At 38.3% G+C, this 72,089-nt stretch overlaps 2 protein-coding genes across 2 annotated transcripts; both read right to left on the bottom strand.

The window, feature by feature from the left end:
* Positions 1–44,206: 44,206 nt before the first annotated feature.
* On the bottom strand, positions 44,207–45,794 carry LOC134650858 (uncharacterized). The gene is made up of 2 exons (XM_063505791.1): positions 45,674–45,794; positions 44,207–45,171 (listed from the first exon to the last, which is right to left on the bottom strand). The coding sequence occupies exons 1-2, from the start codon at positions 45,792–45,794 to the stop codon at positions 44,207–44,209; spliced, it is 1,086 nt and encodes a 361-aa protein (XP_063361861.1).
* A 5,462-nt stretch (positions 45,795–51,256) lies between these two features.
* On the bottom strand, positions 51,257–53,012 carry LOC134650857 (cytochrome P450 6B6-like). The gene is made up of 2 exons (XM_063505790.1): positions 51,725–53,012; positions 51,257–51,432 (listed from the first exon to the last, which is right to left on the bottom strand). The coding sequence occupies exons 1-2, from the start codon at positions 52,908–52,910 to the stop codon at positions 51,257–51,259; spliced, it is 1,362 nt and encodes a 453-aa protein (XP_063361860.1). The 5' UTR covers positions 52,911–53,012.
* Between the last annotated feature and the right edge of the window lie 19,077 nt (positions 53,013–72,089).

Genomic DNA, 72,089 nt, shown 5'->3' with positions numbered 1-72,089 from the left:
ACCAAGACCTTACCCAATACAGCCACCACTTTTAATTTGTTTCTAAAGCTTTTAAAATCAATGCTACAAGCCTAAATATGCCTATGTTGCCTAAAATGCCTAAACACACAGCCGGCGGGTAGGTACTAATAACAAGTTAGCGTTAATCCTAAAATTACAATCGGTCATGTTGGTTTAGGTTTGGTTTTAATCAGTTCAGCTGTTGTTGCTAAAGGGCTTATATTCATGCCACAATGTATATGTAAATCAGTTACTGAAGTATGGTATTTCTTACGCTATACTCTATTCCATTAGGACCTTAAAATAATGTATCTAAACAAACAACACTATGTTTTAATATAACTCAGCCAATGACATAATTCCACAGATACAAAAAGTTGTATCACATTATAATTGGTGAAATAGTCACGTGGTTTGTTTTGTTTACATTCTTTAAAGGTTCCGTCACACAGGCTCGTTTTCCGAGCGAGGCGTAAGCGGCGCGTGAGCGTCTTTATGTAAAAGCGGCGTGACCCGCTCACGCCCGCCCGGAATATGCGCCTGTGTGACGAAGCCTTTAATGTGCTAATAAAGAACTATAGGTGAACCAGGATCTATTGAGGGTGCGCCATGTTGCGGAATTTCACTGGAACTAATTTTTTCATACTACACTGAATTGTCACCCTATACATGAGAATAACAGCGCCCTCTTGACAGTTATCATATATTACTGGTCAGGCTATACATACGTAGTATACAAAGTCGCTTCCCGCTGTCTGTCTGTATGTATGCTTAGATCTTTAAAACTACGCAACGGATTTTGATGCGGTTTTTATAATAGATAAAGTGATTCAAGAGGAAGGTTTATGGATAATTTGTTAACCCGTGTGAAGCCGGGGCGGGTCGCTAGTAATGGAATAAACTACAGACTACTTTTAGGTAACTCTAGCGTAAACATGACATTCGTGTGTGTGGTGTCATTATTTATTTTCAAAATAAATAATCTAATCTCGAAACTGGAATCTAAGACCAAAAAAACTACGGATAATACGTCAATATCACTGTCAAGTAAACATTTCAGTTTTCGTCAACCTTTTTGCAATATGCTTCTTTATATTGTCTCTCACTACTGTCACATCACTATTGATAAATAAGGTTTTTTTTAAATGGTACAACCAATCTAATACCTTTAAACGAGCAATTCTTTTATATATATATATATATATATATATATTTCGGGGATCTCGGAAACGGCTTTAACGATTTCGATGAAATTTGCTATATGCCCCCATATAGGGGGCGAAAAATCGATCTAGGTCTTATCTTACTCCTGGGAAAACGCGCATTTTTGAGTTTTTCTATGTTAAAAAAAGCAGATATTAAATAAATTATCATAGCGTATTTTTCTGTAAAAAAGGAAAATACTACTATTTTTTTAAACAGTATAAAATAAATTAAAGTTAATGTCATAAATACTGGTACGAAACAGTTGTTTATAAATTACTGTATGCGTATTAGGCTTGATCCTGCTCACGTCTCCTGAATCACCCTGTATAATGAAGTCAAGTTACTGCTGGGATATCTTATGTTTTGTGAAGGTTCTATTTGAGTTACGACCTTTCTAGTTTAAAATTGAGCTTAACAACAAAATTCATTGTGTATATTGATGCTGTAAATTTTGCTTTATTATCAATGATCGGAATAGGTAGTGCCATTTGGGGTGAATGACCTCAAACATTGTACTTAACATGGATAAGACTCGGGATTCCAAGACTCTTATTTTTAGGGTTCCGTACCTCAAAAGGAAAAAACGGAACTCTTAATAGGATCACTCGTGCGTCTGTCTATCCGTCCGTTTGTCACAGCCTATTTTCTCCGAAACTACTGGACCAATTAAGTTGAAATTTGCCACACATATGTAAGTTTGTGACCCAAAAATGGACGTGTAACGTAAATAATAGTTATTTTCGATACAAGTGCGAAAAAGAGGAAATTCGAAACGAGTGGCGATAAATTAAAACACGACCGAAGGGAGTGTTTTAAATCGACACGAGTTGCGAATTACCTATTCGCACGTGTATCGAACAACGTTTTACAGTACATATGGCACTTTAAAGTTTCGACATACGCACGAAAAGTGCTATTTCACGCACTAGTGCGGAAAAGTAGCCCCATATGTACTGTAAATGAATTTTAAATATGGAGGCCATTTTTGGGGGTAAACGAGAAAATTAAAAAATAAAGTTTTTCAAACTTTATCGTGTTACATATCAAATGAAAGTTTATAGTTTAGCAGTTATTCAAGAAAATAGCCAAAAAACCGGCCAAGTGCGAGTCGGACTCGCGCACGGAGGGTTCCGCACCATCAACAAAAAATAGAGCAAAACAAGCAAAACAACGGTCACCCATCCAAGTACTGACCCCGCCCGACGTTGCTTAACTTCGGTCAAAAATCACGTTTGTTGTATGGGAGCCCCACTTAAATCTTTATTTTATTCTGTTTTTAGTATTTGTTGTTATAGCGGCAACAGAAATACATCATCTGTGAAAATTTCAACTGTGACGGACGGACGGACGGACGGACGGACAGCGGAGTCTTAGTAATAGGGTCCCGTTTTTACCCTTTGGGTACGGAACCCTAAAAATGACCATCCTCCCCCCCCCCTTATCTCCGAAACTACTGGGTCTAAAAATAAATAAAAAATACACAAAATAATTCTTTAAATAGATGACAGGAAAACCTATTAGAAATGCGCGGAACGCGAGTCCGACTCGCACTTGGCCGGTTTTTTTCACAAAAATATTTCTTGGCATGTCTTTAATTGAAGTAGGTAATATGAAATCCCGGGGTGAAAAGGTATATCCATACTAAGCTTACGCACCGAAGTCCCGTGAAATGGCACTACCAATTCCGATCACTGTTTATTATAAAACTTTGTGTTGATGTTAAATTTGTAATTTCGTTTACTCGGAATTATCGCAAAATAAATGTTGACTATGTTTTGAATTTGAAACATTTAAAGCGAGCATAATAAATATTTAATTAGGAATTATCATAATAAAATTAAAATTGATTTGGAAAGTTCTATTCGATTCAATGATACTCTTTTTTTTTTTTTTTTTTTTATTAAAAATGGGCTTACTCATGGCCACAGACTAGCCGGGGCGAAGACGTGGCCTACGATGGAGCGAGTCTGCCCAGAAGGTGCCTGTTCACCCTTGATTTGAAGGTTGCCGGGTTATATGAGCTCGGAAATATAGACGCCGGCAAGGAATTCCATTCCTTGGCAGTGCGCATAAGGAAAGAGGAAGCAAAGCGCTTCGTGCGGATTCGTGGAATATCTACCAGGTAAGGATGGAAACCGGCCGTGCTCACTATCTGAACATAAAACTGCAAGCTGCAAGACAGGCTTTAAGTATCTTGCACTACATTTTGCCAAGAACGATACATTTTCGTATGAATAACATACTCAACTGTAGCGCTAACACGACCGTACGTATAAAACATAGGTACTCGTCCGAGAATATTGAACACAGTGAACTAAATACCGCCAGGACGTTAACATACTGTATAAAATATACCGTACCTGCCAATCTGCCACAAACGAAACTGAACCCTTTTTATTAAGGGGCCCACTGATTATCAGTCCGCTGGACGATATCAGCCTTTCAGTTGTTCGGAACTGTCAACTTTTTGTTCTAAATGACAGGCTGATGTCGTCCGGCAGACTGATAATCAGTGGGCCCCTTTAGAAAAGTTTCTGCTGGCCGTCTATCCATTCGTATGGGTGGCTGTAGTCTGGATGGCTGTCAGCAGACTGTAACTCAAAAACCGTAATAAATAGGAATGTTCTGCCGCCAGAGTGCAGCACTAGCACCCATCGTAAACCATAGAGTAACTTATACATACTGTGCCTTAAACTGTTTTTGACAAGTTTTCACAGACAATAAAAATGACATTGACACATCAAGGCGGTTTGTTTACAAAGGGCCTACCGGAGAACGCGAAAAACGAAACTCGGCAATCTGCCTCTTTATCGCTCGAATATACTAGAGTGATAGAGAGGTTAGATAGCAAAATTTCGACTCTCTCGTTTGCGGTAGACCCTCAGATTGTGAGTAATTCTGATAGTGGGGCCCCCACTCAGAAATTCGCGTAATAGGGAATATTACGCAGAGAGATTTTTGCAGTGTTTTTCTACTGCACACAAAAACGTTGCGAACCCCTGCCTTAGAAATCGCATCGCTTTGTTTAACAAATATATGATAATTACCTAAGTCAAAATCCTGATATTATCTTCACCGTGTTAGATACGCTCATATAAAAAATGTACACAGCATTTTCAAGTGTCTTTTTACCTTCGGGCCCCAGTAAACATAGTGTCTAGGGCTTGCAATTCGAATATTCGAATATTCGAATTTGTCGAATATTCGACCTGTTTTGATTTTCGAATATTCGGCCGCTCAGGTTTCGAATATTCGAATATTTTTTATTACTATAAAAAATCTATTTCATCCGCTGTAGTTACAGTTTCTGTGTGTTTTCCGGGTATTTACAGTGAATGAGGAACGGTATAGGTACCCAAATACCTAGTACCAAGTACCTCTCGATAGACTTCGTGAATACAGTGAAACCTAAGTCAATTTAAAAGAAAAGGAAATCAAAAAGTATGTTATTTTTATACGGTGCGTAAGTTTTAAGTTAAACGGTAATTCTGTTTCTTCAGTACAAGCGCACATTAAGCGAAGTTTTGAAGTTTAAACCTTGCCATGCCACTTATCGCAATTCTCAAATTTGATCATACCAAACCTGCCCAACTAGGTAATCCATGCACCTTTAGCTGACGAATAATCCACCCAGTAGTCAACTAACTTTTTCCCTTAAATATTATATAATTAGCCGACCAACAGGAATAAAAACTTGCCAAAACAAATAAAGTCAATAAAGATTCAAAATACAATGGAATTAAAGGCCTTTATACAGGCTCCTGAGTGACTACAAGTTAATTTAAATGGGAAAATAATTACCTACTAAAAAAAATATCTTACATACCTAGGTGTTTGGATGGTTAAAGTTATATTATTTCACGCAACACGCAACGACGCATTTATAATAAAAGTTTTATCTAGAAATATTGAATACGTCTAATTTTGGCGTTTTACTTGTTTTTATAAATGTGGGCATCTCATAGTAGGATGATAAAATCTAGTCAATTAAGTGGATTTCTGCAAAATACCATTAGTTTTAGCAATATGTGAAAAAAGCTTTTGAATAAAACGATAATAAACCGATTTCTCGTTCCTTTCTTATTTTTTATAATATTCGAATAATTATTCGAATATTCGAATATGTTGTCAGAAAAAGTCGAATATTCGAATACCTGAAAGTTTCGAATATTTGCAATCCCTAATAGTGTCCAATACGCAACGGATTTCAATAACCGGTTCACAAATATCTATACGACTTTCAACCTTATTGTGTTGAGATAGAGCTGAAAAAATGTAGATACTTTTGATTTCAAGTACAAAAGAAAGTTCCTTACAAAGAATGGGTAGTTGTTTACAACGCTTACTATAGCATCGCCTTATGTTAACCAAATTAAGTAAGATCTCTCTAAGGACACATTGAAAATTTAGTATACTTGCCTGACTGCCTGTAAAAAGTGTAGAATAGCACCAATACATCAGTGCGAGCGAGATAGACTGCGATCGAGTTTACGCAGTCGTTAACGTCAAAGTGTCAAAAGAAGTCAACTGACACAGCGAAAAACGTAGTCACCATATATGTAGAAACTAGAAACACAAGCTGGTTACTTTCGCGACAAAATATTTGTAGAATGTCCAGTCCTAAACAAATGCTGAGTATCCTCGCACAATGTCCGTTTATTGCATTATAGTGGACAAACACCGACGAGGGTCCGCAAATATTGCCGGCCGGTTTTATTAGCGTTTTAGCCTCGTGCCGCCCACCATACAAAATTATAGCCAAGGAAGTTATACCCTTGTTGTATTTTCAATTAGGTTGAATTTCATTGGTTCGAAAATTTTACGAGACAAATGAAGTGCTACCTACTTTGTTTTTAATTAAGGTTGACATTCTATCCAAACTGAGTGTACATCCTAATGTACATTGGGCGGCACGAGGATAGACGTTGGTTTCTGAGACATTATAAGTAAGGCCTTTAGTTATTGAGCCACATCCAAAGCTGGTCACATCCTCATTTTAACTGCTACTATTTTTGATACTAATTTGAGTGCTCTCAAAAAACTTTTGACTTTACTCTTAAATCTTACTTCTACATTGCTTTAGGGATACCTATTTGAATCTCAAAGCATTGAGTCGACTGGTGCGACTACATTTACCGAACGTCTAAGACCGCGGCGACGCGACCTGTTGGCGGTGCCGGCGGCGCGCACCGTGCCATAGGGTGGACACGCCATACATCAAATATCATTTGCGTTTATATGTGTGCACGGCACGTCTGTACACGCGTCATTGTGTATGTGTGGGTAAGTCGCTCTACTGAGAGCACGCCAGAAGTCCGCCAGATTCATGTCGCGGGGCGAGCACGGGGCAAGGTAATGCGAGTCGGGGCGGGGCGATGCGTGGCCGTTCTGTATGATAATAAGTACTATTACTTATTCTGTGATCGTGTCGCGCATGAATTCTCCCCTGCTTTGAATGCTCTCATTGAATGTGCTCTTGACATTAGCACCGGAGTACGACTTTATTGCGTGGCGATGGGTGGCTGTGAGTGAATGATTGAGAATCAGTGAGATGATGGATGCTAGGCCGTCAACGTCAACTGTTGTTGCATGTGTAGGTAGTTTTAAGCTACGAATATAAACTGAAATAGATGTCATATATTAAAGAAAAAGTGACGAAGCCCTCCAGTGGTTAAGGCCGGATTCGAACCGGCGTCTTTAGCAATCCGGGCTAACGCCTTAGTCTGTTATTTATATATGGAAGACCGAGCTTTGCTCGGAAAACATATTAAAATCAAAAATGCGCGTTTTCCCAGAAATTATTACCTATGTAGCTAGATCGATTTTAGCCCCCTAAACCCCCATGTAGTAAATTTGATCGAAATCGTTAGAGCTGTTTGCGAAATCCCCGAAATATATAAATAGAACTGTTGCTGTGTAGTTTTAAACTGTTAATCTAAGATACAATTTCATGACGCCTTGGTTGTGACTGTAATGTCATGTAAATATATGATTGAAAAAAAAATTATCGATTGAACCAAGAAAAAAAAACACCAGCCCTTATTAGATATCGCATTTCGTAATAATATTAAATCTTATATTCAAGTGAAAGCTTTATAAAACAAATACATTTTATCAATTTCTTTAGAAGACTCTCGAACAGCACAAAGATAGCTTCAAGTGGCACTACAATTCATTGCTTCCCCTGTCCCGTTACCACAGCGCTGCGAGTTAAAGAAGGTTCTATTTCAGTTGATTCACGGTTAGTTTCACGGTTAGACTTATATCAACCGGGATATGAACCGTGATTAACTTTTGTATTGTTTTCAACAACAAGAAGTGTGAACGCGACCAGGGGCCTTATTCGACATGCCACTTTTGACGTCGCATGTTGAACTTCATTTGAATCTGAATCATTACTTGTCAAAAATTGACATTAGCAATCCACAGTTAGGTAACAACCAAATCAAACCATTATAAACCTTAAAGTAATAATAAAACAAAGTTGTTTTTTTGTTAAATTATTGGTTGTACCAAATGACCTATCCGCACTTGATGAACTTCAAATGAACTTCAACAGTTGAATTGAAAATGACGCGAAATCTGACAGTTGTACATGTCGAATAGGGGCCCAGACCAACGAGTCACACTCGTCCGGTGGTAACGTTGAAAGCGAACGCAGCCAACGCGCACGAATGAGGGTAGACCAAGCGCAGTCTACACAACTTTGGCCCCCACCCGCTGTCTTCAGTTACCCGTGAACAAGATGCATGTAACTACTGTAAGATGCACGTTACTATAGGCATCTAAATCAAAAGTATTATTTAACTAACACTTAATAATGTTAAATTAAGAAATTAACGTAACATTTCTGTGCGCGAGTGTACTTTCCGCCGAACGGCGGTGTCAGCAGTTTTACCCTACTTATACGACCGGCCATCACTCCGCGCCCCACTGCTTCCAATCGCCTTAGAGAACGGCCGTCCGGCTGCGTTTACGAGCCTCGCGCCGTGACCCTACACGCGCCGGACGGGCCTCATTCATATTTTAAAGTAATTTGCTAGTTAATAGTCTTATAGAGAGACAGTATTTAATATTAGTTTTAGCAGTAATACATCTGCATAAATTAAAACGTATTTAAGTTCCGTCTTGCACCCCGAGTAAAGGGGTGCAAGTTCCGGACTAGAGACCAAGGCGGCGCGGTTCCATTGCTCCCGGCCGGCCGCAGAGTACCCAGGACGCAGAGGCCTCCGTCCATAACAGCACCAGCGGGTCACGGCACCTTCCCTCCATTCCCCAGCAGCCCAGAACGGTCCAGCGGCGCGACCAGCTAGCGCAACAGGGGAGTACCACCGTCCCTGCCACGGAACCAGACGGCCATTTAAAAAAAATTAACGGACCTTTATTTATTTGAAAGCGACTGGGTGTTTTCCTTGACCACCCAGCCCTTACCGCTTCACTACGTCGAAATATCGGGAGCTCGAAACCATACAAAAGGTAATCGCCAGAGCCCGGAATTTTCGCGGCAAAACAAAAGACTGTCTCAAATTTGCTAGAGTTTGATTTTTTTTTTAATTTGATTAGATAATTTACGTGAGGTTTGTATAAAATTATGTAGAAATAAATACAATTAGTAGGTATACATAATGCAATAGTAGTATTTACGAGTGAACAAGTTTAAACAACATAATCTGTGCCAAGCTTTAGATTTCTATGACTATCGTGTTCACAACATAAAAATGCTTTTACCTTTGAATGATATTTATTATTTCCTTTTCTCTTCCACATCTTTGGTTTATTCTTTATTTAGAAGCAAAGCATTAGGAATTGGAGCGGAAAATAGACGAGAATGGCTCGACCTGATTGGGTGAGAGGGGAGTAATGAAAAGATACAAAAATAGTATTGCAACTTGTAGGATGATATTTTCACCCTGTGAGGTTTTCATTTGCGAGAAAATACATTAAATTTTAAGGGGTTCCGTACCCAAAGGGTAAAAAGAGTTCGCCTGTCTGTCTCCAGGCTGTATCTCATGAACCGTGATAGCTAGACAGTTGAAATATTCACAGATGATGTATTTCTGTTGCCGCTGTAACAACAAATACTAAAGAGTCCGACTCGCACTTTTCCGGTTTAAAAGCTTATATTTGACATTACTATGTGTGTATCACTTACCAATAGAACGTGTCAGTGCAAGCGTGATTTTTTTATACCACATCGGCAATATTCGATTTTCGTTCAAAATCCTATTTAATACGTAAGTAATTCTTCCACCTCGTTTCCTCATAACTGAGAGTTGCGACCACATGAGAACCGATCATTGCGCATCAATTCACTCCATTCAAACTCCGTCGTATATCCAAACTAATTCTATCCATAAACAAACGGTTATAAATGGCGTCAATAAATACTAAGTTATTGAAGCTGAAAGCATTTCTCTGTCGCCAGTCAATTGTATAATTTGTATCGACTCAACGGCTCGCCATTTCGCTATTAGGTTTAATTAAATTTTCATTCCATTCGAGTTGGTACCCAAATTAGTCTCAGTTACCGTTGAAGCATAATATAAATGAGTGAAATCAAAATTGTTGCGAAATAGGCGATTACTGTACGTTGGACGGTGGCAGAGGGCTTACCGCGAACCGCGTTCGACGTGTTGCCTCCCTGTCACACTTACATGCGAATTTACAAGAGCGACAAAGAGGCAATACGTCGAACGTGGTTCGCGGTAGGCCCTCAGATGTCATCTCCATACGATGTAACCTTTAGTGTAAGGCCTGAGTGGACGCTCATGTTGGGCGTGCAGCGGGGCGGGGCGTGCGGCGTGCATGACAAACAAATGCAAACGTATGCAACGTATACGTGTATAGTAGCGGCCTTATTGCCGCTGCTCAAATGCCCTTGTGAGCCCGACGCCACGCTGCACGCTCCGCCGAACGCTCCGCTTCGAGCGTCCACTCAGGCCTTGCACTAAAACGCAAAATAGGGTATTTAACTACTAGTCAAATCAGTTTCTTTTTTCGAACTGTCAAAACGATTTTGCTTCTATGGTATTTATATGAAACACTAGCATGTGACGTCACAATCAAATAACCTACTTTTTATAGTTTTATACGGGTTTTAAAATATAAATTGTGTCTTAAATTTACTGCTGTCGACGTTTCTCTATTAATCTTCTGGTGCTTTATTTCATGCATGGTGAAAAATAATTTATTTTAAATACAGTCAAATACCCTATTGTATTCTGATGACACCTGTCACCGGAACAAAACTGTTATAAAAATACTAGTAATTACCTGTCCTTATTATTTTAACAACTAAAAGCTTTAACTTTTAATTAATCAAATAAATGTACTTTAAATAATTCTACAACTCTTTTGCGTAAATAATTAACCCCTAACCTGCATTCTGAGATTTCCAAGTTTAGTCTACATGAAATTTATAGTTATTTTTGGTCTATCAAGGTGCCTTAGCAAAAAACTGTATCCAAGTACCTAAGGATTTTTATTAAGTAATTTAAGATTCAATTAATTTTATTTCACATTGTCTATAACAAGTAGTCTATCTACGTAAAACTATCGTCGATAAAATCTGATATAATAAATAATTTAATTTGGAAAACATTTGCTCTACCTTCAACATAAAGATTATGCTCTTAAACAAAAAAAAAATACATTTAGATAATCAGTGAAAGGGAGAATAAACGCAATTATTTTATCCTTACTTCGCTGGAAAAATAGACATTATAAAGCGCGTGGGACGACTAAAGAAATAATTGCTTTTCTTGACTTTATAGTTATTAAAAAATACTTTCATAAACCTACGAGAGTCGTAAAGTAAATTAAATTATTTATTTACGACCTTCAAATCTCTAGGGCGATGGCTAAATCGAGCCAAGTAATAAAATAGCAGTAAAAGAAATGATTCGCATCATATTTATAATAGAAGTTTGCTTGAACACAATGAATTAATTTAAATAGTTTTTTGATATGAAGGTTTTAATTGTTGTTACCGTTGGTAAGATTTAATAAGTATTTAGGTACTTTTGGATTACTTTTAAGTAGAATTCTAGTAAAACTGTAGATAACTCAGAAAATATAGCATATCAATTCAATTCAATTATTCAATTATTTATTTATTTCAAATCCATACGATCCATAATTGTTAGTACAACAACAAACAAACAAACAAATTTTAAAATTAATTAAGGTCATATCAAACTATCTATTTATATTAGCAATTATTATTTATTATCTTTCCAATATCTTAGTTGGACTAAACTAAACCACAGGTTGCCTCAATTATCACTAAGATTTGACGTTATTCCTATTTTAATTAGGTACTTATAATCTTTATTTTTATTTTCATGACATGTTTTGTTAAAATGGAAAGAACAACTACAGCTTTCACAATTCTTTTAGTTTTTAGCCTTTTACTCTTTGCAGTGATTGTCATCGCTACACAATCTTCATATACAGGATCCGCGCCATATAAGCCAAGAATACAAATATATGAAATCCACGAAAATCCCACATGGAAAGAGAATTCTAATCCAAACCACAAGACCAGAATAGATCCATCTACGCTTATACCAGGATTGACTTTGGACAACATTGACAAACCAAAGATTTTAATCTTCCCAATACATAAAAATCAAAAGCAAATACCTGATGTATTAAAAGAACTTATTAGAAACATTATTAAAGATAAAAACGAAGAAAGTGATACAAATAACAGTAATGAAGTTAGGAAGATGATATTGAATAAGTATGAAGGTGATACTGACAATGATGATGATTCTGGAAGATATAAAGAGAAATATATTAGTGATACCAGTGATGGTGATGATGCTGTAAGTGATGGTGATGATGGTGTTGGTGATGATGATGGTAATTCTAGTGAAGATTCAGGCAAAGATTTTGTAGATGAAACACGTTCGAGGTCAAGACTGAGAAAAGGAAAGAAACAAAATCTTCGTAAGGCACGGACGAGTAATAACGAAGTACTGTTTTATGTTTGATTTTGTATTTAATTAACTCCGTTAATTACTTATTGTAAAGTTCAATAAAAATACAAATTTTAAACAGTCAATTAGTAAAACTAAGTATCCTAAATATTCATATAACCAATTTTACTCACAGCCTTTAATAAATCATATACCTATCGAGCGAGCGAGTGTTATAAAATGTTACGTTACTTACTTAATTCATGCTACTTGAAACGGAGTATATCTATATTGTAATGGACATCGAGTTTTACGAAATTAGGGAAACTTAACTTCAATTATTCAAAACACAACCCGGATACCAATAAATAGAAGACAATCAACGAAAGAACAATTAGAGCGTGCACGTAAAAATCCCGGGGGAAAATCCAGGGGAAAATCCCGCCTAATGACTGCTCTCGAGTCTCGGCACGCGCGGGAAATGAACCCGGGACTTTGCAGTACACTCGGTATCTAATTTCGAATGACTTCCCTTTGCAAACAAACGGTTTTGATACGAATTTTAAATAGAGGGCCTACCGCAAACTACGTTCGACGTGTTGCCTCTCTGTCGCACTTGTAAATTAGTTCATAAGTATGACAGGAAAGCAACAAGTTGAACGTGGTTCGCTGTAGGCCCTCAGCTCTAAAGACATACATTTTTGTAGGTGTACGGTAAGGATTTATTGGGTCCTCCAGGAGACTTTAAAATGTTGAGATAGCTCGATTTACTGAAAGTAAACATTCTTTTATTTTTCCTGGGAATGAATTCCATTTACTTTATTTCGGAATAGCGATACATTTATTTTATTACTTTTTAATTGCATAGTAATCTTGTTGTTGTAGATCCCGAAAATACTGTTCCTACTTCTTACAGATTCGTGAATCCACCGAAAAACTTGTCAGAGTTAAAAGTAAAGTCACATTTCATACAGAAACCCAACCCTTAAAGGTGAACCCCACCTATTAACTATTGAGAAAAATAAATTATCAATAAAAGTATGAAAACGCCCACCAACTAACCTCAAATCTATATACCATTTCGAGTGTCATATTTCCCTAGACAATACATTACCCGAAATAAACATTGTTTTCGTATAATAACAGAACTTGAATCATGTAATTTCATACGACGGGTTATTGGACAACAGTATTATTTTACAAAGCTACAAAGCCAACCAAATATATTATCTGTGGTATAAAGCTGGGTAACTCGCGCTGGGACACCCTGAGCTCGGCTCTGTATTCATTTGCTGACTAGTGTTGTTCTAAATTCCTATAGGAACTAAAGGTGGCAGCACAGGATCCACCTGTTTATTGCCTCGAAGTGCAAATGTCAAGTTTAAGCTTCCACACTTGCCCACGAGATGGCAGAACCTACAATGCACAATGCACTTGCTTTGACGTGAAGTGTCAATATAATAGTTTATGTTTCTGAGTCAGGCCACAAGATGGCAGACCCTGTAACGGTACCTCCCCGAATGATGGGCCCTCTGACAGTTCCTTCATGCCTCTTTTGGTTGAGCTTAATTTAAAAATAATTGAAATAATGTGTTTTTACCGTCTTATTATTACTTAAGTATTATATTTTTTAATAAATTCATGTGCTAAACTTTTAAAAAATGTCTTAAAACATTTTACGTTGCACCTACTCCATATTATGATTAATAAAATATTGATACAAACTTGTACTGATTTGAACATAATCACATCCAAATCAAATCATTTCGTCGATTTTTCAAAACTAACTATGTACTATACTGTTACTGTCTTCCATTTGTTATATTTTTCCGCTCTGTTATTGTTTAAAAGCCAAAATCACTCGTAACCAAAATATTCTACAACACTACAGACCTTATGGGATTATCATTTCATCAAATATTCTATCAGTAATACGTAATACATAGGCAAAGTAAAATAAAGAGGTCCCTTTATGGTTTCGGCAAAGGTAATACTACGAGTATAAAAGCCACTGTTCGATACAGACCTTTCCGATTCACCCAACGTTTGTTACAAAAAGGCTTATAGTAAGCCCTACTTTTTCAATAGTTCCTGCCGAACGTACTACATGAAGTACATATTAATAAGTTCCTGCCAAATGTACTACTTGAAGAACATATTAATAAATTTCCCATTTTTCTAGTTTTTAGTGTTCCGTACAAAACTTTGTTCACGGAACACTTATGGGATCACTTATTATATAAAAACTTTTTACAAAAAAAAGAAAACCGACTTCAAAAAGGATGAAATAAAATATTATTCTTTTTGAAGTCTATGCGTTGCCAACTGATATGTTTGAAGTCGGTGCCAAGCCAAATTTTGAAGCATACCATGATTTTGGAGCGATTCGATAAGGATGTAGGTACTCAGGTACGTTGGATTGTCTTACACGACGACAATGAACGTACTTTCTGTAGGTACAGTCGACGTTAAAAATATGTTTACACTTTTCGCCTTATTACAAAGGAGTAAGGTGCAAAAGTGTAAACATATCTTTGACGTCGACTGTACCTAAGAACACACTTCAGAACACACGATCAAACCTTCTTGGCGCAGTCCGTACCATGTTTGTCGGCACATAGTGTAAATCCAATGCATTTTTTGCCGTCGTATTTTTTAAAGAGCATTTCTTACTAACGCTCGAACAGTCTATAGCACGCAAGTGTGGGATTGGGACTGAGTTATTTCCCGTCCCTTATCCAGATGTAGTCCACATTTCAAAATATAAAACAATTCAAGGGATTTACCTTTTTGCCAAATTTCACCTAAAGCAGTTCAGTTGTTTAGCCATCAAAAGGCGACAAAGAGGCAGACAGAATTACTTACACATTTACAATAGTTATCAGTACAGTTCTAATAGCCATAAAGCTGATTATTTTTACTGGTATTGTTACTACTTGGCTTGGCACCGACTTCAAATATATCAGTTGGTAACGCATAGACTTCAAAAAGAATAATATTTTATTTCATCCTTTTTGAAGTCGGTTTTCTTTTTTTTGTAAAAAGTTTTTATTTTTCCATTTTTAGTTTTAACGCATTGTTAAGAGCGCGACGCATGAATGAAAAACAAGATCACGTTTAACATTAAATTCGTGTACCTATTATTAATTTCTTTTAGTAATACACTGTATATATCTTGTTTGTAAATAAATGATTTTTTTATCAGTAAGTTTTTAAAGTAACAACGATGAAATTAGGTACTTTAATAAATATGTAATCAAGAATTTTCTCGAGTCCGTCTGGGAAATTATAATTCCTGTCACTATCACTACACTAAATACATCCTCCGCCCCGCCACTGACCCAATCCCTCAACCCCCCCGATCACTCAACCTCACAGCGCATTAACCCCTGATCCAGGAACCCCTCGACCCTGAAGCAACAGCCCTTCAACCGCCATTCCCCAACCCCTTAATCCCTAACCCTAACCCCCGATCAGTAGCCTTACCAGCTTACCACGAATTTGACATTGATATATTCGCTAGCGTGTGTGTAACTTACTTTCTTTGCATCTCGCTCGTACTGGCATATTAGTGCGAGCGAGATGCATAAAAAGTAAGTTACGAAGACGTTAATAGCGAATATGTCAATGCCAAACTTGTGATATGGCTACAGATCAGGGGTAGTGTCGAACTCATGGTAAGGCTAGAGTCGCACTACATCAAATTGGTGGTTTTCCGAAGCAAAGGCTCGAGTTACTTTAGGAAACACCGAAATCACATTACACGTGCCTTTAAAAATTGAGGAGTTCCCTCAATTCCTCATGGATTCCATCATCAGACCAGAACGAAAAATAATACGGAAACACCTTGGAGGTAACTTTTTCCAAACAAAAAAAGAATTACTCAAATCGGATCACAGGTGCCGGATTAATCGCTGAACATACTACATTAAAAAAATCATCATCATTATCATCAAAATAATCATCATCATCAGGTCTACTTCATCAAATTGGTGGTTTTCGGGAGAAAATGCTCGAGTTGCTTAAGAAAACATCCAAATCACTATGCATGTGCCTTTAAAAATTGAGGAGTTCCCTCAATTCCTCATGGATCCCATCATCAGAACAGAACCAAATTAATATGGGACCAACTTGGAGGTAGCTTCTTCCAAACAAAAAAAGAATTACTCAAATCGGACTACGGATGTCGGAGTAATCGGTGAACGTACATAAAAAAAAAATAGCCTAACCCGAATACAGAACCTCCTCCTTCTATGAAATTGAAGTCGGTTAAAAAATAATATGTTTGGGCCAAAATCGTTCGGGAAAATCGACATTCTACTGTCTTAATTTTCTGTGGACATTACAAAAGTAAAATCTAACCAAATAGATTTTTCTAAGGCTGTAAGATTTGTAAAGCTTTAAAATTGTTACATATCTATAAGGATAAATTAGAATAATCGGCTTTATAATCCATTTATTTAATAATGTCTACAGAAAAGACGAGAAGGTTACAAGCTTAACTCGTACAAAAAAAATGTAAGTAATTTTAATATACCTACTTGGGTGTTTTATACAATCGTTTCAAAACAAATCTAAGAAAATAGCTGACTTTATATACATTTATTTACGGTTTAGCCTTCATTATTAAAGGAATCTAGAATAAGTAGTCTATTTTGTAGTGTTCCGTACAAAACTTTGTTCACGGAACACTTACACCTATTTTAGTATAAAATTATTTTGTGTAGGTTGGTACTTAAATTCCGAAGCACCTAAGCTTTCACAAAACTCCCTTAGCAGGTTAATAAGCTTTATTCACTAAAACGTGGGTTGGTAAGCTTTCTTTACTCAACTCAGACATTTTCCGAAAGTAAACGAAACTTTAATACAGTTTTAAGCATATGACGGAAACTTCCAGAATGCCAAATAGAAAATTGATACCTTCGATGTATACTTTCACTGTTAGCATTTGTGCCTTTATAAATAACAAGGTAAATGTAATGAGTATAATACAACTGCTTTAATCATAATCATAATCATAATCATAATCTTTATTGTTTGTGAGAAATGGGTTACATTGCCGGTTTATTTTTTTTAAAGAGTTCCGATCATCTTGATTGAAAGAGGTATGTTTTCATTTACAATAATAACTCTTTTTTTTTAAATAATAACTCAATTTTTTTAAAATAATAACTCAATTTTTTTTAATAATATATATATATATTTTTTTTTTTTTTTTTTTTTTGCTGCAGCTGTCATAGAAAAAGTAATGTATGCAACAGCTCATAATTGGTTCTTAAAATTCTCGGGTCTTTTTTTACAAAACTCGACTACGTCTCGTTTTGTAACTTCGACCCTTGAATTTTAAGAACCCTTATTATATCACTGTTGCATAAACTACTATTGTAAAAGTGATCGAAAGTAAAAGTGATTTGAGTTAGTATTTAAAAATGCGATGGAGTGTGCATAAAAGATTTTTTTTTTACTAAAAGTACCGTTTTCCTTGCTGTGATCTGCCTTCTATACTCCATTAAAAAACAGAAACCCAAATTAATAAATCCTAATTAGCATACAGCGCATCACAGAATAAACAAAATTAAAATAGACAATCAATGCAAAACAAAAACAAATAATAACCTAATTCCAAACAAACGAGCTGAATTCCATTATTAAATGTTTGGAAGTTGAAATAAAAATAAAATAAAACAATAGAGCAGACGTGGGAAACAAAGGGCGGGCGCAATCAGGCCGGGATATTTGCCGAGCTGGCCTAATTGATACGGGGACGGTCCGTCCCGTTCGGCCACGAAAATGACGGGTACCTACTACCTATACTCTCGAAGAATTATTCGTAAAAAAGCGGCCAAGTGCGAGTCGGACTCGCCCATGAAGGGTTCCATATTTAGACGATTTATGACGTATTAAAAAAAAACTACTTACTAGATCTCGTTCAAACCAATTTTCGGTGGAAGTTTGCATGGTTAATGTACATCATATGTTTTTTTTTAGTTTTATCATTCTCTTATTTTAGAAGTTACGGGGGGGGACACACATTTTACCACTTTGGAAGTGTCTCTCGCGCAAACTATTCAGTTTAGAAAAAAATGATATTAGAAACCTCCATATCATTTTTGAAGACCTATCCATTTCAGTTCTAAGTATGGGGAACCCCCAAAATTTATGGTTTTTTTTCTATTTTTGTGTGAAAATCTTAATGCGGTTCACAGAATACATCTACTTACCAAGTTTCAATAGTATAGTTCTTATAGTTTCGGAGAAAAGTGGATGTGACATACGGACGGACGGACAGACAGACAGACAGACAGACATGACGAATCTATAAGGGTTCCGTTTTTTGCCATTTGTCTACGGAACCCTAATAATCGGAGATAGGTCACATCAGAAGAAATATGCCTGAATAGGTCCCCATGGTGAACCAAGTGCCAAACCATGGCCACAAAAATTACGGGTCTATTATACTTCTAAAGAATTTTTCCGTTAGTGTTTGAAGAATTTGTCCGATATTATGTTATTTTATTTATTTATTTATTTAAACTTTATTGCACTAAGATAGGTATACAATTATGTACAAATGGCGGACTGAATGCCAAAAGGCATTCTCATATTATACATAATATTGTCCAAAATAGGTTTTCAGAATATAAATCTGAAACTAATCTGAGATTGCCGAAAAATTTGACCATATTTTGTCGAAAGTTTCGCGCGGTGCGCCATATCTTTTGTCTCGATTTAATTTACAGGCTTTACGCCGCTTCTTAAGTTCTTTCCATAGAAAATTAAAGCTACAAGAACCAGGCATAGTGTACAGTGAGCTGCGAAATTGCATGGAGAAATTATGAATGAATTCATTGACCATTCATTGATTCGCCATGCACTTTTGCGGCGTATGGTAGGTAATACATCAACTTAAAAAGAGTAAAAAAATTATTAGGCGCCCGCCATTTTCCTAGCCCCGGCATGACATTTCAGTTCGTTAGATGCCGTATCATATCTATTTCAGCATAAACACACACACATACATTCACCGGGTTGGTAGCAATTATCCCGCTAACTGATGCAAATTGCATCGTGGGCCTATTGGCTCGCTGGATTGGATTAATTATGTAACCACGGTTACGTGACAATAACGTGGGCTTACTTGTTCTAGACCTAACTTAGAATAGTAACAGGGATCTGATTCGACCACAAAAGGACAACAAGAACGACACAATAACAATTATACGATACTGCCTAGCCCGAGACATATACTGGGTCAACCAAATCTTGTCAGTAAATAGGAACAAAAAAACTATACTCATCCTTTTCTTTTGGGTGCTAGTACTAGTGTAAGACAAAGATAGTATGATTCTCTCTGTCTATGTTTGAAATCAAACAGACCTTTGACACACTTTATCATATATTATTTCACTTGAAGAAGCCACCTTTTCACAGTTTCACGGATATTCAGAGAGTTGGCCGCAAATAAAAACTTAAAACTCGATAACACCGCTGACAACTTATTCACTTGTTTCACGTATCAGTGATAACATGAAAATATTTCTTTTTCTTCCTCAAAGGAATCAGAATCCTCCAATACAGCAACGTATTTTTTCTTTTTTCCTTCTTTTTTCTTCTCCTCTAAGAACTTTTCATGTGCTTTATAGTATTCATCCTTCATTTCACCGACCTGTTACTTATAATGAGAGTCAGAGGATCTTATAACAGCTGACCTGCCGGACGATGAACATATTTAACATGCAATTTGTCCGTTCACCAGGTAGGCAACTTTCCTTTCCTTTTCGTCTTCAGTGGTCATGTGGCCGTTTCGGCCGCGACACCTATCTTTTCACAAAATAAGCATTCGCTGGTCACTATCTCACTATGTCAGCCATTCTCTGAGTTAGTAACCAGCATGATCTTAAGGTTTACGGATGGGCAATCAACAATAAGATACTATCGAACTTGATTTCTGACCCACTGTGAAACCTTTTCACATTTAGATACTACGTTATTTTATTACCTAGTATTATATTGATTTAAAAAGTAAAAGTATTATACACTTACCTACTGTGAAAAGCATTCTATGGTTAGTCACAGATCAGTTTGTTCGATTGTACAAATCAGTTTGTTTATTTGATTGTTTGCTAGTTTATTGAAGTCTAGGATGATTAGCATATTTTAGTAAAAATATTGAACACGTAAGCCTGTTTCAAAATAAGCTTGAAAGTCTTTCGCAAACAAACTTATTAAATTCCAACCCAGCCACCAGTATCTTTTACAATAGAGAATAAAACAATTCAATTGTGCAAAATCAATATTCCGACGAAGTTTCATCTCGGTAATACAAAAAGACAACGGCGCCGGGCCGTGTGGTGATTTCATTATCGGGGTTCGTAACGAACTATGTAGGTACCTATATTGGACCTTGGTTCTCAGGTATTTTAAAGCATAGATATTTTAAGTATATTATAGGCGTGTAAAGGTTTCTTTCTCGATATTCATATTCATTTTATTTATAATATTAATAATATTACATGTCAATTGTGTATATAAAATAATTTATAATTTATTAAATTTAAATATAGGTAAAAATAAATTTATTTAACTATTCGTTAATTTATAATTTAACATTTAAAAACTCTTCCAAACTATAAAATGTGTGCTCGAGAAGCCAACTTTTAAGTCTTCTTTTAAAACAACCTACAGAAGGAGCTGAGGTTATAGTTACTGGCAGCTTGTTGTACACAGTTGGACACATGATGTGTGTTATCTTCCCTGATCTCGCAAGTCGTCGCTTAACCGGCAGAAGCCTGTTTGGGTATCGGAGCGGACGGGCTGAGTCTGCGCGTTTTTTATAAGTGTGTAGATTAATGTGGGCATAAATAGCAATCTGTTGTATTAATATCGACGGCATAGTCAGTATGCCCAGTTCTTTGAAGAAGGGCCTCACGGAAGTATCCTGAGACACCTGCATTACCGCGCGCACGGCTCTTTTTTGGAGTCGGAAAGCGCGTTGCCAGTCCGCTGCGCGCCCCCACAACTCTGTGCCATACTGCAAGAGTGAGTGAATGGTTGCGAAATAGCAGTTTCGCACTACGTGCCGCGGCACGACTCGAGCCAGGCGGCGAAGTGCGAAACAAGCACCACCGAGTTTCCCGCAAAGTTTATCTATGTGGGGGGCGCACGATAGTTTTCGATCGATTTCGAAACCGACGAACGTGATGATATCTACCTGCTGCATGCATACGCCACCAGACTGAACCCTAAGGGACCTCGGTGTACGGCCTCCAACGTGGAAGTGAATAAAATGCGTTTTGGTCATATTAAGCGCGAGGCCGTTCAGACGAAACCACCGTGATAACTGGTCTGCTGCGTCATTAAGCCGGGTCTGCAGGCTATTCTCGTCTGGTGCCGTTACAATACCCGCCACATCATCGGCGTACATCAAGATATCGGCCGCCGTTATTGCTTCGGGGAGATCATTAATTATTAGGGAAAACAGTATGTTCGAGATCGACGATCCCTGGGCCACACCCATAGTTGTAGTCAGCGGATCCGACCTGGATAACCCTCCATCTCCCACGACTACCTGCGATCGGCCGCGCAGTCCGTCAGTGAGGAGGCTAAGAGCATTTCCACGTACGCCGTAATGTTTCAGCTTAGCCGCGATGACGCTGTGGTCGGCCACGTCGAAAGCCTTGGAGAGGTCACAGCAGAGCATCGCTACTTGCTGTTTACTCTCCAGAGCATCCAAGACCCTGCGTACGACTTCGCGTGCTAGATCGGTGGTACAGCGGCCGGACCTGAGGGCCTACCGCGAACCACGTTCGACGTGTTACCTCCCTGTCACACTTACGTACGAATTTACAAGTGCGACAGAGAGGCAACACGTCGAACGTGGTTCGCGGTAGGCGCTCTGTAAGCATATTGGCGGTCGGAAATTGCATTTGTCGAGTTTAAAAACGTTGTAAGTCGGCAACACAATCCACCTTAGCGACAATCGGAATGATGGATACTGGCCGGTACCCGTCCATATTTTCTGTTTTCCCTTTGCCTTTAAAAAGAGGCGACACCTTACTAATTTTTAAAGACTTAGGTTACGATCCTTCTTTAATACTTAAGTTGTACATATGAGTGAGAACAGGTGTTATATAGACTTCTGCGATATCTGCGACTCCAGTATGGCTACCACCAGTTCGGCACACGTAATTTACTTTCTATGCATCTCGCTCGTATACTCGCATATTAGTGCGAGCGTGATGCATAGAAAGTCAAATACATTATCGATAGCGTAAATGTCAGTTTTGACCATGAATCTAGTATTTTAACTGGATCTGGCATGAGGGGTGGGGGAAATGGCCGAACGGGATAGTCTTATGTATCTTTCAGTAGGAGTAGCAGCGAAAGCGCTATTATTGTTTGTCCTTGTTACAGTCTAACATTTTTTTTTATTCCCCACCGTAAATTTAGTATGTATTATGTATGGTAAGCAACAAATAAATTCGACCAATCATAGTGTCGCATTGCCTAAGTATGTTTTGTCCCTCACGGAGGCACGCAAAAACCACTTCTATTTATAGGTCCTACCTTCTATGGTTTTGCTTTTGACACTGTCAGTGACTCATGGTACGGGCTCTAATGTTGTTTTTTCTATCCAATCTTTGATAAAGTGTCGAAGTTGTCACGCCGAGCAAAATCGAACCTCGTTTCTAAGGTCTATTACACATTTTATAGTGGACTGACCTTTAGGCATCCCGTTTATCAGATGACACAATAAACACACATCCTCATGTGCGCCCAGTGTGAATTATCTGTGAGTAAAGTCAAAATCAAACACATTCTACTACCACAAATATTCACGTTGGGACCAGAAAGTTTGTTCATTCTGAGAAGTAAAATTTATTCGTCTAGTAGTTGTATAAAACTATACTAGATCAAAAACAGTACGTAATGAACATTACCAAAGTCGAAATCAATTCCCAATGTTCTTGATAAGCCAACTTTAAAGTTAGTTTCCGTTTGACACGATACCGTCTTGACTTCCGCTTCCGCCAGCCGGCGACTTCCGGCAAAATGGCGTCGCTTTAATGTACGGAAACCGGCTGTCATTGTTGGGGTGAAATGAGTTAGAAATTATTTGGATCGTGTAGTTTTTAAGAGGAAATTGTTCGGAAAAATTCGTAGTAATCCTGAAGGGTATACTTCAAAGTACATTTAAATATTTTTGTTGGGCTCTCAGCCTTTCACGTGCCATAAATATTATTACATCGCAATACCCAAAAGCAGGAGCATGAAAATTATTCTTTATGTAAGATTTTGAGGTCAACTCAGCGAGGCTCTCTGTACGTACGTATATATATATATTTTACCATACGAACTTATATACCTATATATCTAGTAAGGTCTAAAGGCTTTCACTTCCTATTGTATTATATGATATGGTTACACTGCAGACACAAAATAGATACAGTACAGAAGTCAATCACATGTATGTACTTCACTTTTCATACATACGCTCGGCGGTCGCTCTAGGGTTGTCAACCATGATTAATGTACAAAAAACTATCGTGGTAGTGGCACTCGTATCTAGTAGTGGCCGAGGCGGGGTGCTTACCTACCTACTTAACTGTTCTGTTTAACGTTAAAACGAACCATCGAAATACAAGCAGATACGTACTTACCTCTCTGAAACCACTGGTAGTTTAAAAAACGACAATTCACCGTTTAATGTTGTATTTAAACAACAGTCCACTAAACAGTTATAATAACTTTTTTTTGTTTCTCCATTATTGCACAAAAAAGTTCACAGGCGTGTGTCTCAAGCGGTTGACACTCGCGCTCGCACTGGTCCCAACCGGTCCAAGATATCGTGTCTGTGAGCAGTGTCTATACTGTGTGCGTTGCTCGTGCGCACTTTGTATGTACATACATTGATTTCTTTACTGTATCTGTTTTGTGCTGCAGAGCCTAAAAAGGGCAAGGGCATTAAATCCATTAAAGCCGGTACAGACGAACTGCAACCCGATTGCAACTTGTATGGGAACTGCACGCCGACTTGCAGTTGGCGTGCAGTTCCCATACTAATTGCAGTCGGGTTGCAGTCCGCCTGTATCGGCCCTTAGAGTCCGACCGAAATTTCGGTTTCAGTTTCGGCAGATTATAAATAAGGTTACTTATAGTGAAGGTTTTCAACGACATTTGCGTGGACGAAATCACAGACGAGAGCTACTACGTACTTGATTTACGAGTATTTCATTCTGAGTAGTTTGTATCAACGCACAGACAAGACATCCTCTAGACTGAGCATAGTAACGCTACCCCCTCTGCCACTTATACGGTAGGTTTACTCCATCTTCGAGTCAATCCCGTGCCGTGATTGGTCCGTGTCTTTGAACGGACTAATCACGGCACGGGATTCGCTCACCTCGTCCCCCCGCACCCCCGTATTTTTGACAGCATCGGTTTCATGAAATAATTGCTCTAAACTCCGTCTAGAGGATTCCTAGTCTATGTATCAACGTCTTGGTAAACTGGTGCATTTCACGTTTGAATCGTTTGATCCGTCAGTCGTATTTGGCTTGTGCAAACCTCGTCGATAGACACGTGTCAAAAGCTCAAGGCGGCGGCGTTTGCACAGTACAGCAAACTGACCTGAGGGCCTACCGCGAACCACGTTCGACGTGTTGCGTCCCTGTCGCACTTGTAAATTCGTACGTAAGTGTGTACGTAATCGGGGAATAACTTCGTACAGTCAGGGGGGTGTCACTCCGCAGTTTAGGTACATTTGGCCGGCGCGCCCATCGGTCAGGCGTATGACAGTGGGCTGGGCTGCCGCTCGGCGTGCACGATAGTCGTGTCACGTGGCGCTCGCGCAAAATTGAAAATACACAATGGCTTCGAAATTTACTTTCGTGAGAATCAGACATACTATCTCCGGATAAAAAAATTATGTTTACATAATCAACGTTTGTAATTCCTACATATGTATTTTAAAAATAATAAATCGGTGGGTATAGGTATAAAAACTTGTCGAGTGATAACCCCGTGCCGACACTCACAGCTCGGTCATAAAACTGCGGCGCGCAAAGGAGATTCACGGTTCGTGCGCGGTTATAAGTTTCAATTTTGCTTGCAGGCGGCGATATAGGTGTAATTTTATACCTAAATCTGACTTTTGTGAAGGAGTGAATTTTCTGTACGGTAGTACTATTAGTTATTCTGTGGTACAGTGACTTATAGTTTGTCAAAGGACTGTCTCATTACAAACATAGAGAGAATCATACTTCATCTTTTCTTACAATAGTACTAGCACCCAAAAGAAAAGGATGAGTATAGTTTTTTGTTCTTATTTACTGACAAATTTGGTTTGACCGACTATATGTGACTAAACGTAAAACTGGCGTTCGGATGTCACCTGCAGCAGCTGCTGCTGAAGTGTCAAAAGTGACGTTTTTTTCAAACAAAAACGTGCCTTTGGCACTGACATATCTAATCCATACTGTATCTAGACGAAGAAGCGCTGGTGGCCTAGCGGTAAGAGCGTGCGACTTGCAATCCGGAGGTCGCGGGTTCGAACCCCGGCTCGTACCAATGAGTTTTTCGGAACTTATGTACGAAATATCATTTGATATTTACCAGTCGCTTTTCGGTGAAGGAAAACATCGTGAGGAAACCGGACTAATCCCAATACGGGCCTAGTTTACCCTCTGGGTTGGAAGGTCAGATGGCAGTCGCTTTCGTAAAACTAGTGCCCACGCCAATTACTGGGATTAGTTGCCAAGCGGACCCCAGGCTCCCATGAGCCGTGGCAAAATGCCGGGACAACGCGAGGAAGATGATGACTGTATCTAGACGTAACATTTGACGGACTTCCGGTTCGAGCGCCATCTTGATACTTAGCTTCGTGATCAATAGGGTATTTTCCTGTATTTAAAATAAATTATTTCACACCATGCATGAAATAAAGCACCAATTATTAGACAAACATAGATAGCAGTTATTTTTAAGCACAAGTCTTATTTAATAAATCGGATAGAAATATAAAAAATAGGTGAGTTGACCGTGACGTCACGATGTAATGTTTCATATAAATTCCATATTAGCAAAAAGTTTTGACAGTTCTAAAAAGGAAACTGATTTGACTAGTAGGAAATACCCTATTCCTTTGTTTTTGCTCATTAATATTGTTTAAAGATAAAGTGTAATGTACTACCTACACTAAATTAATGTGGTAGTGTGCAGAGAATGGAGAATTAATCTTGAAACGAGTTTAACCAAAGGTTAGGAGGTTTTTAAAAAGGTCGGCAACGCGCATGTAACACATCTGGAGTTGCAGGCGTCCATAGGCTACGGTGACTGCTTACCATCAGGCGGCCCGTATGCTTGTTTGCCACCGATGTGGTATAACCACCATTTTGGAGTCAACGGCCGGTAATCGCTTCGCTTCGCTCATTATCGCTTACAAGAGCTAATAAAATCACCGTACACTGTCTTGTACTAGCCACTAGCCGTACAATTTTAGTCGTATTTAAAGCTCCTAATACCTTGATACTGGCGAAATGGTCCCGCTGGACTTGAGCCATAATCTTAAAAGAATGAATGAATGTATGTAATATTTAACGTATTTATTTTAAAGTTCGGTTCATATCGAATCGGGCCGCTAATCGATATAGGAGCCACCTGTCATTTAATTCTCCTCAATAATTGCCCTCAAAAAACTGATTTATTTTAATTAGGTATACCTACTTTGAGATGCAACCCATGTGCATCAATAATCTAATTTAATGTAGTCTCGATACAGCACTTAGCGGCGGGATTATGTCACTACACCACGCGGATGATTATGTAAAGTATGGATTCGTTATTGCTAAATTAACTAAAATACCCTATCATTTTAACCTAGGAATAGATTAACACTAGTTTTATTAAATATATTAAAACGGGTCAATCTTAAGGCGACGATTGCTTGCCATGTTTCACTCCGTAACGAGCAGCTTCAACGGGAGCACGCGTTAGCGTTCAAATGTATCAACTTGTTGTTACGGTTTTATTCTTATTTTGATACGATCTTAAAACCAGAACTAAAAACATTAACATAATGTCATACTATAAATTGTACCACTTTTGTGTTAAATGTGTTGTTACGTTAATTTAGTTAGCTCAAAATTAACGGTACAATACATTTCATAATACTAAATAGATATCGCTCTGTATGGGGATAGCTCGGAAGATACCCCCTTAATCATAAAACTTTATGAGTCTGAATTAGTTAAATGATGTTTCTTGATGTTGTTGTTGATGTTGTTGTTGTTGTTGTTGTTGTTTGTTGATGTTGTTGTTGATCTTTCTTATAAATACATAAGTCAAAATGACAGACGATTTATAACTAATTCAGGCCTGTAATGCGTTGATGAATAACTCCATTAATGTGCACTAAAACTCGCGAATCTATCCAAAACCACATCTATGTTATCGTAAATTTCGCCCGCCGGCATACAAAGTTTAATCCCACATCAAGATAATATAAGTTTATATCGATAATTCTGCAGTTGCATTTGCTCTGTCGTCAGCAAGCTAAGTTGAGAACTTGGAATCTGCAGCTTCAAGCGCTAAACTGTTTTAAGACAATAACTTGGCTCTCAACTTATATGTAATTAGAGTAGTTCCTAAATCGTTTTATGTTTTGTACGAACGAAGATGTGTTGAACTACGTTACAAAGTGTTTACTAAGGAAAATTTTAAATCCTCTTCGCCATCAGCAATTTTCAACTTTACTTATGCAATAGGTATATTATTTTTACGATGCTATCAGGTGTATTTAGTCGGCTTCCGAGAACCTTCGGCAGCTCAGGGCTATAACCTAGAAACTCTAATTACACCTTAATTGAAGTAAAAGAGAAAGATGTCCGAAAATTACGAACTTCAGTGATTGCGGTAGGCCCCCGACTGCGCACCACGATAATTTTATATTAATTCTGTGTATGCTGCTGCTCTGTTTAAACGTTTGCGTGCCACTCTGGCAGTCAGGGTATAAAATATCGTTAGATGACAAGCGAAACTCACAAATAAGTAATAACTACCACAAGGTCATAGCCATAGTGAACCATATTAGTACTCAAATAAGGTTGATTTTTCTTTAATTATTTTTTGCTTGTGACCTGACTATATGCAATAGGATGGATAAGACAAAAATACGGCATTGGCTACTATTTCAGATAGGTAAGTGGTTTAATGTAAGTAGATTGTTAAAAAAAAATCGTTTTTTGCATTTATTTCCTTTTTGAGTTCCTCGAACTAAAATTGCAAAAAAAAGTACCTTTATTTATAGTGTCGTCATTTCTGTCTGTCCGTCCGTCAGTGCTTATGAATATTTTTATACTTACATTAAATATTGGAATTAAGATTCCTTTCTTTAGATTCAGCGTTTTATTTTCTTTGCTGCGTAAAATCGCCAATCTATCTAGATGCCAACACAAACCCAGATCTGATCAGAACCGAACCGTAACGTACGGCCGAAATGGAAGTCATTTAGATAAACGTATAGTTTTTTATGTGGCCACATTATTTCAAGTTGAAGCGCGGAATGGACTCATTTGGACGAGGTTCAAGCGGCGTGCATATTGCAATAGTTGGAGTGTTCTTAGAGATTCCGTGTGACAGCGAGTAAAGTGCTTTAAGTTTGTAGATAGACTTTCTATATTCGAGAAAATTCAAACTAAAAGTGGCATAATATTTCCAGGTTTCGATTTAACTCTTTTGACAAATTATTCGCTCTAATAAATTTATAAACTTTAATCAATTTAAGTTAGCAACTTGCTGTTAAGTTTAAATATCTCTCTCTTTCTCAATCAACCTGTTTTCTAATTAAGTAGTTACCTACACCTAACCTGAACGAAAATCCTAGAACGGTCCAAAATCAAATCCAATATTTGGGAACTTTTTGATTGTCTTTAGGTGGTTTTTACGCGTAAGTTTTTTATCGATTACAGATATTTTTAATAGATGTTACTTCATAAAACGTTTATCATTCAATATAAATAACGCCTAAAACTTAAACAATCCGTTTGGCTACTTTCCATTAATCACAAGAAACAATCAAAGCTCAGACAGCAAAACTTGCAGAAACAAAAAACAATTTGAACCCCGCTTCGAAATCCTTCAATACGGGAGACAATGGATCGTAACTGATAATCTCGCGACCCTTTTCTTATCTTTTTCATTTTCGAAAAACTGTTGACCAAACATAAATAGAGGTTGAAATGGGTTTCATCCTTCCAAAGATTGATAACTCCTCTCAGACACCCGCTGGGTGCGATTCAGAGCAGTCCACTTACATTTTTTTTTTTCTAATTCGTTCCTTTCCACCCAAAAATAGATCTTAAAGTGTACAACCAGAGTTGATTTTAGATTGTGCTTGGTGCGGTCATGCGTGCTTATACGCAGTATCGGAAAATTGGTCCCATTTTAAAAGAATGATGGGACATTTTTTCGCCGAACGATCCGCGATTCCTTTCGTTTTATCGCTTCTCGGTCGTAGAAATGCAATCGTGGATTTTAGGGCAGTTTTATTCGTGTTATGGTGCGATAATGCGACCGTAGTGGTAGTTGAATGTGCGACAGAGTAGTTAAATGTTCGATCGTACGGATTCGATGAATACTAACATGATAGGGATGGTATTTACTGTGTGCTTAAGAATTTTATGACTTGGCATCCCGACTTGCGAATATGAATTGCAAAGTTACGAAATCAACATTGGTAAGTTGAAAGTAATAAAGTTATGGAAATGCTGTATAGCAATGAAACTCTATTTCGGGCAAATAACTAAATCAAACAAGTTTGTCTGTATGTATAGAACTGGAATAGGTATTTGCAATGTGAGTTTGGAAAGTGAGATATTTCCCACAGTCGTCGTTAAGAGCGTAAAATTCACGAAATGGACTGATGATGTTTGTATTGTATTTAAATGTGCTGTATTGTACTAGTGTAGAAGGTATACTTCCTCAAAGATACTGCTAAAAGAAAAAGTCCCTAACAAGGTTAGTCGATCAATCAGCAAGTCTAGCACATCTTACCACTCTTTATCAAAGGGGCTGTTCATAAATTACGTATTTATGAATAGCCCCAAACGCATCATATGACATGGCGCGATTCGTATCATTAAGACACCCTAGACTTGCCAGACCAGACGTAAAGGAATTTTGTATGGCTTTTTTATTCACTAACAATATACATAGATTCGTAGATATATTATGACTTATGCATGACTTTTTCATACTTCAATATTCTATGATTTATACTAATGTTAAAATAGCCTTTTATTCACATACTGTTTATCTAAAAATATAAAAACAGAAATAATGGCTTTTTTTATATATTTGGCCTTTGAAATCGGACTACGCTGTTTTCTTGAATGTTTGAAAGTCGTAATCGGTCCAGAAGTACGGCGGGCGATAGTTCATTCCACAGTTTAGTTGTACGAGGCAGGAGGTTTCTGGAATAGGTAATGCATAGTTGAGGACCACCACGGACAACGAAAATCAAAATTATGTTAGGTATCTGCCTCTCTATCGTTCTTTTTGTCCATCATTTGACATTTGACGACTTTCGTCTACGATAATTAAGATTGTCAAATACAAAACACTAACATGAATAATTCATATGTATTTCATACCCAGTACCACTACCACCAGTTTGGCACTGACATAAACGTCATCGAGAACGTAATTTATTTTCTATGCATCTCGCTCGTACTCGCATATTAGTGCAAGCGAGATGTATCGAAAGTAAATTACGTTCTCGAAAGTGTTTTTGTCAGTTTTGACACTGTCAATGACTCATGGTACGGGCTCAGTTCCAAAAATAAGTCGCACTCAGACTGAAAAAAGTTCACATCAAAAGCATATTCTCAGCGTGGCGTAAGTGGCGAAGTAATATTTCACCCTACGACACGAACATTTTACCTCGAGAAATGCATTTTATTCCGACACGTATGTACGAAGGGTTTCCAAGTGATTTAACCGCTCCGCACTGGCGCAGTCGGTAGAATGAAAACAGTAATCACTTTCGAATTTATCTAATTTAACGACGCGGCGTGCCGCAGTACGAGATACACGGCCGTCGTGAACGCTGCTCGCACTGTTAGTGCTTGAGAAAGGAGACCGAGGCTCTCTAAAACATGTCGCGCGAGTGACTTAAAACAAGTGGGTCTAAACCGTAAAATTATTCAATAGTAGTCTCTTTCTTTTAAAAAATGGCTTCCATCAAATTTAGGATGATGTCGCCTATATGAAAAGTGGGCTCATATAGCATGCTGTTGTTCGATAGTCCGCTAACCATCCAAAGAAAGAAAGAAAGAAAGAAAATACAGTTCACTGATTTAAACTTTCACGATTTTTACATATTATTAAACGTCGAAATCTCGGAGGTAAATCTTGAAACTTAGATACGCGATTAAGTCCCGTTTTACAATTTAATAATGAGAAGATACAGTTATTTAAGTACGTCTAACCAAACCAGTTAATTACTTAATAGAAGGCATAGATGAGATGGAATGAATGAGTCCAAAAATCATCAGAAGTAAGTACTTTTTTTTAAATCTACATAATTAAAAGAAGCCTTTATCAATGAGACATGTCGGCTCCGTTGGGCCTCTACATTACAGAGTAAGTACTTATAGACCATATTCGCGAACCATTTCCAAAATCATTGCTAAGTATTGTTAACTACTTGCGTACATACGTTCGCTAGACCTGTCTATTTTTTTATGATATAGGAGGCAAACGAGGAGATGAATCATCTGATGGTAATTACCGTTGCTCATGGACACCAGCAACACCAAAGGGGATGGGAGTGATGGGAGTACGCTCCTTAAACTAGTCTGCTATACTGTTCGCACACTGTGTACTGAGCGACTCGTACTCTGAATTTATAATGTTCGACTCGAGTTCCGGTCTGTTTCGCTCAGCGTATGCGCCCGAAAAATAAACAGCGCCAATTCGCTTTGCGGCGCTTCAATATTTTAGTTAGGCTAGCCCTGTCTAGTTTAAAGAGATGATTTGCGGGTGAAATATTTGAGTAACCGAATGAGCTAAAATAAGTTGGATATATTTGATAACCCAATATGAAATAGATAAAAAACCTTCTCCATTATTTGCGTAGGTTAAAGGAGCCGGCACTGGGCCAAGGCGTCCGACCTATCATTTTCTAAGACGGCTGATCGGTGATCACGTGGTGCTTTCCATAGAAAACAAAACGCCGGAAGCTCCGGCCCGGACCCGGCCCGGTCTAGTGTGAGTCAGCCTTAAAAAGCTGTTTATGTTTTTCGGATTAAACTACAGAGGTTTCTGACAATTTTTCTCGAATGTACGTATTAATACTGAGAACCCGCTCTCTGTTCGTAGTCGCTTTTATCTGCAAAGCGGGAAAACGTGGGGATCGGCTACGAACGTAATGCTACGAAAACGTTAGCAGTGAATGTGTTAATATTCTTTATATAGTGCACCATACAGTCAGTGGCGTAACTAGGGGGGTGCTGGGGGGGGGCACGTGCCCCGGGCGCCGTCCAAGGGGGGGCGCCAAAATGGGCCAAATACCTCCCATAGAAAATGGACCAGCCAAAATGTAGGAAACAGTCATATTTTAGAATCCTAGCTCGTCGTTGGTTATCAGAATATACCCCATGTATGTTAGCCGATTTTTAGTAGTTTTCGAGTTTAACTTTTAACTTTTGTTAAGAAATTCCGGGGTGAAGCTTTGCGTTGCTTTTATGCCTTCTAATAATTGTTCGTGGTATTTGCACTGATAACATGAAATAGCGATGGGGAAGTGACCCCATAAAATAATAGTAGAAATAACAAAAGAGGATTTTTGTAATGAATTACTAATTTGGAAGCTTTCCACCTCAGTTCCTTTGGCCGGCGACTCTGACAAATTATGACTATTAAGTATCAGTTTTTTGACCTTTTAAAAAAACGTAGGGTCTAGCAGTTTCTAAAATAACCAAAAGTCTTTGAAATCGCTTGTATTTTTTATTTATTTAGGTAAGGGCAACATCTAAGCTTGACATGCTTGAACGTAAAATTTTGTCTTTTTTTCAACTCAGCCAAGTGAGGATGCTGATTTTTTTTAGCAACTGCGCCGTTTGTGAAGGATTATGTTACAAAAAGAAATATTCAAAAAAGTTCAATAGTTTTTTTTAATAAATAATTGCTTCACCCCGGAATTTCTCAACAAAAGTTAAAAGTAATAACAATAAAAATCATAATTCGAAAACTACGGAAAGTCGGCTAACATACATATTCTGATAGCCCACAGCATGAGGAATCTAAAAAAAAATTTTGGACGGCAAGGTTTGGACCAACCTGTATAACACATGCCGTGCCAACATCTCGTTCTGTGATACTAGAATGCCGTGAAAAACCTGTGTCAGGTATTGAGGTATCCAGAGTTTCGGTGTGGGATCGGGAGAATTTAGTCCAATTCAATCCCACCAAGGCTCAATTTTGCGCGTTTACCGCTAAGAAAACATCATTTTTCAAGGCACAACCCACCCCATGTCAGGGAGTATTGGGAGCCTCGGTGTTGACATCTCCATCAGTGACATCCAATAATTTCGTAACCACCTTGCTGGGTAGGCTGCGCTCGTATCCAAAAAACTCGGTGTGCTCAATAAAGGGAGGCGATACTTTACTCTGGGGCAGACAGATCCATAGGCGTACCCACGGTGGGGCAAGGTGGGGTAGTTGTCCCACCCTGGTCTCTGATCATAAGCTAAGAATCTCTGTTTCAACCGTACTCTGTTACAACGTCCCCAGCCTCCCCTACTTCTGCCCCACCCCTTAATGCTGCGTACGACCATGGACAGATCCCATATAAAGAGTACTGCTGTCACCTTTGGGCAGGAGCACCTAGATGCCACCTTGGTCCCTTCAAATCAGTCCAAAGGCGCGCTATGAATAGTCTACGATCCCAAACTTACAAGCGATATTGAATCTTCAAGTCTAAGGAGATCTCCAAAAAGAAGTGTATAAGTTTTAAAATGGTCGGCAACGCGCATTACCCGCCCCTGGAGTGTAGACGTCCATAGGATGCGGTGACCGCTTACCATCAGGTGAGTCGTAAGCTTGTTAGCCACCGATGGACTAAAAAAACACTTATTTGTCTAAATCAAAAGTAAACTTTAATAAGTAAAAAGTAACCCTTTCGTTAGTTCATTTCGTTTGGGGGGGGGGGGCGCAAATTTGGTGCCTGCCACGGGCGCCATATCCTCTAGCTACGCCACTGCATACAGTTAAAAATTATCTAAATTTAGTTTATCTAAACTTTTGTTAAGGCATCTTATATAGACAGTGTAATCTTATTTATTTATTTATTTTTATTTATATTACACTTTATTTTATATACATATACATATAAACATAGATTACACTTTATTTATTTTATTAAATAAATAAAGTGTAATCTTCAAATGCCAACACGTTTGGCGTACAGAAAGCTTAAAACCGGCCAAGTGCGAGTCGGACTCGCGCACGGAGGGTTCCGCACCATCAACAGAAAATAAAGCAAAACAAGCAAAAAAACGGTCACCCATCCAAGTACTGACCCCGCCCGACGTTGCTTAACTTCGGTCAAAAATCACGTTTGTTGTATGGGAGCCCCACTTAAATCTTTATATTATTCTGTTTTTAGTATTTGTTGTTATAGCGGCAACAGAAATACATCATCTGTGAAAATTTCAACTGTCTAGCTATCACGGTTCGCGTGAGATACAGCCTGGTGACAGACGGACGGACGGACGGACGGACGGACAGCGGAGTCTTAGTAATAGGGTCCCGTTTTTACCCTTTGGGTACGGAACCCTAAAAATTAACTAGCAGTTTCGATGTATAAGCTTACTCTAGTTTTTACAAAACTTCCAAGGTATGTTTAAATGAAATGTCACTAAACGCGACGCAATTTAGCCCGGTGGCATGCATTAGAAGACCACTAATGCCCCTTCTACTGCAAACGGGCATACACTCGCGCATAATGCACATATACAGGCTGATTGGAAACCACAAAATATTCAACTTAGTCAGGCGTGGCTCAGTCCGCGATTTCGTCGCTTTGCTACAGGTAGCTAAAAGTACATCCGTTCCACACCAATTTTGGTGGCTATCCATAAGCCGCGCGTGGCGCTGTCGCCATCACCTAGTGCCCATATCTGTGCTGATACTGCTGATCGTAACAGAGGCGTTTTGTTAGAGAGTGAGTCTTCTGTACCTAGTACTATTATTTATTCTGTGACTTAGTGCTATTTGTAGTGATCCGGTTAGGACTTAAGTTTTTTTACAAGTGCCTTGTGAAGTGGTTAGGTGAGGCAAATTAATCAAATCGTGATAGAATTAAAGCAAATATCTTTAGAAAGATATTTATTAAGAAAAATAGAATTAAATAATATATGCAGTATTCATGACAGGCTTGAGAGGACGGAACTGAGAAAGAGAGAGAGAGAGGATTTTGTTAAATGAATGGACATGCTACATAGGAAACATAACAATAGGTATTCAATCCTTCCTATTCCTTCTTCCAATAGAAAGGAATCCGTTACTCACACATCACTGCATAGTATAAAACAAAGTCGCTTCCCACTGTCTGTCCCTATGTATGCTTAGATCTTTAAAACTACGCAACGAGTTTTGATGCGAAATTTAATAGATAGAGTGATTCAAGAGGAAGGTTTATGTATAATTTGTTAACCCGTGCGAAGCCGGGGCGGTTCGCTAGTACTGTATAAAAGCCAAATAAGCTCAGGCTTCCCTAAAAGCTATGTTCAATTCGCAACCACGGTACTTACCTAACATTATTAGTCTTGAAAAAACAGTGATTCCCTACAAAACAGTGATTACGGAAAGTCGCCCATTATACTTGTGGAACTTGATACAAATATATAGTGTATAATAGTGTACTAAATGTACTAATAGTGTTATCTGAGAACATCCTGTATGTAATGTATATGTGCAATGTAATTAAAGTTGTGCATGTTTAGACGACGGTCTTCGCTATTGTTTTGGCTGTGGTCCAAGTTACGAAGTTACTCATACCACCTCAACCATCTTGGTAAAAAGAAAATTTTCATATTTCAGCGTTAATACTGGTACTCGTATGTATATTGTATGTTGTACAGTTTCGGTACAAGAAAAAATACCTATAGGTATAATGGTATAAAGAACATGCAAATGCATGCATTGATTTTTCCTAGAATAGGGACGTTGAGCACGAACTATTTTGTACATAGACAAGCTATTTTGTATCTCTATCGCATGCGCATAATTATATGGCTGTCCTGCTCGCACAGACGTGACATCGACCGCCGGCATCATCGGTGATACCTGCAACAATATAACTGTAAGTATGCGTGCGAAAGAGAAAGGAAATGGCGTGTCAATGTACGAAATTCTTTGTGCTTAGCGTCCTTATTTTAATTTAAAATGTGCCAGTGCCAAACATTAGGCCAAAATCTAAATGATTTATCCTAAGTTATATTTCTGGCTTTCTTGCATAAAATTGTAAAACGTTTGACACTTTAGTTGGTATATCTCTTAGTATACCTACTGCCGTATTCGAACTTCAAGATATTCACAAGAGACGACACATACTAGATCCATTCTAGATACGTTATAGTTTAGATTTCAACTAGTTCTCTTTTGCAGCGCAATTCGGGCAACTAATGTCACTTTTACGATAGATCGTGTTAGATATCTATTAGATGTGAATTAGATCTCTAAGTAATATCTTGTGCAAATCGTTAAAGAGTATCTCCAGAATCGCGGAAATGTCAAATTTGACAGGTTAGATCTTAAACATATCGTTATCGTATCTTGGCGATGTCTAAAAGATATCTAATAGATGTCTATTACAAAATCCGAATCGGGCCCCTAGTGTCTTGTTTTACAAAACTGCCTTACCAACCTGCCTTAGAACCAACTACACTCTGGTTCAAAATGACGTTGGATAATAATAATAATTAAAACCTATCAAACGCTTCTCACATGGAGTCGACCACTCCTTGACGTTCGCCGTCTATTATTTGCCCGAGTTTGGCGCATTTCTGCAGACTGCCGAAATTTCGGCACTTATACTAATAGGAAGGGTCAATATGAAGTTATGACCAGTCTATATGAGCCTAAATTGCTTCATTTCTGTGCTTCGTTTAGTTGAAAACTTTAATAAACAGTGGCACTGTGAGTTTCGAACTAAAAGTTATGCATGAAAACACCTACTTGTCGAGACCATAAAGATCCAAATCATTGTAATTGATTTTTTTTCTAACAGCAAAGAACTATATCAAAGTAAGCCACCAGCATGTGCATCCGAGGCACACGCCACCGCTTTAAGTCCACTGCCAGGTGGCTTAAGTTCAACAACGGTGCCGCCTTTCCACACATCGATTGAAACCCTTTTTCTACCCTACCTATGTAGGTATTATCTACCCATTTGCCTATTTATTATGATTGTTATGATTCTTATTACTATATTAAACTAAGTATACCTAAGTGATCTTCCATATAATTTTTGTACACCGCAACAATATAAACTAATATGTAGATCAAAGTATTAAATGTCCAATTTCAAAAATAAATAAGCACCAAATAAAGTCTAAAGAGGATTCTCGCAACATTAACTTTTTATTAGTTAGCAATAAGTTTCATATTTTACGCTCCAAAAATGTAATCAGAGTCGGATTGAAATTCGGTAGGTACGCGGCGGCCTCCTCGGGGACCAATAAATTCTGTCGAAATATTATTTTTCTGCGGCGAATCTAACTGGAGGCTGTTATTCAATGGTTGATTAGATCGCTTGACTAGAGCCGTAGGTTTTTTGATAAAACTAGGATGGATAGGATAGAATGGATAGTTAGTGCTTAAAAATGAAGACCTAGGTACCTCTCCGAAACATAACAATATAACAACATGTCGCGCAAGTGACTCAAAAAACGTAAGTTAAACCGTATTCTAGTGTAAAGCGAGACTCTCGATTCCTTAGACTTCGTTTGCTAACTGTAGATATTAGCGCTAATGAATAAAGTTAATAGGTAAGGTACCTAATATTTATTTCAAGACAAGTCCCAAATATGTTAGTTACAAGTTAGGTACTTTAAGTTAGTGCTAGTAGTTAGTTAGTTAATACTTTGAGGCTACAGAGCCCGTACCATGATTCATTGACAGTGTCAAAACTGACATAAATGCTTTCGAGAACGTAATTTACTTTCTATACATCTCGCTTGCACTAATATTCGAGTACGAGCGAGATGCATAGAAAGTAAATTACGTTCTCGATGACGTTTATGTCAGTGCCAAACTGGTGGTAATGGTACAGAAAGCATGTGCCTACTTAACAACAGGGATTTACCATGATACATTTTTATACCACGTCTATTGGTCCCTTATGGTTAGCGGACACCGTACTATATGGACACGGGCCCCAGTAGTGTTACGTGCACGTTGCTGACCCAAATCACTACGTAAGCTAACTTATCTTCAACATCCTAACCCTATATTTATGTACTAAACTAAACCAAACAAAGATCTAAGAAACCAAGCCTCCAACCCAAAATAGCATTTAACACACCGCAACAATGTCGAAATCCCCATGTCCGCTATTAATAGTACTTGATAATGCGAAAACAAGAGAATTTGCGTTACGGAAGTGGAGGCTCACATCCGGTGGGGAGCTTCCGGAAGCGGATAGACTCACACAACGGAACTGTAACGGAATTAAGGGATAAATAAGCGTAATTGTATTCAGGAGTCAAATATTCATGGGTGCCGAGATATGGAGTTTTTTTGTGTACGCCATTTTGGTTGGTGTACGTGAAAAGATTAAATAAATAAATAGTAAATAAATATTATAGGACATTCTTACACAGATTGACTAAGTCCCACAGTAAGCTCAAGAAGTCTCGTGTTGTGGGAACTCAATCAACGATATATGTAACATACAAATACTTAAATTTTTCCATAACAGCACAAACCATTGGTCCGAAAAACTCATTGGTACGAGCCGGGCTTTGAACCCGAGACCTCCAGATTGAAAATGGCACGCTCTTACCGCTAAGCCACCAGCGCTTGGTTCTACTAGCTAACATAAGGAATCAACTCAAAAATTGCAAGTTTTTTAACAAGCAAAGTCTTTACGAGCCGGTGTGGTGATATAATTTTTGTGAACGTATTTTTGGGCTTTAAGGGACAGACTTTGACTTTGGCTACAAAATAGGCTTCGTTAAGTTATGCCATGGTAATATTGAATTTGGTGTATGAAAGTGGATATAATTGCATCCTTTGTGTGCAAACAATAACGGAACAAAGGATGCCAATTCGGAATTTACAATTTGATAAGGTTACAACTACCAAATTAATTGATTATATATTTTGATTTTTGTTTTAAGAGGAAAGAGGACGACCAGTTTTCCATGCGAACGTAGTCCCCATTTTCCTTATGGATAATATTTTTCGCAAAAAAAGATGAAAACAAATTCCATACAAAATATAAATGCTCTCAAAAATATTTATAATTCAAAGTATATCAAAATATTTTAAATAATGTTAATATTCAGAGAGGAAAATGAGGACTACGTTTGTATAACAGAACGGATTTCGCGAGGTCGTCCACGTTCATATTAAATGGTTCAACAGAATCGGCTCCCCGGAAGTTACATACCAGCAAATTTATAGTTTGCAAGCTGTCCTTTGCAAACTTTGCTTTGTTTTAGTCGCGTTTGAGCGGAAACTAATATTCTGTTAGGACATAATTGAATGGAATATTTAATTACCTAAATGTATTTATGGTACATATTAATTACAAACACAATGGAGAAAAAAAAGAAACTAAACGTTAAAATTAAAACTAAAAAAGTACCTAAATTGTAATTAGATTTATTAGATAAGTAGTATGACGTCACAAATAATATAAAATATTCAGGTAAGTATAGCATTTTTTATTTTATTATATTTTATTTATTAGGCACACAAAACAGATAACATTTATTACATGACATTATTATTTTCAGTACAGGTTTTAGTTGGGAATGCCGTCCAAAGCATGTATGCACATCATGAATACATTAGAGCGAAACTAAAACTATGCTAAGGCTACCATACAACTGATACAACTAACCACAGAACATATTAAAGAGGTTAGAATGGCTATCGCGCGCAGTTATTATCGGAACCGGTGTCGCCGCTCGTTCCTCTCCACATTTACTAACACTCGCGTAACGGTAGTAAAAACTTGTGTGCGTGGTGAATGGATACGCCTCCTTTAGACAGATTTGATGTCTGGCTTCTTAATCTGAAGGTTATTGTGGCGCAAAAGGCGTGTTTACTTCGTTTTTCGGTCAGCGCGGGCGAGTAGCATGATGCGAGCGTTTGCTCAAAACCGGCGGCGACACGTACCCTGCTCGCATCGCCATTGTAACTTGTTCTGTGCAACTAACTAACTTAATTACACATGCGATTAATGATATTGTGCGCAGAGCGATGGTGTTGGCTAACCTGCCGTGCGTGTTAGAACCCCAGGGTCTTAGTCGGACGGACGGGAAGAGGCCAGACGGTCTCACTCTTGTTCCTTGGGCTAAAGGTCGGAGTCTGTTGTGGGATGCTACATGTGTGAGCACCTTTGCCGCATCGCATCTTGCACAGACAATACGTGCGGCTGGGGGGGCTGCGGAGAACGCCGCGAGACAGAAACATGCCAAGTACTCAAACTTGAAGCCGGTTTATGATTTTGTCCCTCTCGCTGTTGAGTCGGCTGGTCCTTGGTGTTCCGAGGCGAAGGTTTTTGTGAGGGACCTGGGAAAACGCTTGCGGGATAGGGGTTGCGATCCTAGGTCTGGTTCGTACCTGGTCCAGCGTATATCGTTGGCTATTCAGCGCGGGAACGCCGCTGGTATTTTGGGGACATTTGTGCCGGGTACTTACCGGATTAGGATATAGGTTTATGGCTTATTATTATGTATTTTGTAATGACCAATTTCCTTTATAATTTGACGATGCGTGTTGCGGATGACATATGTGACAAAATGCATTTTAATTTGACGAAGCCTGAGGTGGATGAGCTTTCTGTATGATTTGCTTTGTTATGAATTTCATTTCGCTTCAATAAAAGTAATTCTATTACACATTTGTAACTTAATTTCTGTTAATTGTATTGTAACCTGTATCTACTCTTGAATGATGACATTGATGATAATGCCACACTTTGTCATTGAAAAGACATGCAGACCAAGCTTGGTCAGACTTCAATAAATGTTTGAAAGTATAGATTATGAGGTGTGTAGGTAAAAATAATAAATCCAAATTTTAATTAAATCTGAGCTAAAATAGGAACGGCATATTGTGAAATGTATCTAAGGTAAACGTACTAGTGCTCGACGGGCTAATGCCCAATAGATGACACCCTGCTGTCACCTCTATTGACAATGACTTAAGGTTCAAGATGACATGTACTGGGACCGCGTCGAGCACCAGTACGTTTACCTTAGATATTGGCAGAATAATTTAATTTTATATTCGATCCTTTTTTTTCAATAGCTATTGCCAATCTTTACTGCATGTGACCAGTGTTTATGTGTTTGACTATTTAGGTACAGTAAAATATTTAGGTTTCGGGACATTTCAAAGATTTCCATACAATAGCACCCATACGTTGTACGTAATTACAATACATTGTCGTCTCATGAATCGTTCATTCAACTATAGTTATTTACGATACAAGTGCGGAAAGTAGGAAACTCGCAACGAGTGGCAATAAATGAAAACATGACCGAAGGGAAATCGACACGAGTTGCGAATTACCTATTCCGCCTATTCGCACGTGTATCGTACAACGTTTTACAGTTCATAATGACCCTTTAAACTTTCGACATATGCACGGAAAATGCACTAGTGCGAGAAAGTGGATCTATATCTGAATCCCTAAAGTCTTTTCTCCTATCTTTGCATTCCCTAATATTGTTTACCATAATGATCAGTTGTCCTAACACTCGTATACCCTAATTTTGGTTTCCCTATTATCGAATGGCCGATTTTTTTTTGTCCTAATATGTTTTTCCCTAATGGCACTTTCCATATTGAGTGTTTATCCTAATGTTACGTAGCATAATTCTTTTTTTGCCTAGTTATTGTTAGGCCTAAAAATTATATATCCTAATCAACATGTTACCTAATTTTACTTAGCCTATCGTTGCTTGACCTAACACTCGTATGCCCTAACTTTGATTTCCCTATTATCGAATGGCCGATTTTTTTTTGGCCTAATATGTTTTTCTATAATGGCACTTTCCATGTTGAGTATTTATCCTAATGTTATTGAGCATAATTCTTATCTGGCCTAATTATTTTTAGGCCTAAAGGTCATACGTCCTAACCTAACCCACTTTTCTGGCAACAGTTCTTTTTCATGAGGGTCGCAGTTCTAACCTAACCTAATCCACTTTTCTGGAAACAGTTTTCTATCGGACTCCGCATCTGCTTCGGCGCTACGGGCAAAGCAGCCCCTTCGCCCTTGCGTATCAAAGCGCAGGCTCTGCGCTTTGCTACGGCGGGCGAGGGCTGCTTCCCCTCCGCGCCTCCGGCTTTTTACATACACTCTAGGGGTTGGACAGACAAGACCACGTGGATAGTGGGGTGCTCCGATTCGGATTTTGTGTGCTAAAAATATGTATAACACGCTTTAAACATAACAAAATTTACAATGAAAAATAATTTTTATGACAATTGATCATTGTCATCATCAGCAATACCCATTAGATCAAACCAGTCAGGGCGTGATGTGTTAGGCCAAACATTGATAGAAATTTCGAGGAATATGGTAAAAAACATTAAGGATATTGATAGTTATGGTAGAAATGCTTAGGACATATGAGTTTTAGACTAAACATTCATTATGGAAAGTAATTGTTATGATAATTGATCAATAGGAAAAGTAACTGTTATGACAATTGATCATTAGGGCAATAGCCGTTAGGTCAAAGCAGTTAGAGCATGTTATTTTATGCCAAACATTGTTAGGGATTTCGAAGAATATTGTAAAAAACATTAGGGATCTTTATAGTTATGGTACAAATGCTTAGGACAAATGAGTCTTAGGCTAACCATTACATTATGGAAAATAATCGTTATGACAATTGATCGTTAGGACATGTGCCCATTAGGACAAACCAGTTAGGGAAAGTGACTTTAGGACAAACGTTGTTAGGGATTCAGAATGACACCCGAGAAAGTAGCGCCATATGTACTGTAAATACTTTTACCTAATAAACGTGGGACTGAAACGACTGGACCGAATTCAATGTTTTTAATCCTACAGCCAAAAGTTTGCGGGGGCGTATTTATTGGATTCACTATGTTAGTTATGTAATATTTTTATGAATTTTAATTATTTTTATTTTCACGGATTTACTTCTTTTAAATATTACCACAAAATCTTAATAGAGTTAGAACAAGATAAGTCTGCAACGATTTTGATAGCACATGCAGTGCAAATGTTATTTTAAACGCCAAACCTCTATGAAATTACGACGTATAAAATAACACTTGCACTGCGTCGTGTGTTATCAAAATCATTGCAGACTTATCTTGGTCTAACTCTATCATTTTCTAATTCTGAATGTCACTTTAACCCTATATAAGATACATACACTTAGATAATACGACAAAACTGACGAAACGAAAACCTTGATTATCTCGATACTCCAACAAATCCAAATTCTACAGAAATCCTAGCAATTTGTAAACTCTACAGACTACGTAGCAGTCAATGTATGGTCGAAGTACATAACAGTCGACGCAATAAACGTAATCCGTTCGTGACGGCCCGGGCCCGGCCGGACTTAGCCGATGCTGTGAAAAGAAAAGCCACGGCACAGGGATTATGGGAACAGTAGACAAATATTTGGGTGAATCAACTATTTTCATAATAAGGGTTCTTAAAATTCAAGTTACGAAACGAGACGTAATCGAGTTTTGTAAATAAATAAAAAAAAAAAAAAAAAAAATGCATTTATTTCAGACTTATAAGTGTCCATAGTTTGTTAGTAACAACAAAAAAAACTAAAAAATACTTAAACAACTATATTAGTACCTAAACCTAAGTGAAGCGAGGACCAGTGCCTGATTAGGCCACTGTCCCACCTCTCCGCTACTACGCTCAAGAGGCTGTGGCGGCTGTCACGGACTCTGCGGAGCGTCGCGGCGCAGCGCTTGCGCAGCGTCGCATAAAAACTGTCCACGTGAGCGTCCGCGAACATGCCAGACGCGCTGCAATGCCGCGGCAGCCGCAACAGCACCCTGAACGCGTCATTATATTGCACCCGCAATTTATTGATCGAGCGTTGCGTATATCTAGCCCACGAGCTGCAGGTATACAGCGATGTACAGTACGCACGGAATAGTGTAATTTTAACTTGCGCTGTACACCGACTGAACCTGCGAGCTATCATGTTAGCTCTGATCGCCAGAGCTCTTCGCTCCCTCTCGATATCCGAATCGTCGCGCAAGTCGTCGGTTACCAAGTGCCCAAGGTATTTAAACGAATTAACCCTCGTAAGCTGCTCGCCATTCAAGCGAATGGGTGGGACATGGGATGGGCACTTGGTTCCCGCCTTGAAAACCATATACTCGCTTTTCGACACATTATACTTTAAATTATGTTTTAAAGCATATGACTCACAAATATTGATGAGGGTTCGCAGTCCGCCAACCGATGGGCTCAACAGCACCATGTCATCTGCATAGCTTATGTTGTTGAATGCTACCCTGTTCACGTGGCATCCGACATGCGTGCTGCTGAGCTCACCGATAAGCTCGTTAACATACAGATTAAATAATTTTGGCGAACTTAGTCCGCCTTGCCTGACGCCACAATCCAATCCGTACTCATCAGACAAAAAGTTTCCCCATCGGACACTATTTCTCTGGCTGGCGTACCAGTATCTAAATATGCGTGTTAGCTCTCTAGGAAAATTTGTCTCGTCAAGCTTTTGCCAAAGTAAATCGTAATTTACAAGGTCAAAAGCCTTCGAGAGATCTAGAAAACACGCATAAATAGGTGTATTACGCCGAGTATAGTACTCAACAGTGTTCTTTAGACAAATGATCGCACTCTCCGTCGACAGGCCGGCTCGGAAGCCGAACTGTGCGTCGTGTAATTGCAAGCATTTGTCCAATTCCACGTTAAGTAGGCTGTCAAGTACTCTGGCTACGATTGTTGCCAGAGAAATAGGTCTGTAATTTGTCAAATCAGATATATCGCCCGTTTTGTTTTTAACAATAGGTACCACTATGGTTTTCGTCATATGCTTGGATTCTAGGCAAGTGAGGGCCAGCAAATTGCAAGTGCTCGACGCTTAGGGAGTCGTGACCGGGAGACTTTCCCCTTTTCATATCCCGCAATGTTTTAGTTATATCTTTTGCACTATAACGTATCTGCAGGTCACTCCCCACCTCATCGTCATGCACCCGCAACCCTTCCAACCCTACAACAGACGACACCTTATTATTAAAATGGTTCTTAAACATGTCAGCGATACCCTTGGTATCTGAAATGCCGTTGACACTAACTGAGAGTCCAGTCTTCACTTCCATTTTCTTCGTAAGTTTCCAGAAGTTACGAAAGTCACACTTTTTATGATGGGTCGCGAGCATGTCCATCTTTATTTGATCTTGGTGATCTTGGACCCAACGCAGCCTTGATTTAAAAACTTTCCGACTAATACGCATCGCGGCAAAAATATGACCCATATTTGGTTTACCACATAATATCCAGTTTTGAAAGTGAAGTCTGGCCTCCCTGTGGGCCTCACTGACATGCTTATTCCATCCTACAATTTTTCTCTTTCCAGTACCACCTGCAATGTCCTTACTGTATACAGACGCCTCACTCAATGCATTAATAATATTTATATACATGTCATCAAGAATATTAATGTGAAATGAACTGTTTGTACAACACTTGCCACAACAGTCTCGTAGTTCGGCAGGAAACTCGATCGATTTTAACAACTCGTTACATTTATCGGTGTATTTATCAATTTCACACGGTTTCCTGTCACCCCATACTATTTGTTTATGTTGTGGTGGCAAATTCACATTACACAATTTAGGTACCACTAGATTTAAATTACACTTAATGACTAGAGGAAAATGGTCGGAACAATAAACGCCACAATCAACAAAAACATCAACTATCGAGTTCCATCCCGCGGCAGTAGTTATGCAATGGTCTAACCAGCGCTTACTTCCGTGTGAGTCACTAAGGTACGTAAATGTGTCAGATTCAATGTTAAGTTTAGCTAAATCGGCACAAATCCAACCTTGCTCGGTACAGAAACTTAACAATTCGTCACTAAATAACTCACCGGGATGCGCGTTATAGTCCCCTAACATATATACAGTTTCGATGCCGCTTTCCGTAACTATAGCATTCATTGCACTAACACATTGCACGAATTCAGGTAAATTATCGACACAGTTGGTCGGCATATACGCACTAAATACTAATATATCTTTATTCCCGGATGATATCTTAATAGCACTGATTCTGGCGTTATCGCACAAAATTACAGAGACACACGGAAACGTTTTCTTTCGCCACAAAAGCGCGGTCCCTCCATAGGGCCTCCCTCGGAGCATTCCTTCCGACGTACTCACAGCTGACGTACCGGTGCTGGCAAACTCGTCACTTATACTATTCAAAAATGATAGGTCATGTGGCAAGAGCCATGTCTCCTGTAAGGCTATCACATCCGCAAAAGAACATATTCGCCTGATATCATCTATGGAACGTTTTAAACTACGACAGTTAAATGAACACAAGACTATATTATTAACACTCCTATTCATTTACGTTTAGTTTATTATACTCGGACGTAGCAGCTGGCGTAGCACACGTAGCGGCATGCGTAGCACTGGTACTCACGGACGAGGCACTCGAATAATGTTTATGTTTAGACGGCACAAAACGTCGAAATATAATGTCCTTAGGCCACAATGTTTCGTTAAGAAACAAATCCACTTTGGATCTAGGTACATAACATTTGTAGGCATTATGTAACTTCTTACTGTCCCTCATTGTAATTTGTTCCATGCTGACAATGACAGCCGTTTTCTCGCGAATATAATCGACGATATAACGACGCTGTAAAGACAGGCCCGAAAATTTTAATTATGTACCGATGCACACAATATTTTTCTAATACAGCAGCATACACCTAAAATCATAAATAAAATCATTTGAGAATAATCGGCATTTACTACTAAATTAGGAAGGAAACTGTCACGGTTTATTTATTTAATAATGATTTCCTAATGTTAGGTTTCGTTATTTTTAACGTTAATATTTATCAATTTTGCCAATGATTTATTTTTAATAATCATATTTAATGCATTATCTATGGTTTAAACTTGTAACATTTTTAGTTTATTTCTGGCAACATTGCTTTAACGTGATTGGTTGCTGTCTTGGCGGGCGAATAAAGTCGTTCAACGATTGGTTGACGTCATCGATATCACGCGATGTCGTCCACCAATCACGAGGCTCGATTTTCCCGCCATATTGGCAACGGTTCTTGGCAGGGAGCAGATCAAACTCTGCCATTCGGACTGGAGCAATCGTGGAAATAACTCGCTGATTAGGTGAACTAACGTACTCGGCTGAGGGTGGCCTAGGTTACCTAGCCTGGCTAGTTAGCTAAGTTAATAGCAAAGTTAATTTAAATGTTGCAAAGTAAATTAATGTGGAGTTTAAGCGTCTAGAGTAAATAACACGTAAATGTAATCAAGTGGTTTGAATAAACATTCCTAATCCAACCGTTCGGAGTTTTTCCTTTGTGCTGGTGCCCAGAGATGTACAAAATGGTTTTAAAAAAGCATTTAAATACAAAATGCAAAATACTTTTCAGATTTACTATTTCAAATGCAAAATACCAAATAGTTTTGCGTTTTGTATTTCAAATGCTAAATGCAAAATAGGTATTTTCAAAATACTTTTTCAAAATAAAATACCTTTTGAGCAAATCTCAGATATTTTTATTTATTTTAGGTATTTATCATGAGAAATAGAGACACAATGCCGAGCTGAACAAAAACGTCTAATATCATGGCATGGCACCTTATGCATGACATTTTGGTCATATTTATCAGTACGCGTATCAATAAATTCTGTTATGGTATTAATAATAGTCCGTCGGTTCCTCTCTCTGCGGCCCTGACCACCGGCAGCTTGGGTCCTGCCCCGCTGCTGGCGGCACCCTAGGTTAGGTTTTTTATAATGTGTTTATAATATTTTTTTATATTATTTTTGTAAGTGTTTTTATATTTTAATTTTATATACATATTGTAAAAAACCAACCTAAGAGAAATAAATAAAGGAAATAATACACACTTAAAATAATTTAAAAAACTAGACTAACGAAAAGAGAGCCATGGCTCCATTTTGTGACTTGTGTGGCCATTTATTTCGGTTGATTGTGCATCTAGTTCTTATTTTATTATTATTACACTTTTCTTTTATTAATAACAACTGGACTGGTATTGTTAAAAAGTGAAAAAAACATCAGTTTTTATTTATTACGCTTTTTAACAATACCAGGGGGCCGATTGTTGAATTTCGATCGCTCGATTTCGTCACTCGAAAATCGGTGGAAAACGGCGAGATGCTGATTTTTGAAATACGAGCGATATAAGTTGTGAATTTAGTGGTATTGACCACCAGTTTTTGATTCTATTAGTAGAATTTACATGCCTAGTAGTGGAGATATTACTGAACGAAATACACGAAATCGAGCGGTCGAATTTCAAAAATCGGCCTCCTGGCGCTGGCGCCAGGCGCTAGCAGGCGCCTCTATCGGTCAAATTTGGCAATACAAGCGTCATTCGTTCATTTCATTTTGTTTGACTGGTAATGTTGGCTAAACTTAATCACAAAGTATTTTGCATTTTGAAATGAATATTAAAAATGCAAAATACGTCTCGAAAAGTATTTCAAATAAAATACAAAATGGTTTTTACTAAAAGGCATTTAAATGCAAAATACAAAATAGGTATTTTGCATTTTGTATTTGCATTTTAAATAGAAGTATTTCAAATAAATCGCATCTCTGCTGGTGCCTAGTAGTTGACTCCTCATACTAATACAGAAAAGTACAAATGGCGGGCTTAGTGTGATATGGCATTCTCTACTAGCCAACATTTGGACCAAAGCAATAGATTTCACCGATACACATGAAGAATACATTTTACTAATACTAAAAAACGAAGAAATAAAGAGAGTCGTCTGTCTCATTCTCGTCCTCTAAACAAATATTTAAGTAAGTAATCTCAGGTAAATATTTGCCTTCTGCTGTCGCTGTTTTCTGTGGCAGGTCTTAGGTCACAAACATGACAAAATACAGGGGACTTACGGCGAACGATAACACAGAATAGAACATGGGTTGGCCAGGAGACAACTAATAACCAAGCTGCCTTCGAAAACTTTGTACGGTTTCGTTGCAACATAGTTGTAAATAGGTATAGCCAATGGAAATAACTCGACGTAAATGCAGTTCACAATTGACTTTTTCTAGTTTAGTGATGATGACGCTGCAAAAATAATATTACAACGAATTTTATCATGTTTATAATTAATAGTAAATTATGTACAATTCAACATTTCGGTATTTTAGTTTTTAGTATAGTATTTTTCAACTAGCTTGGGTACAGTGACAGCAGTAGAAAAAGACACTGTCTCCGTGCCTAAGTACCTAGTTATTCTGAAAAAGATGACAATAATTTAAAAAAAAATAAAGATTGTGAGAAAGTTTACAAACAGTCACTAGGAATGCAAACACGAAATTCATTTCAACAGAAAAATTAAAAGTCATATGCGATTAATAAACATTCGGCCAGTATCCGAAAGGCATTCGCTTTGTTAGTAATAAAACAACGAAAAAAAACTCGCAAGGTCCGAAGAGTCCCAACATTAAATGGACTGAAAACAATGCAAACAAAATTTAAATGCAAACTCATAGACAAAGTCTTTTTTAGGGTTCCGTACCCAACAGGTAAAAACGGGACCCTATTACTAAGGCTCCGCTCGCGCTGGTCCGTCCGTCCGTCCGTCTGTCACCAGGCTGTATCTCACGAACCGTGATAGCTAGACAGTTGAAATTTTCACAGATGATGTATTTCTGTTGCCGCTACAACAACAACAACAAATACTAAAAACAGAATAAAATAAAGATTTAAGTGGGGCTCCCATACAACAAACGTGATTTTTGACCGAAGTTAAGCAACGTCGGGCGGGGTCAGTACTTGGATGGGTGACCGTTTCTTTGCTTGTTTTGCTCTATTTTTAGTTGATGGTGCGGAACCCTCCGTGCGCGACTCCGACTCGCACTTGGCCGGTTTTTTTTAGTTAAAAACGTAATTTCCGCCATCACGCGATGGCTGCCCTGCGTTTGTTTACTATTTAGCTAATGACCCTCATTATGACAAAAAATGTATCATTTTAAACGATATCTTTTCTCCGCCAGAGAGTATTTTCGAGAGTTTTATTTTTCAATTAGGTACATTTGACACAAACTGGCGCAGATATAAATTTGGATGATGTAAATGCCTTATACATACTTCTTCAATCCGTTAAAAGTCACTGACGGCTGTATGCATTAACGCGTACTAAGGTACGACCTGATGAATGAACCTTCATGCACAATGGCACATGCATACACGTGGATAAAAATACCTAATGTATTTTGGAATATTCATGGTTGGTGACAAATTCCTTAAGTGGAAAAAATTCATTCATAAAATGAGTAAGCACTTTTGCAGCTCGCTCTAAGTCAGTGGTTCCTAACCTGGGGGTAATTACCCCCGTGGGGGTAAAACTGGTATTTTACGGGGGTAATAAGCTAACCTAATTTAACAATACAACAAACGTACACGTTTTATTTTTTATTACCACATTGGGAGGAGGGGTAAAATCAGGTTCCCTATTTTCCCTAGTTAGTCATAGGGGTAACCGGACTGAAAAGGTTAGGAACCACTGCTCTAAGTGCATGTTTCATTTTATAAAAGCAGTCACTCACTTTTCACAGCTTGTGTAACAGTAAAAAACATTAAGTGTGTAAATAATTAAGCTAATTGGAAGCTTCCCTATTCACGAAATTAATCGGGAATCTGCCCTTAGGGTACAGCACGGTACGTGTCGGGTCGTACTCGACATTCCGAGACGTATCCTCTGAAGGTTCTACTCGAAACTGGGAGAGGAGCTTCACTAAACACACCCGCGATACCACTTGTGCGAAGTTCTTAGCTGAAACAATAGAAAACAGATATTCAACTAGTGTATGACAATGGAAAGATGACTTCTTTAATAAAATATAGACGTACAAGGCAGCTGATACCAATTACGAAAACTGCGTTGAAACGGTAGGCTCCAATGTTGTTATTTTGCCTTTTGGAAAAAGGGGAGCCATGAGGTAGGTATTTACGTAGATTTTGTTTATAGACGTTAATCAAAACAAAAGTTCACCAATGCAAGATCAAGGCGACAAGAATAAAGAAAGACGTTGTATTGTTGCTAAGTATAAGTAAGGTTTACTCACCAATGCAATATCCTGGGCCAAGTCCAAAAGGCAAATATGAGCACTCGTGTCTAGCCTCCACATTTTCAGGAGAGAATCTTTCAGGGTCAAACATTTCCGGCCTCGGATAGATTCTTTCATCATAATGGATACCAAGCACCGAAATTCTAATGCACTGATCCTTTTCTATTCTTAAATTGGTATTTGGTATCTTGTAAATCTTGGTAGATTTCCTGCTGAAATTGGGAACTACTGGATACATCCTTAAAGTCTCATCGAAAACTTTTCCCATGTAAGATAGATCTAAAATACTTTGTAGAGTAATTTCTTCGTTATGTTTGTCTAGAATTTCTTTTATTTCTGCTACCACTTTATCTTGGATGTCTGGATTCAGAGCTAGCTGGTACAGTAAGAAACCTAACGTTGAGGCAGTGGACTCGTTACCTAGTTCAAAAAAAATATACGCTTGTGCTGCTATCATTTCGTCAGTTATATCTAAACTGTTTGTCCTGTCACTGTACTTTTTTGGTAGAAAGAAGTTTCTAAGTTTATTAGAAATGCCGGGATACATCAATTCAAGCTCCCGACGAAAGTTGAGGGTTGTTGCCTTCGGGTCGGTAAAAAGAGTATAATATTCTTTCTTATAAGTGTGAACGAGTGCACTGGCAACAGTTGGTTGCGTGTATTTTTGAATCAAAGTATGAACATCTTGCTCTTGTTTTAACCGAGTGATCTGATCAACATAATCCACAAATGTGTTCCCTTTGTCAATTAAGAGATGCATCATATTCTGAAGATTTTCTTTAGTGAACAACGAATAAAAGCGACTTCGCAGCATTCTCCGAGTATCTTCATCGTGTAGCAAATCAGCGCCAAGATTATTTTCAAACGCAACACCACGATCGACGAAAACATCGAAGTCTTTTATCAATATGTTCTTCACAATATCAAGATCTTGTACCAGTAATTCTGGGTTTCTCATAACAAATATCCCCAACACCTTTTCTTCTGGATACGCATCAGAGATATTCTTGAAAACCACGCCTATATGTTTTCTTCTAAGCACTGCGTCTTCTACATTTCCGAAAATAAAAGTTGGTTCTGGTCCCGGAACATTTTTTTCTATCCAATCATCGTTGTGTTTTGTGAAGTGAATGTATAGAAGAGTAACTATAATAATTACTGTCGTTGCAAGTATGACAGGCATTGTACCTGTACGAAGCACCTAGTATCACTGACTGGATTATAGGTATGTAGTCGTTAATCATAATACAATGAAGATAACATAGTCACTTCATTGTTATGTTAATAGAATGTTAATTTCGTGACGCGCTTGGCATCAAAACATTGACTTATACTTATTTCGAGAGTTCATGAGCTAAATAAGCAGGGCTATAACCGCGAAAATCGAAGTTCGCTAATTGCGGGCATTTTTCTCTGTCACTCTAATTACGCCTTCATTCACGCAAAGAGAAAGATCCCCGCAATTTGCGAATGTCGGTTTTCGTGGTAGCTCATCTGAATGTGCGCCGAAAAACAATTCAGCACGAGGATAATGAGCAAGTGCTGGTTCATTTTGATTCACCGAAGCTCAAATCAATGGTCATTTCCATAATTAATCTGCCGACAGGTCACTAGGTCTTCACAATTTAAATAAATCTTCACACCCGGGCTGTATTTATTTTTAGTCGATAAATAAGTAGAACATTTATTTGCTTTCATAACTTCTCGGCTTCTCTCTGCACCGACCTTAATTACGAGTTTTTGCAGATGAAATTTATTTTCCCATAATTGTCTGCTGAGATCGGAATTATTTTTTCGCTAGGGAAATTTATTATTAGAATAAATTTAATTGAATTGAATCTTCTTTTGGAATAATATCGACTGCTTGACTAATTAACGGCATGATGATTTTAGCGACATGAAAGGAATTTATTTTAGATAACTAAGATAAGTAATATATTGCCTATAAATACTTAAGTATTGTATACGTTTTTTTTATAGAACAACAGATTTTTTTCTTAATTAGGTACTTAAAAATTAGGCCTCTTAAAAAAAATGTTCAGTATGACCGACATGTTCATCTTTCAGAGTATAAACAGACGTACAGACTGACAAGAAATTCTAGAATGGTTAAACGCTATTGAAGACTAAGTAAGTGTAGTTAAGATTCGTATAGTTCGAGTAACAGTCAACGCACTGAGCCGAACCGCTCGCGGTGAGCGCTGTTTGTTTTTCGCTCGATTACATTGCAAGAGAATTACAAGGTGTAAGGTAGGTAGCTGTAATTGTAACACCCTTGTAACGAGATCGTCAGAATTTTACAGATTAATCGCCTTTAGGTCTTTGAGAAACCTTAGCAATATGTGGCACTAGTATAGACGCGCTCGCGCACGTCTCGCACTAAGCTGCATTACGTGATCTACCCGCTGTAGCCGGAACAGATATTATGTGTTTGCCGTCTCATACCTTACGGGGGGTGCGAGCTATAAGAGAATGTTTAATTTAACCTCGTAAGTCCCCGTGTACTTGTACAAGTACAAATTGAATTCGAGTTTTGAACTCGTATATAAATAAAAGTAAGTTCCAAATTCACTAGCGCCAAAATTGCGCTGGGTCTAAGGGTAACATTCCATTTCTGACCGCAGCTGCACTACTGGTACTGAACGCGTCGCTTTTACTGTCAATTTCCATAGTAAAATGAACAGTAGTGCAGCTGCGGTTGGAAATGGACTGTCACCTTTACGAGGTTGAAAATGTATCCTGTAAGTAGGCCTTAAGAACTCGTTTACAAGAGTGACATGAAAAACAGTGTCAAGCGGTATTTGACACTAAAACAAGCGCTCACTGTCACACACAAATAGTCCCTGGCGCACACGACAAAAAAGTGCGATTTACGGCAAATGATGATGATGGAATTTCCTTTTGCAGAGTTGCTCCTTTTGACTCACAGATTGATTTAGGAAGGGGAGCCAATCGAATTTTTGATGCAAAATTTTGACGTCAAGGGGGTGCAGAAACCTAAACAGGTGCTTTCATAACTTTATGATTGTATGGGACAAATCACACCCCACCCTTTCATCCATACCGCACCAAAAATCAAGGTGGCTCTCCTTCCTAAAATGATCTAAGGCTTCCAAGGACTCATTATGCTAAAAGGAATCTCATCGTCATCAAACGCCGTAATTCTAATAGCTGTAACATACATCGTTGTATACTATTCGGTGAGCTTGTGTCGAAAGTAGGTCTACATTTTATTTTTTTTTTCTTTACATTTTTTATAAAATAAATATTCCATGTGTATACTTTTTATAACGAGGAATAGTAGGGCTATTTCATAAAAAATTTATTTTTTGTGTATATATTAAAATAAGGAAGTCTTTGGCATTTATTCCGAAAAAAATAAAATAGCAAATTTTTATTTTTCATTTTTTTTAAATTATTTATATGAAACCATATAAATTAAATATCAGAAATGAATTGAGCATCCTTGAGTTACACGAAAATGATACCAAACTTGACCAAATAGCAAAACTTTATTTTTTACAAATTTCGGGGGCACCCCCCCCTGAAGTCAAAATTTTGCATGAAAAATTCGATTGGCTCCCCTTCCTAAATCAATCTGTGAGTCAAAAGGAGCAACTCTGCAAAAGGAAATTCCATCATCATCATTTGCCGTATAATTAAGTCTGCACCAGGGACTAAAACAACGAAAGTCATTTTGAGTTTCCAAAACGTCCCGTTTGGCGCGCTGTTACAAAATTAGACAACGCACGCACGCAACGCGATCGCACGTCATGCTATCGAATAATATTTACACTAGGGGTTATGTGTTTGTGGCATTAAGTCCGCCTTTTTTGCGTTGTTGTTTTTAGCAATAACGACTTCTTCAATGAATAAATAAACATATACACAGATGCTATACGTTTTTCTTCTATCCGATACCCGATATCGGATCGAACAATAAATTAAATTATTAGGCTTTGGTTAATTACTAAATTATCTGTATGGATGTACTGTACTTACTTAAAAATTGTTCCTGTTTTCTTCAAAGTATTCTAACTTTCAGGTTTTAAAATAATTTATGAAGCTTTTTCACTGTACGATATTACTCAAATTGTATATGTTTGGTTTACTAAAAAATAAAACCTAAATTAAGAAAAAAAAAAGTAAAACGCTCTAACCAATAACTTGTACCACAAAAGATGAGCTATATCACCGTAGGAAAGCTCTTTAGACGGTGAGTTAGAGATTTCTGTGAAAAACGTGATCGCAATAGCAAACGTCGCGACAATGGCCGACGTGACAGTTTGGAAATTTTAAGAATGTCGCGAGAAATGGCCGTAATGTGTCACGTCGGGAAATCGGGGTGTCGTGCATTCATGGCTCGTTTTGTGCAAAATAACTTTTGCGAAGCTTCTGGGTAAAATTCTAGAAGTTACCAACATACTTAAGAGGCTACCTACAACTGGAAGTTTGACTAGGTTCTAAAAATCCTGACTGTTAACATCGCGTCATCTTCAATTTTCATGGGAGCCGGGGGTCCGCTTGGCAATTAATCAAAAGAATTGGAGTAGGCACTAGTTTATACGAATGTGCCTGCCACGTGACCTTCCAACCTAAGCCTTAGTGGGAAAATACTGGCCGTTAACAATGGTAATATATTATTAGTAACCGGTGAATATTCCCAAGCAGGTAAAATGGAAATGCGTCGCAAATATCGCAATGTAAGGTTTATTTAATTGGAAACTTAATTTTCAATGAATTAAAATTAAATTAAATTATTAAAAACTTTTGATATCTATTTCCAAATCATTTTAACGTGTCATTCTATTGAACTTGCTAAACTATGTAAACAAAAGTCAATAGTAAATTCATATTTTTTGACACGTTCAATATGGCGGTTTGTTTACATAGTTAGCAAGTTCTATAGAATGACACTTTAAAACACTAACGGAGCGGTGATGGCCGAGTGGATCTGACGTCCGACTTTCAATCCAGGGGTTGCGGATTCAAATCCTGGCTTGTAATGAGTTTTTCGGAACTTATGTACCTACGAAATATCATTCGATATTGACCACTAGCTTTTCGGTGAAGGAAAACATCGTGAGGAAACCTGCATTCATCTACGAAGAAATTCAAAGGTATAGGTAGTCCCCAACCCGCATTGGGCCAGCGTGGGGACCAGTAGCGTAGCGTAGTGGGGGCGGGGGGGGGGGCGGCAAAATTTCAGAATAAATACCAATAATATCGCATAAATAATTGAACTATTTCAGTCGCACTTATTATATTGAAATACGTAAGCTAGGGGGCGGCAAAATTTTCATCCGCCCCGAGCGGCCGAGATCCACGCTACGCCACTGGTGGGGACCATAGCCTAAGCCCTTTGCGCAAGAGGAGGCCTGTGCCCAGCAGTGGGACGTATAAAGGCTGGTTTATATAAACTACTACACAACTTAGTAGAGACATGGTTACAAAATTCACTAACTTCATTTTGTTGTCTCTCCTATGTCGCTACTTATTAAACTTCCGTTCCATAATGTTCTATAAATAGACAAAGAATTTTCACGGAACTGTTAGCAGAGTTCACTTTATTACGCCGAAGCCAAAGATTTGTGGAAATAGACAACGCAAGTTTTGAATCTGGCGAAACAACGATTTGCTAGTTATTAGTGTCCGACCGAAACGAACCGACGCTATAACAACGGGTTCGTGTGATGCTTAATAATAATAAAGCTACACTATACTATACTAAGTACTAAGTTTTACTAAGTTTGGTTTACATTTGTATGTGTTTATATATTTATTTTCTTCTGCTTAGTGATGACTTCACCCTTTTTGGGTGAAGGCCTCATTCAACTCAATCCAGTTCGAAGCTCATGTGCAGATTTTTTACAATGTTTTACCTTGATTTCTAAATTTTATTCTGTTGTATTTATTAATGTTGTTATTGGTGTTGCTTTTGTTGTTGTTATTTAGTTTGTGGTCTTTTTCCCCCACGGTGACTAGCCGGCTTGGGGGGAGGTTTCTAGGAGACGTGTGACGCTTAACCTAGCAAAATAAATGAAACTTGCGCATAGCGTCGCGTCATCTATTTTATTAGTCTTTGGTCTGCACATGATTTTATTAAGCCATTTGAGTACATGAGCGTCAGTCGCGTTACGTAGAACACGAGGCCGAAACTAGTTCCCGTTTCATTCGATTACGGACGGCGGGCGAACATGTAGTCACTCTCAATGAAGCATGCAGATATGTACAGTAGCAATAGTTGCTAAGCGGGCGAAGTGTTCAAAATAATCTTTGACGCATACTGATACGCTACTTTTGATGCCGAAAGATCTTTAAAAAGTCTCGTAAATTTTGCACTCAAACAAACTCCTAAAAAGCTTGTAAATTCACCTGAACGGCTGAAACAAAATGGTGGAACGCAATAAAATCAGGAACACGGAAAACAGAAGCGAATAAATAAAATTTACCCGCCGTGGACTTTTTTTATTAAAACCCTAAGAGCGTCATAAAGAAAGGGGGGTAAGGCCCAAATTTATTCATTTCGGGACATAATTTGGGGCGTATTTTAATAAAAAACCTTAGTAGAGATTCGTGTTTGAATTTCATTTTGGCGAGGCGCTTGACATCTTGGCCTTGAATGTTTTAAACATTCACCTTACAGTAACTTATTCGCATTTAGAAGGCATAAATTATTATTCTTGAAGGTTCGTTGGAGGTATTTTGTAAGAATTATGACGGCACTTTACATTTTCTTATTATAAATGAAATAAAAAATTGACTTGACACATCTATCGCAGAGTTTTTTTCTATATTTTATATTTTTATCGTATAGTTAAATAAACCACTCTAAAGTGTCATTCAATAGAACTTGCTAACTATGTAAACAAACCGCCATACTAAACTTGACACTGAATGCCAATTTACTAATAACTTTTGTTTACATAGTTAGCAAGTTCTATTGAATGACACTTTAAGTCATATATTGTTTTGTGTACGGCGTACGGACGTGTTTGTGTATAACTTCATGTAAACGTATTTATACGACTTTTTGTAATGGAATCAATAAACACAAATATTTCCACTTGGCAGCATTACTGGCGTCGGATTCAATAAATAAAAAATCCCGAGGACAAACTCAAATTTTCCGTTCATCAGACAAGTAATGTGATATAGGAAATAGGTAGGGTTGCCAGATGGTCGGGATTTGGCGGGATTCTCCCGATTTTTTGCATGTGTTCCCGATTCCCGACAAAGTGAAAATTGTCCCGAAAACCAGCTTCACGTTAAATAGTAGTGAAAAAGGCGAAAAAGTTGTAAAATCGGTAAAAAGTAACATAAAATACATGTGGCAAGGGCAAGCCAAGAAATAAATTAGTTACATATTTTTTTTTTATTATTGATACCTACCTAATATGTATAAGTATGATAAATGATAATATAGGTAGATAATGAGAAGACTTTTTTTTGTTTGTTTAAGATCTCAAATAATTTATACTATTTTTATATAAAAACGTCTATGGGCAGAGCAGCTAATGTAGTGCCAATAATGTAAAATATCGTAATTTGAATGTTTTTTTTTCAGACTTAAGTCCCAAAATCCCGAAAAATTGATATGAATTCCCGATAATAGCGCATTTCGATCTGGCAACTCTAGAAATAGGCGAAGCATCAAATTAAGGCACAAAATCAATACGATATTCAAGAAAATAAATCCCCGAGCTGGGGGTAGAGCGGGTAGAGGGGGGAAAAATGGCTTCTAACATTAATGACGTCATTCCAAGGCCCGCAAAGATGCTGAGCAACGCTTGATAGTCGATGGAACGCCACTAAAGGGGGTTTAATGCGAATATTATTCAGTACCCACTTTAGCCATTCACCATTTTGCCCCGGCCTCCCCCTTTGCGGCGCTAGTGTTCTAGTAGACTGTAAAAGTTACTTTATCAAGATGTTTTATGAGTGAGCTTAGTTTGGGAGGTTTTCGCTGTAATGCGGAGGAATTCACATTCATTTTACTATCGTCGCTCCAATTAAATGTATTTCGTGACGATTTGAAAGAGTAGTGGTTAAAGAAACAGTAGCACTAGTAACTATGCAGAATAACACCCCAAAATTATCTACACAGCCCTAATTCTCTCTACAAGTTCGAATGTCATTTTGAGCACTTCACTTGCATGCCTAGACTCTATTCGGAAAGAGAAGAGTCGTGGAATGTATTGGGCCCCATACATTCCACGACTCTTCTCTTTCCGAATAGACTCTACACCTACTTAGTTGTCGGGTGTAATTACTTTACCTACCTACTAAATATTTTTAAGAGTAATTTAGCAAAAAGGAGACATACTTTTTACCACCACACCAGCTGGTAAGTAAAAAGACTCCCATGATTGTTCAAAAACTGATGACAAATTTGCATTTTATCCACATGTGGGGCAAAGTAATCAGATGTAAATTTTGAGTTGTTTCCTTATGTTAGTTGGTAGAATTGACTTTTAAAAGATGATTTTGAATGAAGAGAGATTGATTTTTGAGTTTGATTGTGATTGATTGACATTCGATTCATTTTAACGTATTCCAAATAGCAGCAGAACCATTTAGCATTTTTCCGAGCTGTCTTTTCCAAATAAATTAACGTGCTACAGACACTGCATAGTAAATAAGACAGACGCAAGATTTATTCTTTTTCTGGTGGATAGAATCCACTTAAAGTCGGGCTTTGCATTTTAATGCTGTCCTTTAGACGGCTTTCGAGATTTTTCTGATAGTTGAGGTAATACAGTTCAAGAAAATTAAATTATCTACTCCTATTGTGATGTATTTTTTATAATAGCTAACTTTTGCTCTGAATTTTTTATTTAAGAAAATTCCAATTTCATCATTGGAACTTTAATGTGTAAGTATGTACAATAAACATTAAACCGAAATAATACCATTCCGCTTATTCTAAGATTGGTTTACTAGTATCATGGATTTACATAAGTTGTGTTCTGCAGACACCCTAATTTTCTCTAATCACTAAACAGCACCTGAAATTATCTGTCAGACAATGATACACCCTTCTCATTAAAGCTTTCACAAATAGATCCATATCTTGCTACTTGGAGGATATAACTAAATGGAGACGCCTTGTCTATAATTTTCTGTACAAAACATTTTTCGAGGAGGGGCACGTCAAATGTATACGTAACGTAAAAATAGCTATGTCAGATAAATGTCAGTCCATACAATGTGTATTACCATTCGCTATAGAGTTTCGACAGAGGGAAACGCCTGTTTAATGGCTACTCCGTTTGGTTTATATCCTCCTAGTCCTGCCACAAACAACTCGACATAGCAATTGGACATTTACAATCAGTCCCCGTCAAATCACGACAAACAATCTAAAACTAACTACAAAAACCTCGCATCTCACCCAACCATACCATAGAAAAATCAAGTTTGTTACGTTCAAAATAAGGATCAAGTTCGCAAAATAGCCATAGAGAATTATGAGGTTAAGAAAGAAGATTTACAACATTAGCCACGGATTGCAATTTCTACAAATCGCTTCCTTTTAAATGGAATTCCAATTCCAAACTCGGAAATATCAAACGATTCTTCGCGAGTCATAAAACCCAATATTATGATAGGCCAAGAGTTAGTCGGTTTTTTCGTCAAGTAGATTCAATAAAATATATGTAAGATAAGTCAGTTTCGATCGCTGTCATTCCAAAAGGTGACAGTCCATTTCCAACCGCAGCTGCACTACTGTTCATTTTACTATGGAAATTGACAGTAACAGCGACGCGTTCAGTACCATCAGTAGTGCAGCTGCGGCCAGAAATGGAATGTTACCCTTACGCAGTATAGTGACGCTTACGAAATAATATTTCTGAAATGGCTGAAAAGTTGGTTCTTGGTCTGACAATGACAATTTTACCTAAGTCAGAAAACATTGTAGGGTACCAAAAATTGGATTAACAGCTAAAATTTACGTAAGCGACACTCACACTCTAGGGGATTTCCAAGATAAGCTATTTAGCTTTCAGTGCCGGAAAAATACAACGTGAAAAAATTTACTTTTTACTGTATTTTTTTACTCCTTACTACTAATTACTAATAGTGCAATTTTTCAAGAAAATCTGAATGAGTAGGTAAAATATCGAAATACTGTTATACCTAAGTAGCGAAAATATTTTTTTCCGCGCCTTCTCCTAGACTACGTCTCCAGTGTCTCCACCCCCTCATCAACGTAACTGTCATTCATTTCTCACTTTATTAAAACTGCTCAATCGTTTTTAAGCTCTTTTATTCATCAAAGTATTCGAAATAACGAAGCAAAGCCACTCCTTATTCAATGAAGTGAATATTCATGAATAAATGAATAAATCTGTGGGTCAATTATTATTCCGAGCCAGTACATCAATTAAAATTACAAAGTTTTCTGAGCGTTTAATATCAATTTAGAGTCAGTTTTTAATCGGATTTAAGAAACATTTACTAGAATAATTTTGCAGTATTTCTAATATTCAATAGTAACTAATTATTGAAATAATCACATACATATTACTCGTAATGACAGAATTGGGAACGAAATTTGGGCAAACTTGACAGCCCTAGAGAGCGGAGAACAGCATGTTTCAAGGTCACAAACATCAGTTGTATTATATTAAGTGGTAATAGTGAGACTTCTGTACCAAATATTCTGTGCCCCAGGCTAAAATGATCGCCATTTACTGAAAAATACAAATCATAATCAGAAATATTTCTACGTCTGTCTGTAGCAGACAGGCCCTCGATTCAAGGGGAAAATTGTTTTCACGTTTTAGCTTGTTATTTCAAATTGCGTCAGTAATATTTTGAAAGCATTTCGGAAGAGTTTAGCCGGTTTAAGGAGGCTCCTTAAGGTCGTTGAGGACTCTCTGATACTATAGATAATTGAGTTTATGTAGTGTGTTTTTGCGACTACTTGGATCTTGACATGTCCGCCCAAGTAAATAGAAACCGTATGGTCTATTTTACTTCCCTGTGGTTAATTACGCTGCAATACTGGAGGCTATATGTACACCCGCACCCGCATCGGCTTCATAAAACCTTAGCAAATTATACACCTAAACCTTCTTCAAGAATCACTCTATTGGCAAGTGTAAACCGAATGAAAATCCGTTCTGTATTTTTGAGTTTATCGCGAACATACATATGTACCTATTTACAAACAGACAGACGCGGCGGGTGACTTTGTTTTATAAGTTGTAGTGATTTTTGAAGTGAAAACTTCTTTAGCGGCGCTGTGCACTTTTTGAGGTGGGGAAAAAATGATAAACTCGCGACAGGTCACGTGACCGTAAGACGGACACGTGACCTGATCGAAAAACTGTTACAATGTCATTGAGTTTTCATTTCTTCCGGCACTCCCGGAGTTCACCCCGTTGTTTTTTTTAAATTATTAATTAACAATCTAACTTTAATCATTCTCAAATCCGACAAAGGTAGCCTCTCTCGAAAACAATCGAGTATTTAACAAGAAAACACAAATACCGCTAACGACTGACACTCCTTCGCAACAACGAACTGAAAATCTCTGTTTCGCCATTTCCGTTAGATAATTTTTCAATTAACAGAGTAAATATTTATGCAGGCGTCGGGCTAATTTGAGAGGGATTTAATTTATTTTATTATGAGTGCCCGGGGCGCAGGATGATATTATCAGTAGCTCGACTTTGTATCGCCAAATATTTTTATTCTGTCCAAAAAAAACCCTGGATTGCCAAACCACTCGATGTAGAAGGAACCCACTATCAATTACCAATAAGGTTTGGTGGATCAGACACTGGTGAAAAGGCGTTTTCGGATTTTTAACATGATCATACTAAAAAATAAAGAAATTCAAAATGGTGACAATTTTTTTACAACTTTGACTACGAATTCATATAAGGTACATTTCAGATCGAACCGTACGGTTATCGATCTACAAGCAAAAGACTGAATAATAAAAATTGTATGCACACGTCCTGGGATGGAGCAAACTAGGATTACACGCATTCAGAACCAAATGAAGGTAATAAAACGATTTCCAGCTTGCTGGGAATAATTCTACGAAAAAATCTAATTTGTTTGGCCTAAAACCTCATTTACTTAAGTGTTACAACATGATAGCCTTATACTTAGGTACTTTACTCTTTGATGATAATATCAACATACCACAATATAAAAATTAAATAATATAATAATTTTAAAAATATATTTTAATTTTCTAATTTTGTATAAAGTTCTGGAGAAAAGTATGCACAATTTACGGTAAAATTGTCGGTGTCCATAACGAGTCACATTTCTGTATTGTACCTATTCTTCTGTGCGAGTGTGGGCCGGGCTCGAGTCGGAGTTTGTTTGCGAGACTTCGTCGTTAGGGAACTTATCCCGTCCTATAGTATTTGTATGCGTAATAAATTAGTTAATAAACTTAGCTCAATGGACGCGATTTTAATAAGAAATTATAAACTGCGTTTCCGAAATTTCACAGGATTTATTTATAGAAAATTAATGAATTTAAACGGTTGTGAGTAACATTATAAACTTTACGGTTTTATTCACGTGTTTGGAAGATGTTACTTAAAAAGTTTAACTTGGAATAGGTATATACAGTAAACAATTAAATGAATTTTCGAATTTCACTTAAGGCAGCAGTTATGCATGGTGCGGCAGGAGGCCTAGCCAATATGACAATCGTAAATCGACAAACGCCAAACAAAAAGAAAAAAAATATCCGATGACAGATGCTACGAAAAGCCACATGACTATTTCCATAAACGTTTGTTATCTTGACTAGGCCCCCAGGTGTGGTTGCATTGCCCGTCCGTGTACATGGAAAATTATTTTGTATTTCGAATGGTATTCAAAAATGTATATGTCGCAGTAAGATAGATAAAGCCGTTATATAGTTATAACCCTAGGGATATAATTATATGTCGTAACATAGTTATACGAAAGCGATTCATTACTATCTTACTAGGAATATAACTATAATACGTCTTTAGTTTAGTGATATAGTTATATTACTGGATTCAGTTTAGTGAAATAATTGTAGGTAGGAGTGCGGCGGTGCGGCAGAGGTATAGTTATATCCCTAGGGATATAGTTATATGCCGTATAATACGTATTATAATCATATTCCTAGTAAGATAGTAATATCTTACTAGGAATATGATTATAATACGGTATTTGACTAAACTAATGTGGTTAAATGGTTATAAATCTGCCAGGGAATAAATGAAAACAGTAAGTAGGTACATATATTCGTTTTTATTTTTATTACAAAATCAACTTTGTTGGTTGCAATTAGTTGTAATACTTTTTAGCAATATTACGTAAAAGTACAGGTCGATTCACGAAAGCTGGCGCGAGATTTGACAGAATTTCTATGAAAATAGCTGTCACTCAGTAGAAATCTCGCGCCAGCTTTCGTGAATCGACCTGTACTTTTACGTAATATTGCTAAAAAGTATTACAACTAATTGCAACCAACAAAGTTGATTTTGTAATAAAAATAAAAACGAATATACTTACTGTTTTCATTTATTCCCTGGCAGATTTATAACCATTTAACCACATTAGTTTAGTAACCGCCGCCGACTCCGCCGCACCCCCGCACTACATTGCTACAATTACTTATTACTATCTTACTAGGAATATGATTATAATACGTACTATACGGCATATAACTATATCCCTAGGGATATAACTAGACCTCCGCCGCACTCCTACCTACAATTACTATCTTACTAGGAATATGATTATAATACGTACTATACGGCATATAACTATATCCCTAGGGATATAACTATACCTCCGCCGCACCGCCGCACTCCTACCTACAATTATTTCACTAAACTGAATCCAGTAATATAACTATATCACTAAACTAAAGACGTATTATAGTTATATTCCTAGTAAGATAGTAATGAATCGCTTTCGTATAACTATGTTACGACATATAATTATATCCCTAGGATTATAACTATATAACGGCTTTATCTATCTTACTGCGACATATATATTATAAACCAACCGACCGTATTTCGTTTCCAACTTCGCAATAAAACATATTGCTCTGTTGCTGGTGGCGTACTTTGGAAATGTCAAGTGGAAAAGTGTAACTTTCCTTTCTAGTTCTTGAAAATTTGAGTAACTCCAGCAACGGAAACAAGTTGCAACTTCGCACTGTCGGGTCTGAAGAATGCATTCGTTTTAGCACATAGAAGTTGGTATAAAATAAGACGACACATTTTTCGTATTGTACCTACGTATGTATATTTACAGAGGTGTAAGGAGTTACTCGAAGTTCATAAATTAGTGACAAAGCAACTTTGATTAAGGAAAAACTTCCAATTTTATTACACAGTTAACACCTTCATACCGAATTTACTACTTTCCTTCAGATTTCCTTTCAGATTTTGATTGATAAAATAAGTTTCTTTTTCCACTCTTAAATATTTATCATCCAAAATCATCATTTAAAAGTCAATTCTACCAGCAAACATAAGAAAACAACTCAAAATTAGCATTTGATTACTTTGCCTCACATGTGAATAAAATGCAACTTTGCTATCAGTTTTTGAAGTGCAAAGTAAGTCTTTCCAAGCTGGTGTGGTGAAAAAATAATTACAAATGTTTAATGGACACTGCACGTGGCAGGGTCGCCATGTGGTAAGGGAAGTAGGTGAAGCAATTAAACAACGGAAATGCTGAAATGATGATTAGACAGCGGCTACTTTGAAAAAAAAACTCGTATCTCGTTCTGTCAATCAAAAAGATAACGTGGTATCTATGTATATGATGCATACAGAGTTAAGGATTACTCACGTTAGACCGGGCCGTGTACGGGCCGCAGCTTCCGGCGCTTACCTTTCTATGACAGATGATCACGTGATGCTTTCCATAGAACCATCGATGGTGGAGGCTGGGGTTCAGGCAGACCGAAAAGGAGATGGCGGGACGACTTGGATGCATTTTATCCGGATTGGAAAATACAAACGACAGGGTTGAGTGGAGGAAGGTATGGGAGACCTTTGGCCAGCAGTGGGACACTAAACTAGGCTAACAAAAAAAACCATCAGCCGTAAAAGTGCATGCGTGCATTCATTATTTCTCCATGTAATTTCGCAGCTCACTGTACCTACGTATAATTTCTTGTTCAGTTCTAAGAAATACTTACCTAAGATGTATTTCTAGTACCTACTCGTACTACTACATTCATGTCAAGTTCTAAGAATGTCGGAAGCGGGTGCAGCATGCAGGCGCCTGCACTCAAGCGGATACACTCAAATTACGACATGCTTGCAGCAAACTATTACCCTCACCTCGCCTCACTGTAACGCACTCAGTTGGCAAAGACATGGCTCATAATATACTTACGGCCCAATTCGAACACTGCTTATAAGATGTCACCCCTGTTGAAGAAATATCACTTTTGACACTGATAGATCAGTATCGTATCGGTTTGACATCTTGTAAGCGTTTCTCGAATTGGGGCGTATAATTTATTTACCAACCGCCACCGCCTAAGTGGTAGACCTTTTAGACTTTATTAAGCTGGAACTATGTCAATAAGTAGTCCATTTCGCACAATAAAACAAGTCGTAAGTAAATGCCGAGGCTCAGTCTTCTAATTACGTTCAAACTAAGTAAAGAAGTAATTAATAATGCTGGAAAAAAAAACCAAGTCTCATACTAACGCCAGAAAGTTTACTCATTTTTCCTTCTATTCTAACCTCCAACATTTCAACTCAGAAACACTTAATGAGAAAGCTATAACCACTCAAAGAAACGAGCGAACCGTCAAGCAATTAACTCACTACAATTAGGTCGAGTTTCGCGTGCGCGCCGCAGTGGCGGCGGCTCGTTAAATGCGACGACACTTCAAAGCAAACTCACCTTTGTCGCCCGAACGCTTTGATCTCGAAATTGATCGATGGAATTTTAGCTTTCTTGTAATTAAAACTGAGCAACTATCCGGGAGAGTTTCATTTTGGAATGCAGTGGAGGCCAAATTAACTGAAGACGTCATTTTATTTCACAAGCAAAGAATTTAATTTCCATACAATTTCGTATGTCACAGTGACAATCAATAAGAAAATCGCTAGCAGAGACATTAATGCCATCGCTGACGCTTGCTAGATAGATAGATAGATATAGTGTGTCAAAGGTCTGTTTGATTTCAAACATAGACAGAGAGAATCATACTATGTTTGTCTAACACTAGTACTAGCACCCAAAAGAAAAGGATGAGTATAGTTTTTTTTTGTTCCTATTTACTAACAAGATTTGGTTGACCCAGTATAGATTATTAATATATTGTAACATTACATCTCTATTTTTGATCTCACATAGACAATTTACGCAAACACTTGCATTTCATTTTTGGTCACTGTCTGCGCGTATAGACATACGTTGGGGCTGATGGCCAGGATTTGCGCTGATGTGGATGGCAGGTTGATGAAATGACGAAGGCAGCAGGTTCTTCGAATTAACTACATTTAATTCGGGATTTTACATTGTTTTTACGTAAATTAAATAAATAAAAATGAGCAACAAAAAAGATAGGTATGGGCTACGTGGTAGCTAGTTGAGAGTGATATGCAAATTCGTAAGTGTCATCCTGTGTCGTCATTGGTGCGCGCAGGGATGACGAGCCGCTACACCATTGGCTGTCGATCACGACATATCTGATGTATGCTTCTCATTGGCTGCTGGTGACATGACGCGATAACATGTATGTGACGTCATGGTACTCGTGGTAGGTGCATCGCAGCCGGGGATGGGCGCGCGGGTCGCTAGGCGCGAGCCAGGTTGAAGGTCACGGGCCGCCGTCGTTTCTATGCGCTTTAGGTATTGCCGTAACATAAGCTCCCGGCCTTGGAAGAGTCAACTTCCAATGTGAAGATAAGACGATGAAGTTAGTCATCATGCGTAGGTAGCGGGCAGATTTTCGAAAACGCTCGGCGTACAGTGCCGCGGGATGTGCGTATATCGGCTACTCGGGAGACGCCGTCCTTGCCCGGGAAAGTCTTGGTGATTCGCCCTAAGCTCCATTTGAGGGGCGGAGCATGGTCTTCCTTGATCAAGACGAGGGTGTCCACCTTTAGGTCGTCCATATTTCGCGTCCACTTTGTCCTGACCTGCAGCTCGGATATGAACTCCTTCGACCACCTGGCCCAGAAATGTTGTCGCATTTGCTCCACTCGCTGGTATCGTGACAGACGGTGCACGGGCGCGCCGATGAGGTCAGCGCACGCAGGAGCTGTCAGCGGACGTCCAACCAGGAAATGAGCCGGGGTTAAAGGGGTGTAGTCTTGCGGGTCTGAGGACAAAGGACTCAAAGGCCTGGAATTCAGGATGGCTTCGCATTGCGTCAAAATCGTGCTAAAATGTTCGTAAGTTAGCTTGACATCACCTATCACACGTCGCAAGTGGTGCTTGCAACTCTTAACACCAGCCTCGACCAGGCCGGCAAAATGACTAGCATAAGGTGGCGTCATAATAAATTCAATTTTATGCGAGTTCGCGTATTCTTTTATTTCGCCTGAACATGATTTTAAAAACTTTGAAAAATCATTCATAAGACCTACAAAGTTCCGTCCGTTGTCTGAAAATATTTTTGAAGGTTTACCACGACGCGAAATGAACCTTTTCAACGCCAGAAGGTAAGCTTCCGAAGAGAGATCGGTAACCAACTCTAAGTGAACTGCGCGTGTAGCAAAGCATATAAATATACACAAATACGCCTTAACAGTCGTGGCTCCCCGACCTTTGCGGTTTAAAATGTAAAATGGACCTGCATAGTCCACAGCGCAATTGACAAACGCGAAACCGGGTTCTAATCGCTCTGACGGTAAATTACCCATAATAGGAGTTAGCGTTTTACCTTTGAAACGAACGCAAACAACGCAGCTGTGAACCACTTTCCTAGCGAGATTCCTACCGCTTATGGGCCACCAGGCCTCGCGAAGCGAGAACAATATATGCTGCGGTCCCGCGTGCAATAATCTTTTATGTTCATATCGGAACAATAAAATAGTAAAATGGTGCTTACTAGAAAGTAATATCGGGTGTTTCTTATCGTAATCAAACCTCGAAGAATTTGTAAGTCTTCCTCCGACTCTAATAAGCTTATTATTGTCAATGAACAAATTTAATTTGGCTAAAAACCCCTTTGCGATACATTTGTTCTTTGACAATGCGTTGTGAACATCCGATAATGACTCCAATTGCGATAAGCGCGTGAGTAATATCTCAGATTCCCTCAGTTCATCTACAGTGAGCGCACCGGTTCGACGTGCATCTTTATTGCGCGAGTTATGAATGAAGCGAAGTACGTACCCGGCCGCGCGCTGCATACGGTTGAACTGAGAAAACCTGTCGAATGTAAATAGTATATTATTGTTATTGTCGTTGCATACCAGACTAGTCATAGGATTAGTTTTACGTTCGGGTATCTGGGACTCGTCTGGCAACAATGACGGATCTACAGACTGAGCATTATAATTAATGTCGTGAAGGAAGTCGGGACCATTCCACCAGAGACTGGAGGTGCGAAGTGCGTCCAACTGTACTCCCCTAGAAACCAAATCGGCCGGGTTGCACTTGCCGCTAACGTGATGCCACGAATGATCCTTCGTGATTTCGTGGATTTCCGCAACCCTATTTTGGACGAAAGGTTTTAGTAAATTAGGCTGCATTCGGAGCCAACTCAATGCAATGGTTGAATCGGTATGAAATATTACTCGGTTGAATTTCGCGCGTAACGATTCTTTTATTTTATTATATAACCTTGCGCCTAACAAACACGCAGACAGCTCCAGTCGAGGCGTACTCAAAGGAGGCGAAATTGGGGCCACTTTACTTTTCGAGCATAGCAACCGGACGGTAACAGCTGATTTATCATCAATCGTGCGTAAATAGGCGCAAGTGCCATAAGCTACTTGGCTTGCGTCTGAAAATATATGCAAATCTATACATATAGGGTAATTGCACATAACATGCCGTGGTATGCGAATACTAGGCAAAATAGTCAGGTTGTTAACGAAGCGGTGCCAGGCTTGCGTGACGTCATCGGGTACCGCTGCGTCCCAATCAACCTTTAATAAAAACAGCCGTTGTAATAAACATTTGGCGATAATTATCATTGGACTTAATAATCCGAGCGGATCAAAAACCTGTGATGCCGTGGATAATATTATGCGTTTCGTGACAGGTTTAGGATCTGGCTCGTGTCGCGTATGGTAGAACAATTCGTCACCTTTGTTGTACCAACCAAGACCTAAAGTCTTACTATGCGCGTGTTCGCCTAATGATAATTCTTTTGACGACGTATCATCATTATAACGTTGGTCGGTACAATTGAAGTTAAAAACCCATTTTCGTAATGGGAAGCAACCAGAACTTAAAACTTTCGCGGTTTCATCACAAATTCGTAGCAATTCGGGAATTGTAGACGATCCAGAGATGAGATCGTCTACGTAAAAGTCGTCTCTAATCGTTCTAGCTACTTCAGGATCTGTACATTCTAGCGCCAATTGTTTTAGACACCTGCAACTGAGGAAGGCAGCGGCCGCCGTGCCGTATGTAACGGTACTCAGCTGATATATGTCAAGGTCGTCGCTTGGATTATCGCGCCATAAAATAAGTTGTAAGTCGCGTTGAGATTCGTCAATTAAGACTTGTCTATAATGTTTTTCGATGTCGGCGCATGCAACAAACCTATTTTCGCGGAATCTTAACAATATAGCTATCAAATCGCCTTGTATAGGCGCGCCTACGCGTTGTATGTCGTTCAGCGATTTGCCACTGGTCGTGGGGGCGCTAGCGTCGTATACGACTCTAAGACGTGTTTTTTGTGCATGTGCACGATATACACCATGGTGGGCCAGAAAGTAATTAGGGGTTCCGTAGGTATATACTCGTTTCATATGACCTAACGCGAGATATTCTTTTATAAAGTCGCTGTACATGCCTTTATATACTGGATCGCGATTGAGACGTTTTTCCAACGACATAAAGCGTCTTTTTGCTTGCGCGAATGAGTCACCGAGAGTTTCGGGAGGTTCTTTGAGAGGAAGTTGCACGCAAAACCTACCATCCTCGAGACGGGTGGTCGTTTTGACAAAATGGTCTTCGCATGCAATTTCCTCTTCGCTGCGCGAATCGTGCGATTTGTTGTTTACCTGCACCTCCTCTATTTCCCAAAACCTACGTAATTGATTATCTAATGATGGCGCGTCAAGAGATTGCATAAAATTACAATTAATAGGCTTGGTGTTGCGCGTATTAGAGGAGACGGGACCCGAAACGATCCATCCTAGCTTCGTATTTACTAAGAATGATCCGTTTGTTAAGCGCTTTATCT

This window comes from Cydia amplana, chromosome 9 (assembly GCF_948474715.1).
Source record: "Cydia amplana chromosome 9, ilCydAmpl1.1, whole genome shotgun sequence".
In the NCBI taxonomy this organism is placed as follows: domain Eukaryota; kingdom Metazoa; phylum Arthropoda; class Insecta; order Lepidoptera; family Tortricidae; genus Cydia; species Cydia amplana.
Note: the sequence above shows the minus strand (reverse complement) of the source record. Positions and strands in the feature narration are given on the sequence as shown.

Excerpts from the sequence above, each read along its gene's own strand:
- LOC134650858 (XM_063505791.1), bottom strand. The coding sequence starts at position 45,794 with ATGGACATGCTCGCGACCCATCATAAAAAGTGTGACTTTCGTAACTTC. Across the intron at positions 45,172-45,673 it reads CGGCATTTCAGATACCAAGG|ATCTCTCGAAGGCTTTTGAC; the intron begins GTATCGCTGACA and ends CGTGTTTTCTAG.
- LOC134650857 (XM_063505790.1), bottom strand. The coding sequence starts at position 52,910 with ATGCCTGTCATACTTGCAACGACAGTAATTATTATAGTTACTCTTCTA. Across the intron at positions 51,433-51,724 it reads TGGCCCAGGATATTGCATTG|CTAAGAACTTCGCACAAGTG; the intron begins GTGAGTAAACCT and ends CTATTGTTTCAG.